The sequence below is a fragment of the Medicago sativa genome, chromosome 5, assembly GCF_051527215.1.
Source record: "Medicago sativa cultivar Bolivia chromosome 5, Bolivia_mono, whole genome shotgun sequence".
Taxonomy (NCBI): Eukaryota; Viridiplantae; Streptophyta; class Magnoliopsida; order Fabales; family Fabaceae; genus Medicago; species Medicago sativa.
The window spans coordinates 80,168,975-80,237,361 of NC_140753.1; the positions used below are offsets into that span (position 1 = coordinate 80,168,975).

Consider the following 68,387-nt stretch of genomic DNA (forward strand, 5'->3'; position numbering starts at 1 on the left):
TTTTAATGTTGGTGGAGCACCTACTTGGATGAGGGTCTGTATTGTTTGAAATATCCCGTTAATAGCAAACCTTGCTACTATTGATCGCATGTCAATCCGCTAAAGTAATATTTAATTGCGAAAACAAAATCCGCGGGAAATGTTCCCTAGAAGGTGTGTCTATAAAGTACGCATGCACACATGCACACATGTACGCGTGTGCACTACGACTACGACCAAGACGTGAACATGGTGCACGCGTGTGATAGATGTCACCAGTGTGAAAAATCAAAGAGTTATAAGATGATATTTCTTTTGAAAGATTTATAAGATAATAATATATATTATAATGTTTTTGAAAAGATCAATAATATATATTATAATTTTAACCGATTCATTTATAGTTTAATTTGTAATTTGATGATTCAACCGGTAGTCGTTGTGACACACACTTGCATGCATTTTTTGTCGAAGACCAATTAACAATATATGTCGTATATTTAATTTAAAACACTTATAAATAAATAAAAAAAAAAATCCTCCTATTTGCAATTTGCATGTGCAGAATTTCACGTATATATACTACCATACACACATGCTAATGATCTTTAGCTCAAACATACACAACCAACAATTTAACACTCAATCCCTTCCTTAGTCATGATGAAGATTATCATTCTGCTTTTCATATGTCTTACCATTCCACAAGTATGCCTTGCCTCATATCAATATTACACAATGGTGGCAGAATGGCCATCAACATTTTGTAGAGGCAACCATTGTGGTGTCGTAATACTGACAACAAGGTTCACAATCCACTGATTGTGACCTTTGTTGGCCTCGGTTTGAAAATTATCCTACTAATTTTCAAAGTGACAATTTATCAAGTAAGATAACATATTTTATACTTATTTTACAATGTGAACAAAGTAATATTTATCAAGTAAGAGAAACGAACCTAATTTCATTAGTTATCAATTTTGGTAAAGACTAAGGAGGGCATGCATACGTCTCTACCTTATGCAGGCGTTTATCGTATTTAAAGTTACCTTTTTTTCTTAAGGGAACGCATAAAATGTGTGAAGGACACTGTTTTTAAAAATGTCATACAACCACACGTCAGCTGAATTTACTTAACATCTGAAATAATTTAAAGACAATTTCTGTATTATAACAAATTTTAAATATTTTTAGGTGTAATCAAATAATTTAGAGGTGTAACTAGGAAATATCTAAGATGAATATAGTGAATCTTAAAATGAAATAAATCCCTTTCTTCAGATTTTAAAAATGTAAAAAAAAAGTTTATATTGAATTTATATTTAAAAAAAGCCCAGTCTATTTATAGAATAATGTCCCCAAAAAAATCCAACAAAAAGGAAAGAAAAAAACGTTGATCATATAAAGCACATTAATCTTGTAAAAAAAAAATTAACTAACGAAATTTTATCATAATTTATTAAATTAAATACTAAATAATAATAATAATAATAATAATAATAATAATAATAATAATAATAATAATAATAATAATAATAATAATAATAATAATAATAATAATAATAATAATAGCATTCAATTTAAATTTAATCAATAACATTAAATTGTGTGGAAATAAACATTAAATTTAAAATCATCCATATATGAAAATGTTAAATTACATCATTTGAAAAGTATTTTTCAGTGTTTTGTAAATTTCTTTTTAGAAATGTATCAAATCAAATTGCTCAATGATTTTTTTTTGGGAAAATTGCTCAATAATTGGTTGCTCAATGATTCTCTTGCTTCCCTATATATACATGTAGTCTCATAGTTTTGTTTAGTCATACTCTTATCATAGTTTTAAGCAACCAAAAAAAATACCCAAACATGCATAACATCATTGCAATGAAAAAACTTATCTTATGTTTTTTATTGCTCTTGTCATTAGAATTGAGCATATAAACTATAAGTATGCTTCAATCGTACCAAACTATAGCATAGCTCAGTATGAGCATTTCATTGTTGTGCTGCAATGGCAACCAGCTTTGTGCAGGAACAACAATGGTAAATGTGTGAAGCAACCAGCCAGCACTTTTAGCCTTCATGGAGTTTGGCCTTCAAACCCTCACCCACGTCAATGCCCCAACAATCCAAAAGAAACAGACTTAATTAGGGTTGGCCTAATGTATTTTTAGTTCTAAAGCGAAATTTAAATAGAGACATTTTATATGTGTTTAGATAGAATAAGATAAAATTAAGAAAAAAAAATTATAAGTTCCCTCAATCGAAAGTAATTTTATATGATGTGTGACAGATACTAATTAAATATGAGTATTTTGTCAGCTAAAAATCAAACTTTGATTTGTCACATTGTGAGAGTATAGCATTTTTCGCTATAATCAACTTCGTTAGTGTGTGACCTTATATATATATATATGTGTGTGTGTGTGTGGGCGCGCGCGTGCGCGCGCACGCGTGTGTTGAAAATAATATTTAATATAAACATTATTTACCAATTGTTAGAAATCCTAAAATAACAAAATAATATTGAAATAATACAAATATAGATTAAATTTTTAATTTTACAAACTTCGATTACACACTACTTGTCTTAATATATTTAAAACCACCGACATCGAATTAAATTGATAGAAATATGAAGGCAAAATGAATTCAAGGTTCAAATAACCAATAAAATAGTTAGCATTGAACTCGAAATCAAACTTGCTAACTATGACTCCTCATTTACATACCACTTGAGCCTCGAGTAAGCATATTTACAAAATTTGACGTACGAAAATATAAGGCCTAATACGGAACCTAAAAAACTCGGGGCCTAAAGCTCTTGCTTTAGTGGCAGCCCAATTGGACCGGCTTTGTATAAACAATTAGCTATTGGGGTTGAAGGTATTTCGCCAAGTACCTCCTCCAAACCTCATCTAAGAGCAGACTTTGAAAATGCCATAAGTAAACATATTGGGTTACCCGTAAAGTTCAATTTCATTGTCCCTCCAATGAGCTATTGGAGATTAGGTTGTGTAGAAATCGTGGTGGGAATCAATATGCGAATTGTACAATGACGGGAAATTCTGGAACTTCATATAAATAGATTTCATAATATCGTATTTGTATTACGTACGCAAGTAAAATTAATATATAAATAATCCTTCAATAAAAAATTATTCTATAAATAAAGGAAATGAATTGTGTGTTAAGTATGTATATTTATTGTTGGTGTCATAAATTTAGGTGATGTTGGAGAGTGCTTGATTTAAGACTTGTTTTGCTTAATTAAACCTTTTTTTTTTTTTTCATTTTCTTCATATTAAACCTTTTTTTAAAGTGTAACAAAAAAATAAACTTTTTTTAAAAGCAAAAGGAATGCATAGGAGACTCTATGCAAACCACTTAGCATATTCATCCGATCATTATTTTAAGAAAGATCACTTTTCAACTTTAATGAATAACTTATGTACACTTATACAAAAAAAAAGAAGAATAACTTATGTACACCCTCTGTATTTTATTATTTGTCACTTTTATAAACAATTTGTGACAAATACATTAGTGATTCCATCTCACAATGAGTCAGTTTACAATTTATTATAAACCAGTTTATAATTTTAACGAAACATTAATTTTTTGACAAATTCTACCATACACCCAACATATTTGAATGTACCGGTACACCAACCTTTAAATTTATAGTCAAATGAGTTTTTTTTTTAAAGAAAAATATTATTTTTTTATCATTTATAATTATAATGATTAAATCTTATTCACTAAAAGAGTCAACGAAATAAAATTGAATTTTTATCGCTCATAATAGAGAATTTTGATTATTCTATACGATAATATGCAAAAAAAATTACTATGATTCTTATAAACAATGAATGATGTGTTTTTCTTATAAAATGATATTTTCTAAAATATAAATGCCGACAAATAACTATTTATTTCATAAAATTGACCATTAATTTATAGATTTAGGAAGTAAGAGTACCGGTACACCTCAATTTACGAGTGTACCATAGAAATTCCTTTTTTTTTTTTTTTTTTCTATCTTGATTCCTTCATCCCACAATGAGTGACTCATTTAATCATTTCACGCATATTAAAAAAATTACATAAGTGAAAAAGAAAGAAAAATGGGTTTTACTTTTAAGTACCCTTGTCAAAACGGCTTATAATAAAATACGGAGACTTCGATAACTATGATAAGTAAAAAATATTTTTCGGATTCATGAATTTGATCCATAATATACACCATAGTACCATTTTAGAATGATTATTAGTATATACTTTATTTCTTTACATGGAAGAAAGAAAAACTAATGATTGAACCCGTATCTTCGGATCAAATGATATAAAAGGCTATGATTTGGTTTCAAAGTTTAATTCGACATATTATCTATTTGATCGTACGTACTTCCTCCGTCTCACAAAATCGTTTCTTTAGCATTTTTTTTTTAAAATAATTGTCACTTTAGAATACTAATGCAATATTTATTTTTTTCTATTATTATACCCTTATTTATTGAATTTCATCCAACTTAACTACTCTACTAACTACAATTAATAAGGGTATTTTAGTAAATGATATTAATTTTACCATTGAAATCAACACAATTAATCATTTCTTAAATAATCGTGCACAAACCTTAAACGACTATAATTTAGAGACGGAGAAAATATCATATTAATCAAAGACTTAAGGTCTCGTTTGATGGTCAGGATAGGATATAGGCAAGATATGATATAAAGCTGGATAGAGATAGGATATGATAAGGACATGATAAACATTAATCCTATCATGTGTTTGATGCGCACATGATAACAAACATGATATCATTATAATTAAATGAAAAAATTTCTATCATAATTAATTAAATATTATAAAAATGGCATGTAATTGATTATAATAGAAAATACATGCTATCATTATTTTAAAAATCACAATATTTTAAAAATGGCAGAATATCAAGATAATAAATAAGGAATGATCTTCTAATCCCATCAGGATAATTTCTAACCCAGCATATACTCAGGATAGAAATTACAAAGGAAAGTCAGGATAGGATAGGAAAATGGTTTATTTTATCCTATCCCTTTGGTGCATCAAACATGAGATTTAAACAGGATATGATTAATGTATCATATCCTGTCTCCCTATCCTGACTATCAAACGCACCCTAAAAGTATTCATAATACCTCACGACATTTTCTTTCTTAATTCCAATCATGTGAATTAATTATCATAGAGTATTCCTAAAATCAAAATGAACACTAATCACAGAATAATTAATCAATATTATATCATCCGGTCACTATTATAAGCAAAAATCTATATTATGTCAATCATTGGTGGCAATCTCAATTGCAATTATGGCTACCCATAAGTTTGCAAAAAAGAAGAAGAAGAGATAGTGTGTAATTAATAGCGAGACTTAATGATTGCCGAAAACTAGATTTTTTTTTTCATTGAAGAGGATCCTCTAATACTACCTCCGTCCCTAATTATAGGACCCTTTTGAAAAAATAACGGGAATTAAGATAGTGGATATTTGTATTAAATATGTTTGTAATTGCTATTGTTTTTACAATTTTATCCTTTAAGAGAGAGGGTTGGTTTATATTTTCAACATGTTATTTATTGTTGATTGAAGAAAAAGATGTATAATAAATAGGGGCATGTATGTAAAGAAATAATTAATGTAGTTGGAAATAGCAAAAGGGTCTTATAAAAAGGGACAAGAAAAATTCTCAAAAGGGTCTTATAATTAGGGACGGAGGTAGTAGTTTTTTTTTAACAATAAAAAATTGTACTCCATTCGTTTCAAAATATAAGCAAAATTTACTTTTTAGGTTCATTCATTTAATGATGTATGTGGTATATATTATGGATCACATACATCATTAAATGAATGAACCTAAAAAATAAATTTTGCTTATATTTTGAAACGGAGGGAGTATATATTAACAGCGCATGAGGTCTCCTTAGCACAAAGTGTACCAAAAAGACCCTTAATAATTACAAACTGTCAGATTACATGAAGCGATTAGCCAATACTCAAACACAAAAAAGGTTTGACCACCACCTAGTAAAGCCATAACAAAATTGGCGTTATTTACTTTTTTTTTTTTAGGGAAAAATTGGCGTTATTTACTTTAAGCCACCATAACCCTAACAGAGTAATAGTGACTATTGGGTTCACTTTCTTATCTCCATTTTTCAAGGTAAAATATTTTATTTTTCCAAGAAGCAATTATCATGATAGAGTGAGAGTCTGGGGCTCAAGAAAAGAAGACTGGTAAACAATTTAGGGAAAATACTTGGATGACATAATGTCACCGTGACATTAAATCTGGGCCACACAAAGGTGTTGTGTTGTATGACCCAAATGTGTTGTATGTGTTGTGTGGCCCAGATGTTGTGTGGCAATGTGTGTTGTGTGGCCCAGATTTAATGTCAACATTATGTCACCCAAGTGCTTCCCACAATTTAGCTAGTACTACTAGTGACTCGTCCCATCATCTTGTTGAATAAAAAAATAAAAATTTAATAATTTATGTATAAACATAGTAGGCGGTTGGTTTTGGATTTCTCATGGGTCTATTATTAACATCCGATCTAAACCAATACTAACCATCTAATACCGAAATTGACGACCCGAAGACCCAATGTAACCCACCTGTAAGTCAAATTCTGCACTTGGTTATATTGATTTCTTCGGTCCACCCATATCTAACATAGTTTGTCAGGATCAAAATCTTGCAGAAGATCAAAAGGGGGCAGAGAATCGTAAAACATAAATTTGCAAGCAAGATCGAAGTATCTTATCAAATTACTTTTGTAGGATCAAAAGGGGGTAATGAGATCACAAAACAAAAAATCATAACCAAAATCAAAGGATCTTAGACAAAAATAAAACTATATAGAGAGAGAGAGAGAGAACCGGGGGAGAGGGAGGGAGAGAGATATCCCAAAACGAGCTTCTTATTCCTACATGAACACAACTAGATGTTTAACTTTCGCAACTCTAATATATAAAACTAAGATATGAAACATAGCAAACAAATATTTCTTTTACATTGTAGACATATACATTTCAAGTTTTGCAATCATATGCCTATTCCGATATCGCGTGCTATCTCACAACCTGCCGAGCAATCCCAAAAAGCTTAAATCACTAATATGAAACGAGTTCTCTTTTATGTTTAAACTCACGCCACGATGAAGGGTCCAACTATCATGTATCCTTTGATCATCTGATTTCAAATATTTGCACATAATAATTCGTACTTTTAAAATTCATTTTCTGTTGAAGGTTCTACTTTTCAGCTATGAGTTTACTATGTTTGCTGTCTTCTGTCCAATATATTGCCTACTTTCTTTCAAGTAGGCTTTGGAATTTTAGCTTTCGTTGCGAGACCACTATGAAATCTCGTAAGCCATCAAGCTTAAATGCGCCTGAGTGTAATGAAGATCGAAAAGAGATATGTTGCTCGAAAAGAGAAATAAGCAATTTCTACATAAAATTAGAGGACACTTAGAAAAGGAGAAGCATCATAGAAAGAGAAGAAACCTTTAAAATGAAATTGATAAAGCAGATTCAAATCACAAAATGGCTTCTTAAATTGTCATACACTTGATAATAATTATGATATGAGCAGCTGACAAGCCAGTTTGAATACAGGTAGAAATCCTAACAACCATAGTCATATGACATGAAGAAAACTAGAAAACAACTAACTATTAATTCCTCCAATTGGAAGAACGCTTTCTTTGTAAATTCCCATCTGACAACAATATATCTCTCCTTTAGCACCAATCTCATTAATTATTTGGGTGCTTAAATCAATCCAGACAAGTTCATCATCTCTTTTTCGGAAGCAAATATCACCCTTCTTACCAACTCCAATGGGACACTCGATGGAAGGTATGAGCTCAACATTAAAGAGATTGATCCATGATTCTCTCACACCGAGTTCACCCAAAATTGAAATGTGAAAAGTAGTAGCTTTGAAATAATTTGAGATCAAAGCAATTGAGTCATTTAACACCACCAATTGTCTCTCTACATATACATCATCACAACTTTCCACCATGTCTAACGGCATAGGTGTTGTAAACAACACCTCATTACTCAAGTCAAATGACACCAAACAGCCTCCAACATTAAGTGAATCAGTTTTACCCCACCAATGACACACGCCATCCATGTACACTCCAAGAGGTTTCTCAAAATAACAATCAGGCATATTGACATCAAGTATCCTCCAAGAGTTACTTCTAAGACTATATATCTCCAACAAGGGGTCATACGATCTATCTTCGAATGGTACATCTTCTTCTTCATCAAAAAGATGAAAAAATGATATATATCGGATCACCTTATAGTCTTCTCTAACACGATCATAACCAAATCCATGAAAATAAAAAACAGGGTCCCGATAAGGTGGTTCAAACTCATCAGGGCTTGGAGGAATGACTCTGAATTCGGCTGTAGCCGGATTCCATAATACAGCTCGGAAGCTATATACTCTCCCTCTCTTCCTATCTTGACCGAGACACCATTGACACTAACGGAACTTAAAACATAAGCATTACTGTCATCATTTTGAAACGGAGGTGGCAAATCAAATTTGATCCTATCTTCAAACCTCTCATTGGGAAGCAAATAGAACGCACCGTGGTAACGGTATTCATGTGTCACAGGCAGTTCAGGCTCCTGTAGGAAAAGAAACGTATCACCACCGCCGTGATCGGAACTGTTCCAAGATGAGAAATGAGTGCGGAGCATGTTCATGAAATGAGGGTTTTGAAACAAGAGAGACCATGACTTACGGACGCATCCAAAACGCTTCAAAGATTTGAGAGGTAATTTTGATAAAATGAAAAGGGCAAGATCGTCATGAACATGAAAATTGTTTCTTACCTTTAACTTCTTTCCATTCGTTTCAGCCATCTTCGAATGCAATTGGAATGACAGATTAGAGAGTGAGGAGGGTTTTCTGATTTTTCATTTTTTTGAGTTTACTCTGAATTGAATTTTATTGAACAAGAACTATTATCCATGTATTTATAGTAAAAGTACAATAAAATTATTAATTAACTCCTTCAAAAAATGTTCTCAAAAAAAAAAAAAAAACTCCTTCAAAAAAAAATTAATTAACATTATAACCTTTTCTTAACTTATTAGATAATAGTTCACCCCTAAAAAAGATAAGTAAATCTAAAATTTATTTATTAATTGATAAATATAAAAAAAAAATATTAGCTCTTGTCAAAAAGAAAAATATAAAAAAATATTACCTATAAAACAGGTATTACTATTATCGACAAAGAACAAAAAAATGTTAAAAATATTAAGTGAAAGATAAAATTGAAAGAGAAAACGTTCCTCAAAAAGACTATTTTTTTTTTTTTTTGGTCAAGCAAAAAGACTATTTTTTATATAAGGTCAAAAAGACTTTTCAATTTTTTATAAGGGAAATGCTAACAAGTGGCCGGGCACTGGTTAAGGATCAAATATAGTAATATTTTACATTGAAAGTTGTGTATTTAATGCATTAAAAGGTTAAGAAATTTCCTATTTTATCTAAAATTTCCTCTTTTAGCTTCCTTAACCGGTGCCTCTGAGATACCGGTTAGCATGACCCTTTTTATAATTAACAATTAATGTGTCTGAACTAGTAATTTTGAAAAACTATTTTATCAAAATAATTGGATACCCCTTTTTTTCATAGACTAAATTAGGTATCTGTTCTTATTTAAATAATATAATATTCTACAACATTTTGAATTCTATTATTGTAATTCAAACTTCGTGTCTCATACTCAAAATAGAGCCTCATGCAAATTGTGATTCTTAGAGGATCCAAATCCGTTTATGTAATACTCAGCATGAACTCTTAAGTATTCAGGTCTAACATAAAATCATCATGACAACAAATTGTGATTCTTTGTGGAATTCATGTTTGTGACAGGTTTTTGAATGCTGGAACATAATCATGCCATACATTGCCACACAATGCAACAAGAGCTGCAATGGTTGTTGAATAAACACACTTCTTCAAGGCTACTCAGGAATAGTAGAAGCCATTGGAAAACTTCTCAACCACAACATAGCACCATGCTTATCTTTGCGTGGATCGATATTCGCTTCAGCCTTCAGGTGACTTAATTCCATTTCCTAGCAGGTAGACCAAATTAAAAAGCTATTAATGGATCCAATGGTTGTTGAATAAACACACTTCTTCAAGGCTACTCAGGAATAGTAGAAGCCATTGGAAAACTTCTCAACCACAACATAGCACCATGCTTATCTTTGCGTGGATCGATATTCGCTTCAGCCTTCAGGTGACTTAATTCCATTTCCTAGCAGGTAGACCAAATTAAAAAGCTATTAATGGATCCAATGGTGAAACCCTAAATGCTTCACAAGCTTTTAATTTAGCTCATATTGGTGAAGAATTCTTCAAGTTGCAACCTAAAGAAGGTCTTGCACTTGTTAATGGGACTGGTGTTGGTGCTGGTTTAGCTTCTATAGTTCTATTTGATGCTAATATCTTAACAGTTTTATCTGAAATTATGTCAGCGATTTTCTCTGAAGTTATGCAAGGAAACCAGAGTTTATAGATCATTTGACACATAAATTGAAGTATCATCCTGGTCAAATTGAAGCTGCATCATTGATGGAACATATTTTATCTGAAATTACGTCAGCGATTTTTGCTGAAGTTGATGCCGCGATGAAAACGCATGAGATTGATTTTTATAGAAAGCCTAAACAAGATAGATATGCACTTAGGACTTCACACAATGGTTTGCCTTCAAACACCTCTGGTGGTAAAGGTTTAAGTTTGGATTATGGACTAAAAGGCGGTGAGATTGCAATGGTTGCATATTGTTCTGAGCTTCAGTTTTTAGCTAATCCTGTTACTAATCATGTTCAAAGTGCTGAACAGCATAATCAAGATGTTAATTCACTTGGATTATATCTTCTAGGAAAACAGCAGAAGCTGTTGAGATATATTAAAGCCTATGTGTTCAAACTACTTGATTGCTTTATGTCAAGCAATAGATTTTAAGCATTTGGAGGAGAATCTAAAGATCACAGTTAAGAAAACAGTGAGCCAAGTGGCTAGAAAAATCTTAAATGTGGAAAGTTAATGGTGAGATTCATCATTAATGTCTTGTGAGAAAGATTTGCTTAAAGTGGTTGATTGTGAGTAGGTTTTTATATATATATTGATGACCCTTGTAATGACACATGTTCACTCATGCAAAAGCTAAGGCAAGTGCTTGTGGAACATCCATTGAGGAGTAGTAATAGTAATGGTTTGAAAAGTATAAATGCTTTCAAGTTCCTTAAGATAGGTGCATTTGAGGAGGAACTGAAAAGGGTCTTAGCCTAAACATGTTGAATCAACAAGAAGTGTTTTTGAAAATCAGGTCTTATCCATTATATAAGTTTGTTAGAGAGGAATTTGGGACTCAGTTTTTAACTGGTGAGAATTAAATCACCATAAGATTCTGATAATTTTTTTAACACAATTACTCTTTGAAAGATAATTGATTCAATGTTTCATTGTCTCAAGGATTTGGGATGGCACTCCCCTTTCCATATAATTTCTTTAATACAATAATTTACTTGTGTTAAGGAGAAAGCAAAGATGATACTATATCATGTATTTTAATATAGAATTATTTTATTTTTTTACGAATGTAGAATTTTAATTATGTATTCTATTAAGAAATGCAAAAAAAATTAAAATCATAACCAGATTCAATTACTACACAAGTGTATGCTTCCGTGATCATTCACATAGTGTATAGACAACAATATAGATCACTGCAGAGCCTTTCGCAAGCCAGTTCCGGCAAAAATCAGACAAAATTTTGATTACTTTGTTTTGCCAAACAGTTAACCCAGTAAACTCAAGACATTGCAATCAATCCAACAATATAACCCTCCAAACTAAAAAAAAACTATATGCGAAGAGTTAGCCACCACGCTACTGGTATCGGGGCCCAAATCTGTATAAGTTAGCAGGAGCCACATCTGACATACTTGAAATAACATTCGAAGGTGTTGAAGTAGATTGATTGCTAACATTCCCAAGTATACCAGTGTCAGGCAAGTTCGGAGTGGCTAAACTACCTGCACTGTCAGGCTGGCGTCCCATTTGAGCATACCAAGGAGAAGTTGCTCAAAGGTTACCAGGTGCTGTCTGACTTGGAATCCTGCATTGAAGAGGATTGAAACTGGAGGGTGAAACAGATATTGAGCGTCTTGAAGAACATAGATGTGGTGCTGGGGCACGCAACTCAACACCTCGAATATCTTGGGAATTTGAAGACCTGTTGGTGTTAATGAGAGGTGGTCTTGCAGAGATACCGGAGAAAGTTCTTGACATATTGTAACCAGGTGGTAGCAAATGCCGCGAGTTAGAAGCAATGGAAGGACTTGGCAGACTGGTCACAGGAGACTCACCGGAAGAAGAACCAGGAACCATGAATGGTCGAGTAGCAACTTGTTGTCTCGAAAAATCTGAAATCAAACAGTCCTTAGAAAAATATTAGAAACAGATAGCTCTAAACCAACACGAAACATAGTTGGAAAGGAACTAAAATGAAAGTTGGCTTCTGTAATCAATCCAAGTCAAAGCTATAAAAGCAATATTAAAACTTAGATGTCTATGAAAATCAAACATACCATGCTGCACTCCGGATGCACCACATTACTCTAAGATCCAAACCGTTAGACTTAAAGACATTTGCCAAGACCTTATTCACATAAACCGTGTTAAGATTTGTGTCCAGAGTCTTCTTTGTGTGCTGAAATTCAACTTCAATCTCCTGAAATTTAACTTCATACTTTCTTCGGAGCTCTGCTAATTCCTTTTGAAAATCAGATTTCAACCACAATTTCTGCTCCAACAAGAATAATATTTTAGTGATAAAAAAAGATAGATACCTAGAATAAGTATCATTAGAGTAAGATAATATGAGCAAACCAAAAACTAACCGTATGTTCGTGGTTTTTCAAAGATTGCTCTATTGCTTTTTGTATTCTTTCAAATTCAATGTTCAGCGGATCATAGGACAAATGTGGAGGCCTTCTGGAAGATGAAGGGGGTGTATATTGAATTGGATGATTATTCATCTCCAGAGGATTTGACAAATTTCTTCGGTAGCCAGACTGTACTCTTACTCTTCTGGCTGTACGTGAATCAAGATCTGAATTTGAGATAGGGTGCACAACAACTTGATTTGAATGTAAAACAAGTGCCGAGTTTGAGTGCGACTGCCCAACATCTTTATCTGGAACCACAGAAGATGCCTTAGAATGATGAGTGGGGAGACTGTGTACACTGTACAACTGATGTTCATCATCAGTTGCTAAATGAACAATAGACAAACGTGACATAGCCAAGTTCCATGATTGCTTGGCAGCAGCTAATTGATGCACCTGCTTTGAAGGCACTGTGATTTGATTGGCTGGAACAACATTGGCTGAACTAGATGCCTTCTTTGAAGGCACTGTGATTTGATTGGCTGGTACAACAATGGCTGAACTAGATGCCACTTGAACTTGTTGAGAAGAATTTTGAATTTCCCCATCTCAATACTTGTCAGCAACGAACTCCACAGATGGCATTTGTTTCCCTTGTCCTAGAGGCTCCATGACATTAACTGGTCTAGGTACGGGAGCACTGGTCACATTTCCAAGTACTCCTCCCTTGTCATTTGTGGTACTATTATCTACCACTGCATGACTATTTTCCAGCTCTATAATAGGAATATCTCCATCAGGTACTTGTTGCTCCAAAGGTGGATTTGAAAGGGAGTTTGTATCTTGACAAGGCTTTGATGATAAAACACCATCTAAAACTGGCACATCTATTGAACCTCTATCGGATATTTGATCCATAGATGAAGGCGGGTTCAGATGAAATGCATTCTGCAGCCGACAATCAGTAAAATTGTCGGTCACAGGCATTTCAACTCGTGCATGTCTTTCTGATACACTTACAAAGTCCCCTACATCAGTAGTTTCTTGCACTTCAACTAGAGTTTTCCCTTCTACGCCCGATGAAACTCCATCAGAACATTGGTGAAATTCTAGCGCACTTGTTTTAAAGTTCTGTTAGATGTTTTAAACGTTTGCAATGTTCCGGTCAATGTTTCAACATCGCGCGATAAACAAAAATAAAACAAGAAAAATAAAGAACAGAAAATAAAGAACACAGGAAGTTTGTTGACCCAGTTCAGCACAACACGCTTACATCTGGGGGCTACCAAGCCAGGAAGGAAATCCACTAGTGTAGTCCTTATTCAATAGCTCTCAGCAAACTCCTCGTTTACACTATATGACCTAGGACCTACCCGTCTAGACTTCAACCTAGGAACTCCTAGATCTGAGATCCCATCTCACTATCCTAATGGTCAGTCACTGCCCCAGTGACCTTATCAGACCTCAACCACAATAAAATAGAAGTTACCTTCCAACACAAACAACCAAACCTTGTTTCACAACTTCGGTTTGATGCACAAGAGTATCAATACTCACAAAACCAGTCCTAAACAAGTATCTAAACTCGACACTAGCAAGAACACAGTATAGATTCTAAACCTGCATCACAAGCGATACAAGAGTAGAATACATGAAGACTCAAACCCTAAAAATCTAAACTTTTTAGCTTGACGGCTTGAATGAGCAATTAGGTCTGGAAGTCTTCCTTTTATACTGAAGCAGCTTGGGCTAAATAATACGTTGGGCTTCAGTAAAGTTGCAGATCGGTTCAGCAAACCTGCAAAACAGAATCAGATACAAATCTGGAAAGTCCTAATATGTCGGAACCTATATTAAAACATTCCAAATCGTAACAAATATTTCCTAAAATAAAATGTCTATTTTAGTAATATTCCACAGCTGATTCTAATAAGATATGCGCGTTACTTGGTCAGTAAGTAAAAGGAAATACGATTTCCTTAATGGATAAACTACGCGCGTACAGATAAGGCAGAACCCAGGCACACTGAACCATGCCAGGATGTTGGAACATTGTATCCAACATCTCACAGAGCTGCCTAACTACATGCTGGAACATTGGTTCCAACTTACAGATCAAGGATATTTGTTTTAGCAACAATGCAGCCAATACAAATACCCAACAATTGGTGCACTAGATGTGTGGCATTCTCACAATCTGGCAAGCATGTGGTACCTAAACTAGGAATCTCACTACCATCTTGAGACCCATGGCCGGACTTTGGACACCTATTGTCTTCATCTGTCATGCTTGTAGCACCATCAGAATTCTGCTCTCTCGAATGGGAATGTTTAGAGATAATGTTTTCCTGACTCACATAATGATTTTCAGTTGTATTACGGTCCGCACTTCCAGAGAGTGGTTGATCGTTTGAAACCAAAATGTCCAATTCATTAGCCCTGTCATGGTTGACCAGAGAACTTTGTACTTCAACTGTTTTACCAACTGAAGGGGAATAGGTTTCAGTAACCATAGCACCAGCCTCTATCATGGATTCAACCACATTATCACACTTCTGCGAGTAATCAATCCCAGTCCCAGGTTCCTTTGAAGAACCTATGTTTTGCAATTCATTCTTTGCCCAAGACTTCACTTCTTCCACCCAATCGGCTTCCCAATGAGGAGAAATTACTCTTCATACAAAGTTTTGATTCTTCATGAAGTAATTCATACACAAAAATGTACTGATTCATGAAAAGAGACAACATTTGGAATATAAACACAATTTGTGTAGCAGGCACTAACCCAGAGCCCTGTATGTCACGCGGCAGATGCCAAACGCTAGTTGGTGCACCTTGCGCTCAGGGATCTTGCATCGAGCCTTCTCTTTTTGCAATCCAATTCCCTGTCTGAGTCATATCTCATGTTTCAAAGTGATCCATTTGATTCTCAAAGTGCATAGTTTGATTGCACTATTTTAGAGATTTCTCACAACGTTGTTCGTCTTCATCAATGAGATGAATTGAAGTACATATCCACTTATCCATTCTTTAAAGAGAAACAAGATGGCACCACAGAGCTAAATATTTAGATTTAGTTCATAGCAATCTTCGACTTGTTTCAAAAAAACACTCCACAATATTTTCAAGAGGAAACTAAAATGTGGGTGATGCAGGAGATAATTTTGAATCACTTGATGATTGCATAATTAATTCTTGAACTTGCTAATTTGTCTTTGAATGCACTAGAGTTAGATGTCTTTTCAGAGATAATGATCAATACGAGGTGAAAGGCCTTATATTGATTAGATAAATTTTAGCAAATATTGGTGAAGGACTAAAACATGTTGGTGTTGGAGTCTATGGTTCTTACATTTGCAGTGAGTGTGTGTGGTGTGTCAAGTGTCTGCATCGGAGTCCATGCTTCATAGGATAAATGCAATCGCTCTACAATTCTGACGTGTTCAAAATAAATCTAAAAACAAAGTTTTGAAACTAGCCTATAAATATAACTACTTAAATAAAAAAATTGAAACTTCCAAGATATTCTAAATAAAATTTGATAATAAAATAGTTTGAGATGAAATTTGATACAGAATAATACTTTTAAATCCATTCAAACTTAATATAAATTTATATAAGCCATTTTCAAATACAAAAAGTTCTAAACGTGTCATATAGCACTTGAGCATACATGCTCAACAAGGCTTTGAGCTCACAGACCACTAGAAAGAAAGCACCATTCCACATTCTATAAAAACTGAATCACCTTAATGGTAAACAAATATCCAACAGAACTAAATTGCATTGCCTCATTTCAAATAGCAGAAACAACCTGAAGTAGGGCATAAGCTCTCCCATATTTTAAACAGCCATTTTCATCTCAATCTTCTGGTGAGGATCATAGTCAATGAGCTTGAAATCAGTAGCCACAAAAGAATCTATATCTTTCTTCTTTGGATTGATCTTCAAAGTCTGCATTAGAGTCAGTTTAGTCAGCAAGTAAAGGAGTAAAACAACATTAAAACCAATAATTTTCTTAAACATTACACATACTGGAAAAGGCTTTGGCTGGTTATGAAGCTGCTCCTGCAAAGGCCTCACATGAGTTTGGTACACATGTGCATCCCCAATAGCATGGATAAAATCACCTGGAACAAGTTCTGACAAGAAAAAGACATAATATAAGAATTGGTGGTTTCAATTTCAAATTACTTCTTGATATCATTAACGATATTATCAACCCAATAATAGTTTGAACAAACCAAACAGCCTAACTTCCTAGGGTAAATCTCAATTTCAGGAAGAAAAAAAAATGAAAAATAAAAATAAATCAAGATTGGGCTGAGCTCAGCTCATAAACAATTTTACTATTTACCCCAGCCCCCCCTACTCAGGAAATTAATAGTTGTGCAATTTAAATCTATGAAAACCAACACCAACTAATGAGCAGTCTTAAAGACATTTATAACCAAATAAAATAACTTAAAACATATATTATTACACTCACAAAACCTCAAAATTTAAGATGATGTACACATATTATAACATATTTTACTTTACAGCTGATACTTAGATAGATTTGCATACCACAAATATGAGCAATCATGCATGTCAGGAGGGCATAAGATGCAATGTTAAATGGTACACCCAGGCCCATGTCAGCAGATCGCTGATACATTTGACATGATAACTCCCCATTTGCTACATAGAACTGCAAAAGTTAAAATTCAAAAATATAAATTTAAAAAGATGGAGAGACTAGAGGGGGGAGTTTTTAAAGAGAAACCCAATTAAATTGCATACCTGTGCAAACATGTGGCAGGGTGGAAGAGCCATCAATTTAAGATCTGCTGGATTCCATGCAGAGAGAATGATCCGTCGATCATCAGGATTATGCTTTATCTTGTTGATAACATCTAAAAGTTGATCAAGTCCTTGGTTGGTATAGTCACCATGCATGTTAGTATACCTATAAAATTTAGGATGTGGAATGAAGAGCATACAACATAATAGTCTATTGACCTACTGAGAGAGAGAGAGAGAGAGAGAGAGAGAGAGAGAGAGAGAGAGAGAGAGAGAGAGAGAGAGAGAGAGAGAGAGAGAGGTATAAATCCACTTACTTGGCACCAAAGTGCCTCCACTGAAACCCATAAACAGGTCCTAAGTCACCTTCTTCCCTCTCTGACAAACCAATGCTGTAATAAAATGTAATGCCAGTCAATAAGTGAAAGAGAAATGTACAATTTGTATTTAAAAGTTACAACAATTAATAAACAAGCTCGCCTATCAAGGAATTCCCTGGATGCATTATCATCCCATATATGAATGCCTTTTTGCTGCAACACCTGTCAATATAAGCATAAATATATGATATATAACATGCTTTCAGAAAGAAATTGATAATAATTCATATTTACTATACCAACAAAAAATAAACTTTTCATGCAAGTTAGGTATTATGATTGAAACTTCAGTCCAAAATCTTTAAGTAATTATTAATTATTTCAACGCCAACAAAGAAACGGCAGAGAAGAAATCGCAAACTTTATTATCATCATATTGTTATGTTCTATAGTCCATATCATCACAGAGTCAACGGATAATAAATTTCAGTCACAGATAGATTAATATTCCAGTATAGTAAATTTCTGATCAATGATCAATAATTTCAAATACTAAAGAAATTTTTAAAAATAATAACGGAAATTTTAGTTGGCTTGGATTGGAAGCTCTTAAGCTGTCAATAGGTCTGCTAGTCAAACCTAAGCTCGAGTAACATGAAGTATCCCAGACCCGAGTTCCACAATATTTGGCTCAAGACAGCTGTTTAGTGACCAAACTACGAAAAGTGAGGATTTATATGCTTGTGGATAAGATTGGCAAAAGATAATTACCTTAGCATTTGTTGAGCCGCTGATAAACCAAAGAAGCTCTTCAACAACCCCTCGCCAAAATACTCTCTAGCAACCAAATGCAAAGATCATTTCAACTTCTTTATCCAAAATATACAAATAGATATTTCACTTTCCCAATAAAGACCGAGTAATAAAAAAAAAAAAAAACGAGTAAACAATAACAAATTAGTTTGCACCGTATACTAACAAATCTTAAACCATAATCTCTGCAACATACCTTAGTTGTTAGAAGAGGAAAGCTTCTGCGCAGATTGAACCTCATCTGTGAATTTATTACATACAACGTAAGCATATAAATTGTATCAACCCTTTCCCCTGATAAACCCTCCATCCAAACACAGTCTAACTAAAATTTTACCTGACAACCAAATGTTGACAAGGTCCCAGTCCCTGTCCTATCACTCTTGGAGGTACTTTGAGATATGATTTCTTGAACGAGATTAAGATAGATGTACTCCTCATGTCTCTCGAAAATCATTTTCGGAATAAAAGAGAAGTTCTGACTCGGGGACTCTGCTGCATAACTCCTTACACGCACATAAGTAGTGAATGAATATCGGATGTTGTTTTCCACTTTAGGAAAGGACGAGTACCATGGCCGAAATATAGTGGTGTCAATTGGAGGCATAAAAGTATCACACTCAATGCTTGGATGAATTTCTGTGAGGTGGATAGCTTCACATTGAGGTGCATTGAGAGCCTCCCTGTACATGGAAATAATGATCTATAAGTGTATATCAGAGAAAGAGCTTAACATGAAAATGAAAGAGATACCTATATATCTCACCACCCCCTATAACAAATATTTTCTCAATCAACGTGTTATAAGGAGAAGCCGCTAAGAGTTCCAACGCAGACGACATACTTGCACATATAACAACATTTTCTGCTGCTGCTGCTGCAGCAATATGAAAGGTACTGGAGCGAGTCAAAACAACATTAAGACGGCCAGGAAGAGGCCTGAAGTGAAGAGGGATACTCTCCCATGTTTTTCTTCCCATAACAATAGCATTTTTCTTTGCAGGTTCGGATGTTGTAGTAGTTATCTCCTTGAAAAACTTGAGATCGGTAGGCAGTCTCCATGGTAATTTCCCGTTCTTACCAATGCCCATTTCTTTGGTGGCAGCCACAACCACTTGGTAAGTCCTCTGTAGGTTGATGCTGCCATTCCCATTGAAGGTTGCAGAGGAATGGTCACCAGCCATAATAGAACTAAGAAAGCGACGACACAAACTTGAATATTGGTTCGGATGAAAATAAGGACTGCACAACCAATCCTTTTGGAAGTGCAGTGCAATCTGAAACCCAAAAATTAGTAAAGTAAATTAATTAGGCTAATGCGAATCAATTAAAAGACGAAATGCACCAATCATCATGGTAGTTAAGTTTCAGTCCGTAATATTTAGCAATGCTCAATTAATTAATTAATTAATGGCTAAAACTAATAATTAATCTTGGTTGTGAAAGAAAGGGAAATGCAGAGAGAGAATTAAACATCGGAATTAAGAAAAAACAAAGAAATATAAAAGGTGAAAACGAAATTAAAGAGGGAAAGGGAAAGAATGAAGAAGGAACTGACCGGTATGAAACCAAAGCGCGATATTTTGAAACTAAACAAAACCACCGGTGAGAGAAGCTGCCACCGGTACGACAGCGAGGAGGAGGAGGAGGAGGAGGCAAATACACGACGATAGGATTCGATTTTTTAAACTAAATAAACAAAACCCTAAATTGATTTAGAAATAGAAATTGAAAATAATAACTAGCAAAAATTCAATTATGCCCCCAATCTAATTATCTCACACCTAAGTTTTTTTTTTTTAAAAAAAAAAAAATTATCTCACACCTAAGGGTGTGTTTGTTTCAAGTTTACCAAATTTATTCCTAGGAATAACATTCCTTGGAATATAAAGATGGGAATTTTATTCCAAGGTATTTAGGAAAAATATGTTTGGTTAACTTTATAATATTCCTAGGAACCATAAAAATAGGGATTATAATAGGTAACTATTTATAAATTTATTCCCATCTCCATGGGAACTTTATTCCCACCCTTTTCCTTGGGAAATATTTTCTATTCCCAGGAACGTTTTATACCCGGGAATAAAATTTAGTAAACTTGTAACAAACATAGGCATATATATTCCTATCCTTTTATTCCCGGGAATCAACAAATATAACTTGAAACAAACACACCCTAAGTATTTTTTAACTTTGTGTCTTTTATAACAAAAAACGCTCGTAAGTATTTTTTAAGCTTGTGTCTTTTATAACAAAAAACGCTCGTAAATAATAGAGAATGTAACAGTCAAAAGATTTATGTATTTTTGTAATAAAAAAATCTATTTTATATCTATACTATATATAAAAAAATAATTTCTTTCAGCTTTTTTAGATTGATTTTTTATGTTTTCAAAAATACCCTCAATTTTAAATACAAATAACACATGTAACAAATAGATAAGAATAAATTTAAATATTAAATAAAATGTAACAAACACGATATGAATATATATATATATATATATATATATATATATATATATATATATTTGTTTCTTTCTTTATCATTTAAAAAGTGTAACAAACTAAATAAGTATATTTCTATTTACTTTTTCATTACCCTAATTTTCCCTTTAAACAACATTTTCTATAATAAAGATCGTTGTTTGTGTCATTAAACAAAAAGAATTTAGGTTATATATTTTTTATATTGGTGGAGTCATTGAAATAAATAATTATGATTAGTTTAGTTTGTTATAACTTAAAAGCAACAAACATTTATATTTTTGGTTTTAATCCAAATCAAAGTTTCATAAAAAAAAAAAAACACTTTTAATGTCATCACCAGTGCCTTATAAGGGTGCATTTGATTCAAAGCAGCAATAATTTCCTCATATATCACAATTTCACTAAGAGCTTCCTTAGCAAGTGTATCCAATTATTGGGGGCAGAAACAAGGCCTACTCTCAGCCAGGGGCGGTACATATGAGTAGTAGAGGAGCGGAAAAAAATCCTTGAAATATGTTATAGCCTCGACCTTAAGAATGTCATCACCAGTGCACCACAAACCATTCGGAAGATTAAGCCTATGAATTTTGTTGCGGTTCCTTCTGACCATGGTTTGGGCATGGAAAAAACATGTATTGCGATCCCCCCAACTTAATCCAATGGTCTCTAGATTTTTGGTACCACAATAACTCTTCTTGGAATAAAATAGTATCATAATCCTTTTGCATTTGATGCTCTAGATACATTAAGATGCATAATCAATATTTCCAATAGCTTTTTGGATTCCCTTAAGCCTGCGCTGTATACTATTTTTCCTTTTCTTGATGCTTCCAAAGATTTCTTTATTAAAAATAATAGAGTCTTCCTCCTCCGGCTTGAGATCTACCACATGATTAGAAAATGCACTGGTCCAAACACTTTGAACTACTTGATGGTAGTCTGGGTGAGTGATATCCTGGCTGCATCAAACCTGAATGGCCAGTTACCTTGACGGACAAGCAAACCGCCACACTTGATGAAGAGAGGATTATGTCCAATTTATTATAAAATCAATAGTATATATATAAAGTAAGGTTTTTTATGCCACGTGTCACTTCCACATTCATTCTCAATATTTTTATTATTTTTTCTATTTTTAAAAACCAATATTTTATTTAACATAAATATCTCAACAAATTTTTGATCTTATGCACTCAGTATTTTTTATCTCAACAAATTACACATCAATCAATCAATCAATCAATAGTATATATATAAAGTAAGGTTTTTATGCCACGTGTCACTTCCACATTCATTCTCAATATATATAATCCGAACTGTATCAGCACAAATTCTAAACATGTTTGTAACATGGATAGTCATTTTAGGTACAATATTAATCTTCCTAACTCTCATCCTTCTGTTTTTGGGTCATTGTTACCTGTTCTTAATCAAAAATCGGGTTTTCGGACTACTTGATCGGATTGCTCCGAAACTTTCCTAGAAAATCAGAAAAAATTCAAGGACCATGACTCCCATAGAAGGGACTTCTCACGGGACTCCGCCCCTCAAAATCCAAAATTCCATCGTTTAGACCCATTTTTCATTTTTATTAATTTTTCATATTCTCAGAAAAATCTGAAAAAATTTGCATTAGTTTTATTTGATTTTTAGAATTTTTTGGTACTATTTTTATATTTTTATGATTTTATTTGACAGGTTTTTAGCATTTTTTACTTAGTTTTTTTTGTTGTTTTTAAAAGCAAAACTCAAAACTGTTGAAATGTGAGAGAGTCTGATGGCTGATTATACATAAGAATTGTCCAGATTATAAAATCCGAAATAGTAAACATGAATCCGAATTTTAAAATCTGGAATGCACAAGAGCATTTTTGGAAATTTAACAGGGCGCGGGAGAAGGCAATAGGGTGGGAAAGTAATAGTCCATGTTTAAAGGGACCCAAAACTATTACCACTTGAACTAATTCATTATTGATTTTGCTACACTTTTTATTCTTGCATTGGACAATCATCTCATAATTTATATTTATTTTTAATTTTTTTGAAATATTTATATTTATTTTTATGATATTATTATAATTGTAAATTTAAATAAATTCAATCTAATATACTGACACGTGTATTCGTGCACACAAACTTATACAACTTATTTAATATCTAACCCGGGCAACGCCGGGTCTCTAAACTAGTTATACAAAAGACAAATGTGCGTCATTAAATTATTACTAAAAATTAGTGTATTTTTCAAATTTTATACATAAAATAAAATTATAATGTTTTAGTTGTAATTTTTTTAATACTTAATTGTTTTTACGTTGTTTTTTTTCTTAAACGTTGGAAAACAAATTACTAAGAAAATGAATTATTTAAGTCTTCATAGAGACCGATTTAGCCACAAAATTTTGTACTCAAGTAAAGACTCATTTCTTTTAGAGAAAAATTATTTTGGGTATAAAATTATAATTAGGAATTAATGTGTCTAAAATAGATAATATTCTACAACATTTTGAATTCTATTGTTGTATTTCACACTTCATGTCCCATACTCAAAATAGAGCCTCATGCAAATTGTGATTCTTAGAGGATCCAAATCCGTTTACGTAATACTCAGCATGAATTCTTATGTAGTCAGGTCTAACATAAAATCATCATGACAGTGTCTAGGGTGAAGTGTTAGGGTGAATATGGTCTACAACAACAAATTATGATTCTTTGTGGAATTCATGTTTGTCACAGGTTTTTGAATGCTGGAACAGAATCATGCCATACATGATACATTGCCACACAATGCAACAAGAGCTTCAATGGTAGTTGAATAAACACACTTCTTCAAGGCTACTCAGGAATAGTAGAAGCCATTGGAAAACTTCTCAACCACAACATAGCACCATGCTTATCTTTGCGCGGATCGATATTCGCTTCAGGTGACATAATTCCATTTTCTTACATAGCTGCACTCCTAGCAGGTAGACCAAATTAAAAAGGATCCAATGGTGAAACCCTAAATGCTTCGCAAGCTTTTAATTTAGCTCATATTGGTGAAGAATTCTTCAAGTTGCAACCTAAAGAAGGTCTTGCACTTTTTAATGGAACTTGTGTTGGTGCTGGTTTAGCTTCTATAGTTCTATTTGATGCTAATATTATAACTGTTTTATCTGAAATTGTCAGCGATTTTTGCTGAAGTTATGCAAGGGAAACTGGAGTTTATAGATCATTTGACACATAAATTGAAGCAGCATCCTGGTCAAATTGAAGCTGCAGCATTGATGGAACATATTTTATCTGAAATTATGTCAGCGATTTTCGCTGAAGTTGATGCCGCGATGAAAACGCATGAGATTGATTTTTATAGAAAGCCTAAACAAGATAGATATGCACTTAGGACTTCACACAATGGTTGGTTAGGTCCACAAATTGAAGTTATTAGGTATTCAACAAAATCAATTGAGAGAGAGATTAATTCTGTAAATGATAATCATTTGATTGATGTGAAAAAGGAACAAAGCTTTACATGGTGGAAACTTTCAAGGTAAAACAATTGGTGTTTCTATGGATAATACAATATTAGCTTCGGCTGCAACTGGAAAATTAATTTTTGACAAATGTTGAGTTGGTTAATGTTTAAGTTTGGATTATGGACTAAAAGGCGGTGAGATTGCAATGGCTGCATATTGTTCTGAGCTTCAGTTTTTAGCTAATCCTGTTACTAATCATGTTCAAAGTGCTGAACAGCATAATCAAGATGTTAATGCACATATTAAAGCTTTGGATAGTTGGATTAAGGATTGGGATGGTACTCCCCTTCCCATATAATTTCTTTAATACAATGATTTACTTGTGTTAAGGAGAAAGCAAATGTGATACTATAACATGTATTTTAATATAGAATTTTAATCATGTATTATATTAAGAAATGCAAAAAAATAAAAATAAAATCATAACCAGATTCAATTACTACACAAGTGTATGTTTCAGTAATCATTCACATAGGGTATAAATAACAGTATAGATCACAACAGAGCCAGTTCCGGCAAAAATTAGACAAAATTTTGATTACTTTTTTTTTTTTGACAAAGGTAAGCTCATATCATTAATTAATAATAATTTGTTAGGTAAATATAGGAATATCAATCAGCTAAAGATGAAGCAGCAAACAGTTAACCCAGTAAACCAACAAAAAAACTCAAGACACTGCAATCAATCCAAGTCAAATCTGGAAGAGTTAGCCACCATGCTACTGGTATCGGGGCCCAAATCTGGATAAGTTAGCAGGAGCCACATCTGACACACGTGAAATAACATTCGGGGTTGAACTGCCTCCTGCACTGTCAGGCCGGTGTCCCATTTGGTGTGAGACAAGAGCATACGACGGAGAAGTTGCTCGAAGGTTATTAGGTGTCTGACTTGGAATCCTGCGTTGAAGAGGAATGAAACTGGAGGGTGAAACAGATATTGAGCGTCTTGAACAGCAGAGATGTGGTGCTGGCGCACATAACTCAACACCTCGAATATCTTGGGAATTTGAATACCTGTTGGTGTTCATGAGAGGTGGTCTTGCAGAGATACCGGAGAAAGTTCCTGACATATTGTAATCAGGTGGTAGCAAATGCTGCGAGTTAGAAGCAATGGAAGGACTTGGCAGACTGGTCACAGGAGACTCACCGGAAGAAGAACCAGGAACCATGAATGGTCGAGTAGAAACTTGTTGTCTCAAAAAATCTGAAATCAAACAGTCATTAGAAAAATACTAGAAATAGATAGCTCAAAACCCTAGAAGTATCTGCCAAGTCAGGCTTAGGTTCAAACTTGACCATTTGACAAGAAAATAAAACACAATGGCAAGAAAATTAAATAAACCAACATGAAACATAGTTGGAAAGGAACTGAAATTAAAGTTGGCTTCTGTAATCAATCCAAGTCAAAGCTATAAAAGCAATATTAAAACTTAGATGTCTATGACAATACCATGCTGCACTCCGGATGCACCACATACTCTAAGATCCAAACCGTTAGACTTAAAAACATTTGCCAAGACCTTATTCACATAAACCGTGTTAAGATTTGTATCCAGAGTCTTCTTTGTGTGCTGAAATTCAACTTCAATCTCCTGAAATTTAACTTCATACTTTCTTCGGAGCTCTGCTAATTCCTTTTGAAAATCAGATTTCAACCGCAATTTCTGCTCCAACAAGAGTAATATTTTAGTGATAAAAAAAGATAGAAACCTAGAATAAGTATCATCAGATTAAGATAATATGAGCAAACCAGAAGCTAACCGTATGTTCGTGGTTTTTCGAAGATTGCTCTATTGCTTTTTGTATTCTTTCAAATTCAATGTTCAGAGGATCATAGGAAAAATGTGGAGGCCTTCTGGAAGATGAAGGGGGTGTATACTGAATTGGGCGATTATTCATCTCTAGAGGATTTGACAAATAACCAGACTGTGCTCTTACTCTTCTGGCTGTACGCGAATCAAGATCTGAATTTGAGATAGGGTGCACAACAATTTGATTTGAATGTAAACCGAGTGCCGAGTTTGAGTGCGACTGCCCAACATCTTTATCTGGAACCACAGAAGATGACTCAGAATGATGAGTGGGGAGACTGTGTACACTGTACAACTGATGTTCATCATCAGTTGCTAAATGAACAATAGACAAACGTGACATAGCCAAGTTCCAAGATTGCTTGGAAGCAGCTAATTGATGCACCTGTTTTGAAGGCACTGTGATTTGATTGGCTGGTACAACATTGGTTGAACTAGATGCCTGCTTTGAAGGCACTGTGATTTGATTGGCTGGTACAACATTGGCTGAACTAGATGCCACTTGAACTTGTTGAGAAGAATTTTGAATTTCCCCATCTGAATACTTGTCAGCAACAAACTCCACAGATGGCAATTGTTTTCCTTGTCCTAGAGGCTCCATGACATTAACTGGTCTAGGAACCGGAGCACTGGTCACATTTCCAAGTACTCCTCCCTCGTCATTTGTGGTACTATTATCTACCACTGCATGACTATTTTCCGGCTCTATAACTGGAATATCTCCATCAGGTACTTGTTGCTCCAAAGGTGGATTTGAAAGGGAGTTTGTAGCTTGACAACTGTTTGAACCAACAGCTTGACAAGGCTTTGATGATAAAACACCATCTATAACTGGCACATCTATTGAAACTCTATCAGATATTTGATCCACAGATGAAGGCGGGTTCAGATTAGTTGCATTCTGCAGCCGACAATCAGAAAAATTGTCGGTCACAGGCATTTCAACTCGTACTTGTCTTTCTGATACACTTACAGAGTCCCCTGCATCAGTAGTTTCTTGCACTTCAACTAGAGTTTTCCCTTCTACGCCTGATGAAACTCCATCAGAACATTGGTGCACTAGATGAGTGGCATTCTCACAATCTGGCAAGCATGTGGTATCTAAACTAGGTATCTCACTAAAATCTTGAGACCGATGGCCAAACTTTGGACACCTATTATCTTCATCTGTCATGCTTGTAGCCCCATCAGAACTCTGCTCTCTACAATCTGGTAAGCTTGTGCTACCTAAACTAGGCTTCTCACAACCATCTCGAGACTCATGGCCAAGATTTTCAGTCCTATTAGCTTCATCTGCCATGCTTGTAGCACCATCAGAATTCTGCTCTCTCAAATGGGAATGTTTAGAGATAATATTTTCCTGACTCACATATTGATTTTCAGATGTATTATGGTCCTCACTTCCAGAGACTGGTTTATCATTAGAAACCAAAATGTCCATTTCATTAGCCCTGTCATGCATGACCAGAGAACTTTGTAGTTCAACTGTTTTACCAACTGAAGGGGAATTGGTTTCAGTAACCATAGCTCCAGCCTCTATCATGGATTCAACCACATTATCACACTTCTGCGAGTAATCAATCCCAGTCCCAGGTTCCTTTGAAGAACCTATGTTTTGCAATTCATTCTTTGCCCAAGACTTCACTTCTTCCACCCAATCGGCCTCCCCGTCTTGAAACTTTAATATATAAGCTGATTGTTTGTCCTCAAGTTCCTTGAGACTTGTTTCATGCTGACATTTCAGTTCTTCAATCTTCTTTTGTTGGTCAATATTCAAAATATTGAGTGTTTCTTTTCTCACCACCTCATTAGGAGAGCAGGATCGAGTCATTCCTAACTGTGTATTGTATTTTCTCTCCAATTCAGCCTTTTCATCCTCATTCACCACTCTCAACCTATGTTTCTCTTCCTGGTGCTTAAGGCGTATCTTATTCAGTCTTTTTTCACACTTTTTCTGAATTTTTTTAATGCTTTTGGACACACCTTTAGTGAACAATTCAACCTCTCATGGCACTTCTGTACATGGAACTCCGTTCAATGATTTAGAAGATTTTGGAGAAGAAGTATCATTATAAGTGAATGTACGATACAAAAATAATTTCTTTAAACACTGCAGCAAAGAATAGTTGTATTCCACCTCTGTTTGCATACAGTCAAAATTCAAAGATTGTTTTGCAAGAGTAAGAGAAGTCTTGTGGTCAATTTTGTGCTTTACCAAAGAAGCAGCAGCCCAAATCTGAAATTTGCAAAATATAAGGAGGGGATTATCAGTCATACTTATACATACTGATGACAATGAGGCTTTAGTCCAGCCATACATGCAGCTGACTATCCAGATAAAGTACAAACAAAAAATGGCTTTCATGGTTGGTTTGCAAGAGAAAAATGACAAATATATGAATAAAAAAATTGATTATTACAAATAAAAAAAATAAATAAATAATGCACACAGTACAGAAAATTAGGAAGGCTAGATAGGATACAACGAAATCAAATTCCAGAAAATACTACTGCTTGAAAGGAAAAGGTAGCCCAAATTGTAACAAGAATCACATATGACACATTATATGGAAAAAATCAATAATAAAGAAACAAACAAACAAACAAAAGTCTAATTTAATTCAAGAAATCATAAGCTAAGAAAGAAGGATGTGAGAGAGAAGGGGTGGTTGAGGAAAAGGATGTAATAAATAAAAAAAAGGCAAGAAATATTCTGACCAGAGTTATTGGAAAAGACTGTATTGACACGGGTTCCTTGTTGAAGTGGTGCTTGTTCATAACATACTCTAGAAATCTGTCAACCACATCCTTGACATTATCCTGCGTTACAAAATATGTCACCATAACATCAAATTCCAACTTACAATAGAGCTCAGATTTCATTAGCACAAACAATCTGGTCATTATAATGCAATCTTGTCAAGGGTCATTAATATATTAAAACTTAGTAAAGAGAAAAACATGTGGCATACTGGAAGACGAAGAACTTCACAAAGCTTTGTGATCTGTGGCTGTAGTGAAAGATGTAAGCTCCTCTGCTCATCATGCCCTCTGCCGTTTTTCTCAGATTCAACATCATTATCCTGAGGTTTATCTGGCATTAAATCAAGCAAAAAAAGTGAGTAAGGACTGTAATTCACATTAGCTACACCGACACAAATATTTGAATTAGGAAAGAATTGAGTGACTTTAAGGAAAGGCTTATTCACAAATAATAAAAATTATTTTTAACATGTTTGGATACAATAACATAGAAGTGCTTATTTTCTACAAAATTACACTAAATGACAGAAAAAGCATTTCAAGAAAAATTACAATTTTGGTATTCTTTTAATACAACAGGTTTTAATGATAATTCTAAGTATATTTTTTATTCTAATGTGAATATTATTAATAACTTCGATCACATTCTTCCTTTAAAATAGGTGATATTTTTCACGAAATAAGCTAAAACACATCAATCTAACAATAAAATATCATAACAGACACTAAACCTGCCATGATTCCAGTGGGTAAGTTTTCACCTTCAAATTTTGATGAAGGCTGATCAACATTATTTTTGCTCACTTTCATGCACTTTTTTGCTGTGCCTTCATTCACATGGTCAATCCCACCTGCCAAATTATTAAAAGGCTGAACTCTCTTCCGGCTCCGCTGAGATGAACCACATGAGTACTTCCATCGAAACTGTTTCCCCTCCAACAGTTCAGTCCAAAACATTTGTGGTAACTCTTCATCCGGCGACCTAACTTCCAGCTCACCATGCAAAGGAGAATTTTCAAGGTAACCTCCTCCGTTTTGCTGGACTTTCAATAAAATTGAGCAGTTGCTCGTGTCAGAATCTTCACCAACATCAGATAGACAGGATGTGAACTGCGAAACTGTTTCTTCCAGCAGTGGTTTAAGACTTGACGTGGAAGTTTCACCGTCAAGGAAAACTCTCAACTCGTCAAAAAGATGAGATGCACCCCACATCAAGAGAGTATGACTGAGACCCCGGCTTGAAGATGGACAGTTGATATCCTGGGTCTTACCTTGCCTAGAGAGAATTAAAGCTTTCTCTTCAACAGTGAAAGGTGAATATAAACGGAATGTTTTGATCAATTCAAACTGTGAATCAAGTGTCAACTTCTGAATGGATCTTATATCATTCATTGGGTTCCAATCACTGTCAAATATTATGGTAGTGTCAACTGATGACAATTTTATGCTAGGATGGCAGGCACTTGTTTCCATCAAAAAGAAAAACCGCTCATTATTCTTGTCATTAAATGTCTTCGTGACAGATTGCTTCTTGGAAGCCGTAAGACAATTATCAATTCTTTCATATGAATCTTCGCCAAATCTTTGTCGCAGGAAGTCATCCAAAATATCTACTATTGAAGTCTTTCCAGAAACTCCAATTGGCTGCAAATTCAATAACAATTTCTTATAACTCAATGACCTAGTTTTTCTCAAGTGCATAAACACACAACATAAAAGAAAGCAGGGTATGACATTCTCTAAGCAGTAACCCACATTCATACACAAGTTGTGAAGACGCCTCCTACTGGGCACGTGGGTCAAGTATGCGACCCGGTTATGGAAAAACACCAATAGTTTATTTCAGGTCAGCAACTTTATGAAGTATGGAAAGAAACTTGTAGACAATATATGGGAAGATAGTCTGAAAAATGCATACCTGAAAAAGTATGAGTGCCCTTAATCTATTTTTCCTCAACTCCGTGAGCATTGAATCAAGTAGTTGCAGCTTGCCGCTTGCTTTTATTCCGACATTCAGATATGCAACTGCTTTTTCTTTTTGACTCGGACACTCAACTTCTTCAAGGCCCTTTAGTAGTAAAGGTTGCAGGGATTCATCAATAATATAGGGATGATTACAACACTGTCGAGAGATACCACAACCAGAAAATGAAACCATTAAGAAAATTCATATCCACTTTACAGCCGTGGAGTTAATTGAAAAAGTAAAGGAACACCATATCAACTTAAAAAAAAATAGAGAAATACTTTTATGGAAATGCACCTAAGAGTTAACTCTTGCAAACAACTAATTAAAACACCACTACACATTAACAAAAAAAAGTGACATCAACACATTAAAATGACTGACATTTTTTTATAGCAAAAAGGGGCTAAAATCCTGGATTTTAAAATCTATACATACGGTAAGCAATGGCTAAAGCAAATTATAGCAGTAGAACAATGCTTGCGTGGACTGAAAAGCATGTGTCCCATAGGAAGTAACATATATAAAGATATCACACTCAGGCAAAATATTTAGGCATGGAGATTATGGGAATGGTTTTGGGCACCCATTTGCATATAAAGCCATAGCTGATGGACGTGTAGTGAGCTGTGATTTTTCAGAGTTTGATTTAAGGATGATTTCAGTAGGAAAGGTGATGATCTGATGTCCAAGAAAGTAGTTCTGTTTTTTTATTGGATAGCAGTGTCCGTTGTTTATTAAATGCAAGAAGGAGGAACTTCCCGATTTTCATTCGTTATAGATTTTAAGTTTTTTTAATTTGTTACTTGCGTGTCCAATTATCATTCGCTGCGTGTAAAGGTTAACTGTTACAGGAATGAATCAGCTTGTACCAACCAAATAATGCGGAATAAAACAGCTAATATTTGATCTTCGTAAATCTAAGCAAATAATTCAAAAAGCGCAAACTAACCTTCCGAATTGAAATAAGGACATCACGAATGGCCCCAGCACTATCAATCTTTGGCGACGAGAAAAGAAATGAAGCATTTGAAAGTAAAGTAGAACAATACTGCTCAAGCTGCACATGTGATATTTGTGCAGGAACCCAATACTCAACCAACCTAGAGGAGTCAGACTTGCATCTGTTTGTAATATGGTTTGACAATTTCTCCTTTGGTTGAACAGCACTTTGACCATCAAGAAGAGCAAGAATATTTCTGTCTTCCATAGTGCTATCCTGAAGTGCCATGCATGTAGAATTAAATAGGCAACAAAAAAAAATTTGAGTTTAGGGGCAAGGCCAATCCTATACATCAAAACAAACAAACCTTAAGGTGTCCAGTTCCACTCGTGTGGTCGGTCTTATCCTTCTGCTGTATGGCTGCCTCAACGTCATCTCTGTCCTGAAGCCAACGAAAACGTACAAAGAAATAAGAGACTTACCACAGAGGATTGTTGATTAATTATTAATCAGCAATCTATCATTAGTGTTGCGGCCCCCATATTTATTTGTTTGAGAATCATAGCATTTTAAGTAAATTGCAAGAGGGTGGGGGGGGACAATGTAGATAAAATAAATCCAACCAACCTCAGTTGCACATGGGTCACTTGACTCCTTGACTGTAGGATTATAATCCAACCTGCAAAGTAAAGAACCAATCTTAGACCTGAAAAACGCCTAATACGTCAAAGGGCCGATAAATCATCAGGAACAGATCAACAGATAAAGGGCAAATGGTATTATTCCTAGCAAAATACGAAATATTTCGTCCATATATTTACATTTTTATGTTTTTTTTATGTATATATAGTTAATGAGTATCTCTCGCCTTGAAAAGTTACAAAAATTGGCTAACACTTGCCAAAATTATCCAACTTGTTCCATGAGTAACTCTGGCCAGTCCTATATATATAACTTCGCTATGCAACTCACATGAATTCCCATGTATACTTTATCTTTTTCTCTCTTTCTCAACTTTGCAATCAAATATAGTATTTGTAAGGACTTGGGGAGAAGAATCAGTAGGGAAACTATAGAGTTTATAGAGTTGCAGATGACTTGTGCCAAAGGAGAAATTATTTTCATATCAGCTCCCAAGTTCAAGACAATCATAAAGGACAAGGTCAATATGATATATCAAGCAGCATGTGTGATATGAATGATTCAATAGAAGAACTTTGTAACTGACCATGAATTTGAAAATTAAACAGAGAAGACAGAATTGTGCATGTGAGCTTTGTAGTAACAAGAAAAAAAGATAAGACGGTTGATATAGGGGAAGGGAACATTAAAGCCAAACCTCATAATAAAATGAATAATGAATGGATTAGAACTCTTATGTCACTGGAATTGATACCATTTACTGTCATTTAACAACAAGTACCTTATTCGTTTGGAACATGACTCGTTGCCACCTAGATTTGAAGGGAGAGCATCAGGGATCAAGTTGCCGCTGTCTCCTTTAGATAATGTGGAAGAAACATTTGAATCCATGTTCACTGTGATTGCCTTTCTCTTAGAAGGTGCCAATCTTTCACCCCTGCCAAGGCTAGCATTGTTACTGACCAAGTCCTCATCATCTAATACAGAATTTCCTGACACTAATGTTGGAAATGTTTCCCCTCCGCAGCAATCAGGCTGTACTCTTCTGGCTACCACACTAGTCTCATAAGTTGGGGTGTTAGATGGTATAAATGAACCGGGAGTCGCACAATTTACTGCTAGATCTGTCATAGACCCGCTCAACCTAGATTCAACTCTGGCCTCTTTTGCTTTGGCATCTTCAGATGAAAGAGTACCATTCTTTGAATCTTCTTCATTGTCTGAACAACTTCCTTTAGACAATTCATCGATCTTGGCTTCACTACTATTGTCACCTCTGCTTTGGCACCTTTTCTCGTCAATCCTAGTGGTCTCTTTATTATCTGAAAAACTTCCTTTAGACAATTCATCAATCTTGGCTTCACTACTATTGTCACCTTTGCTTTGGCTCCTTATCTCATCAGTCCTAGAGTCAACTGTGGTCTCTTTTGCTGTAGCATCTTTGGTTGTGGTCTCTTTTTCCGTGGTCTCTTTATTATCTGAAAAACTTCCGTTAGTAAACTCATCGATCTTGGCTCCACTACTGTTGTCGCCTTCCTGATTTGACTTGCTATTATTATCCGAATTCCTAAGACAATCTGAAAATCGAGCAATCAAAAAATGGATAATTTAAATAATACCTAACAATAATTAGCATGCCTTTCTCTCAAAACAAAAAAAATAATATTAGGATGCCTTACATTAAAAAACAAAACGTCCACTTATAAAAAGTTTGATATGTAAATGAAAACAACCCAACCAGCGATTAAGAGAAACCCCTGCTACTGCTGGCTTCATTTAACTACATTCTTCTAACATGATGACACACTTAACGTTAACCATCAAATTAACATTGCTTTGTATTACATTTGGATAAGTAACAAAACTCATGCCTGAGTAAACAAGAAGAAAATTGGCAAAAAAAAAAAAAAAAATGACATTATACAAAACACCAAAATACCTTTATTTCGTATATTAAAGAGATACCGATACATCTGAGCAGGCATTTTCTCTCTTTTCACCTGGGAAGGTTCCCCATTGTGTTCCTCATTTTCATTCACTTCTTGTAGACTTTCTAATACCAGCTGGTTTTTCTTTGCTGCAGGTTTTTGTCTAGCAGACTTTCTAATTCCAGCTGTATCCGATACGTGGGGATGTGCTTTGATTTTTGCTTTCTGGCTGTTTCGAGTCACCCTCCCATTATTACTTTCTTCTTCCTTAGCCATTTGACTACGGGTTTTGACCATTGGCTTAGTAAAATATCTTACTATTGAAATCTACAAAAAATACATTTGATCAGTATAGAGAGAGAGAGAGAGACAACAAAAAGCAACATACAATACAGAGATGCCATTTTGCATGTTGAATATTTCATCAAGATTAAAAAGGAATGTGTACAATGATAACAAAAACACTAATCACTATTCAGTGTGATATTGTTACAAACAATTAACTGTAACAATGATAACACTATTTATCAGCAATTAAAGAAAAATTTAATTTGGTTTTCCTCAATATTCTCAAGGGGAATACATTAGTCTCAAAAAACAAACACAACTGACATAAATGATAAGTGTCCATCTCAAAGTCAGCCTCGTTTGAATGAACATAATAAAGTGTCCACTTTCAAAAAGATCCAAAACATTTTTAACCCTAATTAAAAAATATTATCATATAATTATTTCACATCATCTCATAACAAAATTGGCATCATGAATAATAATATTGCATGCATGGTTCATAGAAATTCCAAAGAATAATGCTTAAAATAACAATTACATAAAATTACACGGCCCTAGTTTTTTGTTAAGGGAATTGCTTGCTATATGATGATGCGAAAATACAAGGTGCAAAAGGTAAGATTACACGTGCATGGCTAGAATATACAAGGTAGTTTGAGTTATAAAACTAAGACGGTGGTGGGTTGATGATTCAAAACAATTTTGCACACACAACTAATCAAAATAGTTAGAATTGACACATCAATTACTGTTTTTAATTTATGTGACAATTCAGAATTTTTTGATTGGTTGTATATGCAAAATTATTTTGAACCGTCAACCCACCACCATTAAACTTTAAAAATAATTTTTTTTTCTCCTTCGCTCATTGAGAAGTGCTTTTAGGTCATTTTTTTTTATCTAAAATCATCACTCTACATTTTTTTTCCACTTTCTTTTAATCTAAATAAGTGGTTTTTACATGTATAAGTGTTTTCCTTTGTATTTTTGCATGATTTTGTCATTTGAATGCAGCGTTGTGTTGTTCGTTGTATTGAGCTGTGTTTTTTATTTCGCGTTTTGTTGCGGTGTTTGTTTGGTTCCTATTAAAAGATCGATTTTAGTCAATTACAAATCGAACATTCTAGTGTCAACGTTGCAGATATAGAAGCATGGGTATTTTGCTGTTGTAACTTGGGTGTTGTGAGTTCGTTAGCAGATTGACCATTTACGATTTTAACAAAGGCGAACATGTTATAAGATTTAATGTACTCATTATTAAAAATAATTGGAATCCAAGAAATCGTCAACTCTAAGAGGAGTAGGTGGTTTCACACCCATTGTCAAGTCTATATTATCATTGTAGTACTTCCCCACTCCACCAACCATATGAAAACAGTCTCTCTCTGTTTTTTTACAAATATTTAGTGTACTCTATCAATTTGATGCATATCGTTTTGTTTTCGTCAAAAAAAAGTAAAGTTGATTATTGTGTGAATCGTGAATATATTCACTCACCATTGAATGTAGGTCACTGTTATCCCACTAATGACACACTCAATCACTATACACTTAGGCACCTAGCAACAGTGAATCATAAAAAAATAAAAAAAATTCAGCAATATCACGCATATTGACATCGAGTATCCTCAAATAGTTGCTTCTAAGACTAAATATCTCCAACATGGGGTCATAAGATCTATCTTGAAATGGAACATCTTCATTTTGGTCGGTTTGATAGAAAAATAATGTATATACCAAATCACTTTATAGTCATTTCTAACATGGTCATAACCAAATCCAATAAATTTAAAAAAAGGGTGTCGATAAGATGATACAGACTGGGAGGAATGACCAAGATTTCAGCGGTAGCCAGGTTCCATAATACAGCTTGGACCGTATTTACCATGCCTTTATGCCTATCTTGTCCGAGACAAAAAATACCAGTAATACTAACTGAACTTAAAATATAAGGATTACTGCCATCCTGTTTGATGGAAATAGAGTGTGTCGTGGCAACGTTCTTCATTTGTCGCTGCCACAGGCGGTACTACCTTGTCTAGAAGGAGAAACGTATCACCACAACTGTCATCGGAACAGTTGTTAGATAAGAAATGGGTGCGGAACATGTTCATAAAATGAGGTTTTCAAATAAGAGAGATATGCTTGTTGCTGCTTTTCAACATAGCTGAAGATTGTTTCAACCAAGGTTCTGCTAATTGATTATGTTGCTTCTTGCTATTTGGAATCATTGTATTATATTCATGTGCTTATGCTTCCATTAGAATTGATTCCTCACACAATTTTAAAATTAAAGGTTTCCACGTATACTCACTTATAGACAATAATGTTGAGGACTATGTATGAGAATGGACAACAACAGAAATCTCTGCTTTTATCACAGCACAAAGGTTTTTACATACTCAAGGGCTGTATATACATATACATTTTTTTACATATTTGAATGGCATATCAATAAAATTATTTTAAAATATGGATTAAAGTTTAAATATAGAGGCTAATTATTTGTTTTTGCCAAATATATTTCCATTATTACCACTTGATAGTGTCAAAATGAGTAGTATATTCAGTCATAATCCCACTACTGAAAAAGGCTAGCTAGCTTTTAGACTCTCAAGCAGTTGAAATTCAAAAACAACGAGTAATTATCATAAACAAGATTGCAAATAAGAAAACAACATTGTCAATATCATAGCAATTAATTAAGAGGGAGTGCAACGAAAATAAAGCAAAACTAAATCACAACATTACACGGTAGCATAGATATTTGAAAACAGAATGTAATGAAGTTTCTCATTAGATTATCAAATCTCCCATTCATAAAACAAAAATTGATAAAGCAAGCTTCTTAACACAAAATGGATCCTTCTTTTTGCCACATACTACATAGTAATCATATACCTCTTGGTGGAAAACAAGATAAACAACTACTTATTAATTCCTCCAATTGGAAGAAGGTTTTCTTTGTAAATTCCCATCTGACCAAGGTTGTCAAAATCGGGACTTTACTTCAGGTCGAAAGGGAATAGCAAAATCGGGACTCGTAAAATTGCAATCAAAATCGAAGGATTTTACTCAAGGACTTTTGAAGAATTGATATAGGAAATTGTAAAATCGCAATGAAAGATAAACAACTACTTGTTAATTCTTCCAATCGGAAGAAGGTTTTCTTTGTAAATTCCCATCTGACAACAAAATCTCTCTCCTTTAACACCAATCTCATCAATTATCTGGGAGCTTAAATCAATCCAAACTAGTTCACCATCTTTTCTTTTGAAGCTAATACTGCGTTTCTTCCCAACTCCAATGGGACACTCAATGGGAGGCATCGGTCCAATAATAAAGAGTTTGATCCACGATTCCTTCACACCGAGTTCACCCAAAATTGAAATGTGAAAAGTAGTAGTATTGTAACAATTTGAGATCAATGCAATTGACTCATTTAACACCACCAATTGTCTTTGTATGGCTACAAAATCACAACTTACATCATTGTCTGAGGGCATAGATGTTGTAGACAACACCTCGTTGCTCAGGTCAAATGACACCAAACAACCTGTTGAATTATATAAATCATTGTTACCCCACCAATGACACGCTCCGTTCATGTACACTCCGGAACCGGTCACCGGCTGATCATAATCACAATTCGGCATATCACACATCTCGATCTCGAGTATCCTCCATGAGTTACTTCTAAGACTATATATCTCCAACACGGGGTCATACGATCTATCTTCCCATGGCACGTCTTCATCTTCATCGGTTACATTGAAAAATGACATATATCGAACCACTTTATAGTCATCTCTAACATGGTCATAACCAAATCCATGGAAATGAAAGAATGGGTCACGATAAGGTGGTACAGACTCGTCAGGGCTAGGAGGAATGGCCACGGATTCTCTGGTAGCCGGATTCCATAATACAGCTCGAAAGCTATTTACCATTCCTCTACGCCTATCTTGCCCGATACAGAATAAACCATTAATACTAAGTGTACCTAAAAGATAAACAGAGATGTCATCCTCATGAAATGGAGGTGGCAAATCAAATTTGATCCTATTTTCAAACCTCTCATCGGGGAGCAAATAGAACCTGCCATGATAATAGTATTCACCTGTCTCAGTCAGTTCAGGCTCGTGTATGAAAAGAAATGTATCACCACCGCCGTGATAGGAACTGTTCCTAGATGAGAAATGAGTGCGGAGCATGTTCATGAAATGAGGGTTTTGAAACAAGAGAGACCATGATTTGCATACGCAACCAAACCGCTTCAAAGATTTGAGAGGTAGTTTTGATAAAATGAAAAGGGCAAGATCGTCATGAACATGAAGATTGTTTCTTACCTTTAACTTTAACTCTTCAATCGTCCCAGCCACTGCCATAGATTTCTCCATCTCCCACTCCAAAGAGACTAGAGATATGCAATGTCCTAAGTGATTAGAGTGCCACGGTTTTTTTATTTTTGATTTTTTAAGATATATGCAAGCACCGGATATGCATTCATGTGAAAATCAAATATAATAATTATGATTAATTAATTAGTATTATAACATATTATTTCTTAACTTATTAGTATTATAACATATTATTTCTTCCTTAAAAAAATAGATTATTTCTTAACTTAATAGATAAGTAATTCTTGAAAGTAATTTTCTGAGTCTTTCAACTTAATAGATAAGTTTCACAACAAAGTAAAGATTATTTCTTAACTTAATAGATAAGTCTTTCGAAAAAAGAAGTAATTTTTTTTTTTTTGATAGTGTTACAATGTAACGAGGCAAAAAGAAAAAGAAAAAAAAAGGGAGAGGCGAAATTAAGTTCCAAGTTTATCTCTCAGGATGAGAGATTCCATGCCAGGCGGAGGGCAGTTCCAATGAGCAGAGCACCTTGCATGTGATCCTTCCTTAGCCATAAAATCTGGACACATATTTTGTTCCCTATGAACATGCACCAATGTTGTATTTCCATTTCCATGTAAATCATCTCTAATATGAAGGATGTCAGTAGCATAAGTGTGCAAGGTATGATCATGACCATCAATAATCAGGTTTACTGCTTCCAAACAATCACTCTCACAAATAATGTTGACATAACCTTCTTTACTACAAAAATCAAGACCTGTCTGGATAGCACGTAACTTAGCTAAAACCTTCTTTACTACAAAAATCAAGACCTGTCTGGATAGCACGTAACTTAGCTAATAACGCATCACCCCCAACTTCATAGTGAGAAAAACCAGCTATCCAATCTCCATCGTGGTTGCGAACAACACCACCAGCACCTAAACAACCAAAATCTTCTAGAAAACTACCATCAATATTGAGTTTGAGTGTAGCTTCTGGAGGGGGGGATCCAATGAGCTAAGAGGAGCGATGAGTGTGGGTCCAAACCAAGATTGGGATAGTAAGAAATACATTCATCATGTAACAAAAATGTCTTTCGCACCACATCTTGAATGTGCCAATGTTGATCCTCAAAAATAGTATTGTTTCTCCAACACCAAGCATACCATACTCCTGTAACAAATAGAATAGAGGAAGTACCCTTTGTCATCTCATGAAGCCAAACCTTGATATCAAACCACGAAAAAAGAAGTAATTGATCTTGGTACAACTATTTATAATTAATTAATAAAAATAAAAATTACAAAAGAGTTTTTATACAACTAAATTGTATTTCTTCCTTTCAAAAATAAAATTGTATTTCTCAACTTTATTGATAACTACTCTAAAAAAAAAACTTTGTTATTAATAAGTAAAAAATACGGTAATATTAATGGTCGTCTTATGAATATCTTAATTTAAATTATATCCGTCTAGGTTATCAAATATTTAAAAAAAAAATTGAACTATGTCCAAAATTCCTAGTTAAACCGATAAAAATGTCAAAATTGCTAGGTCGACAAAAAGTTTATAAAAGTGACATGGAGGTCGACATAAAGTTTTTAGACTTATTTAGAACGTCGACATACGGTCTCCCACATAAAATTAGAATTTTCTTAAAAGAGACGAATTAATTGTGAATTTTAAAAGCACTAAAAACTAAAAAATAAAACAGCGGAAACATCGACCTATAAATAAAATTCTTAGTTGATTCTTTTTACATAAAATTTTATAAAAAAAACATAACGGATCTGTAAAGTTTCATATAATTAGAATATTCATCATTTTTTTTTATTTTTCGGTCATAACTTGCAAAATAGTCATTTTGTTCCGAGTAAGTATATACTCACTAATTAAATATTGTTCTCCAAGTTTACAGTCATGTTTGAAACACATAAGAACATCCATCATGAAATTTTAGAATTTTTAAGCGATGTTCAGACCATGCGTGCAAATTTGGGGTACAAAATTTGATAGCTCATGTAAAAATTAGAAACAATCGATATATTTTTTATCCTTTAAAAAATTTAATTATAACTTTTATCATTTAAAAAATCATAGGCGTGATAGACGAAATGACAGCTGTCTTCGTGAGCTTAACTCAATTGGTAGGGACAATGCATAATATATGCAGGGACTGAGGTTCGAACCCCAGACATACCACTTCTCCCCCATTTAAAATGTCTGAGTTACAGTCACTAGGCTAATTGACCAAAAAAGACAAAATGACATATCATACTTATGGATGCTTCTGTCCCTCATTATTCATCATGATTGATTTTTTTTTTTTTTTTTAAGAAATGCCAACTTGTATGTTAAGTTAAGGAACTTAAAATGGAAATTTTGTTTAAAAAATTGTGTCAATTGATTCTTCAAAAAAAAAAAAACTAATATTTTGTAATAAATATTTACCATTTATGAAATCTTTTTTTGAGGGAACCATTTATGAAATTCTTATGTCATAAGAGCACAAGTTAGCACGACTTTTTTTTTTTAAATAACAATCACTATTTTTTTTATACAAAAAATAACGATCACTATCTATTTGTCGTCTTTCTTTCATGCCTATAATTTTTTATAATTCAATAAATTGTATTAAAAAAGCTAACAAGGGAAATATGGCTAACGAGCATTGCTATATAGTAAGAAAAGATTTTAACGAAATTATACGACAGTGGGAAAACACTTGTCTTACAAGGGCAACATGGCAATATAGAAAATAGCTGATTTTCTATATTCTATATTGCCAAGTTGTAATTACCAATCTATCCATCAACTATTTTCTATATTGCCATATTGCCCTTATAAGGCAAGTGTTTTCCCACTGTCGTATAATTTCGTTAAAATCTTTTCTTACTATATAGCAATGCTCTATCCATATCTAATATATTTACGACGATTTTGATTTTGAGTGAAAAATATATATTTAAAAATTTCTCGTAAATTAAAAAATGTGTTACAAGATGGGCTTCAACCCACTTTGTAGGGATGACAATAGGTATTTTATGGGTAGATTATTACATTGTCATTCCCAATATTTATGTGAAAATTGTTGTATACACATTTATTTAGGCTGAAAAACACATGTAAAAGACGAAAAGCTCCGGCGGCAGTTAACTGCCGAATTATGAATGGAACCGACGGCAGTTAACTGTCGAGGAAAACTTTGGCAGTTAACTGCCGATACGTATTGATTCAAAATTGGTAGAAGCTCACTCATCCATTATTACTCTCTAAATCTCAAAAAAAAAAATCTCCAATCTCTCTCAAAAACTCTCTAAAAACCCCAACCAAATTTATTCAACAAAATCACAAGTAAGTAAATTATAGTGCTATTAACTTACATTTTAGTTGTTATAAATGTTTTTTTTATAGTTTTTGTGTAGATTTTGAGTAGATTTTTTTTTTTTTAGTTTTTGAGTAGATTTATATGTTATAATTCTTTTTTAGAGTAGATGTCAAGGAATGGACTTCATTCTTTTGACACTTGAATACCATCATTTAAACCAAGCCTAACAATAATTTAATCTTTTAAATGGAACAATGGAGATGCCGGATGAATGCTTGAGTCATGTTGTTTAGCGAGTTTGAATTTACCCCATTTTAGAGATAAGACAATTGTTGTAGTTGGAAGGCTCTACCCGAATGTAATGTAATGATATGACATATTTAGGAGCTTTATGTAATGAAATGTAACCTTTATTCGAAATTATTCAAGATACAACTTTAAACGAAATTCTTCAATACGCGACTTTAATCGAAATTATTCAATACGCGACCTTAATCGAAATTATTCAATGCGCAACTTTAATCGAAATTATTCAATACACGATTTCGCTTCAAATTTAATCAATACGCAATTTCGCTTCAAATTTATTCAAAATATTCAAGTTTAATCAAGATTATTCAATAACAAAATGTTCCAAAATGTTCCAAGATTATTACAAGCCATTACATTATTTAATCATCTCCCTCGTCGCTTATCTCAATTGGGTTGTCCTCGACAGTCCCTGGGGCACCTTCTTTTGGTTGAGGACCAAAATAGCATGTCCTCCCGCTCCTCCTCAACCTCGACTGATTGTACACCGGAACATTCAGGTCCTTCTTTTTTACAAAACCATCACAAACAATTATGTTCCATGTCAAAGGCGATTTTTCTTTCTTCTTCTCATCAACCTCATTTTTGTTCAACTGAACGTTACCCTGATTTTGATTCTGAGACATATCTACATAAAAAAAGATTGGCGATCAAAACATAAACTAAACAACAATGCCATAAAATCATAAAATCAAAACCTAAAACTAAACATAAACTATCATCAAAACATACACCTAAACCTAAACCTAAACAATTCTACAACAATTCATCAAAACCTAAACCTAACAATTCAATAAAACTTCTATAACAATTCTAACAATCCTAATGTTAGACTATGTTTTGAAAGAGTTATCTTAAATGCAGTCAAACTAAATTTGACCTCATGATCGAAAGAATCAACATTACTTTCACATCCAGATGATTAGTCGAAAGATTGGACTTAATGGAGATGCTCAAGGCATGGTTTCGGTTCAACACGCAGAAGGGTATCGAAGAACACATGAGGTCAGACAACAGATACTTCCAAAAGACAAATATTTGAAATTCAAATCGAATAGATATATTCTATCCGTTTACCTGAAACCCAATGGTCCCACTACCTTTGTTGTAATTTAATGACCCAAGGCACGGTCTGAATCGACCTGCTCTGATACCAAATGTAACACCCATACTAAACGTATCTAGAAAGTTTAGCATAAGCGTTATTTTTAGTACTGGATACATTAAAATATACAACATAAAATTTTTCGAATGAATAATATTTACATCAAGTCACGTTCGTATAGACAATAATATAATACATCTCAACCATACATAAAAATACTTCCTTGTTATCCATGGCATCCTGCATCGTTACGAACGAACCCTTGACGTAACATCCATCCGGCTACGAACATGCATAATCATCCTGCTTATCTGAAACAAATAAGGATTGGGATGAGACATAATGTCTCAGTGAGTTCCCCTAAATCCTAGGCTATAGGTAACCTCGGGGGAAAACCTACGGTCACCACGTGTCTACATTACAACCTGATGGTTGATTATACGTGTGTGGTCATGTATCCTAGACGGTAGTGCATGCTAGACCCGTCATAGGCTTATCTCACTTGTTATAGGCTTCACTTCCTATACGTGTCATGGCGGCCGAGGGAACCTAGGACCGCATTGCCAAGAATACGCTCTATGTATCGAGGCCTAAACATATCATAATCATGGCACGATGCTAAACCGGACGATTAGGGGAAACCTAAGATCGTCATCGGTATCATGTTCTTTACTTGTTCTATGCATAACTTGCACTTGTCTTAGCATCTAATGCTCCTAACTTGATCATACATGTAATCATTCTTGCATAAACATAACATAATCATATTGTGCATAAACGTATCTAAGTTCATTCATTAGGTTAGCGTTGAACAAACAATTATTATCTTGATTCATTTTACGGATAGTCCCGGGTGGAGTAACCCTGAGAACAATCCCATACATGACCGATGTACGTACATCGGACTCCCTCGGTGTCGTGCGGGTCCCTTGCGGTTTGAACCGTTCCCCTTAGGTCGGGAACCTCCTGTATCCTCCTGGCGTGGATAACAAGAGACACGAGCACCTACGTCTTGTTAATTTCAGTGACATGCGGGTCCCTTACGGCATGAATCGTTCCCCTTAGATCGAGAACCTCTTGTATCCCCCTGATGTGGATAGCAAGAGACATGCCACCTACTTAATAATTATAGTCTTGTCGTACGCATACTTAAACATATTCATACTTGCTTTCTTATTACCTCGGACCCTTGAATCGATCTGATTAACGGTAAACTTATACTTGGTCATGCTTGTAAATTCCTAAACATGGTGGAGTGATTAACTAATCATCCCACAACTTATCATGCTTGCTAAACACTCTTAAACATATGCGAAGAGTTTATACTTCGCGTCTTAGCATTCTAGGAATCTTGCTAACTTGCTAGTTATCGACAACTATGTCGAGGCTCTAGTTTTTCCCCTTACTTATGGATAACTTGCTACCCGTTTCATGACATGATTTCTCTCGTATGCCATGCCTTAATAACATGCTTAATACTTGCTTCACATCATAAGAATCATGCTTTCTTTGATCATCATTTAGGACCTTGGTTTGAGGGGTTTACATTTATAAAAGACTGCACAAAAGATCCGGAACGAAAATCACCGAATCTGCCTGAAACGAGCAAGCAGCACCAGATGGCACTACTTACTCGCCTAGGCGAGTGAACTTGCTGGGGAGGCGAGCTACTGCTCGCCATGGCGAGTAGGAGGCGAGCAGAACCCCCTGTTCGACCTTCTAGCTCGCCTAGCGAGCTATTTACTCGCCGTGGCGAGTTAGGACAGTCCAACACCCCTAAAAATGGCATTTTTTACCCAAAAACCTCAAACCAAGTGTCTCTAAACATATTGGTACATATATGATCATAGAATACTTGTAAAACATTCATTTGGCAAGTATTAACATGTATAGCATGCATGGCATAAAAAAGGGCAACTAGACTAATACTTAAACCCTAGAATTTCATATTATTCATAATATACATACATGGCATAATCATAATCCCAAAGGGTGGGAATTCTATCTATGGAACTCACCTAATCAATGATTTCATAGCAGCTCCAAGTTCCAAGCTCAACAAGCCAAAACTCTAGCTTTTGTCCCACTTGCAATCCTTTGATCAAAACATACCATCTTGTTCTCCTTTCTTGCAAACTAAAACACCTTGTTCCATATCCATGAAAAATCACCTCTCGAACCATGTTTGAACTTACAACAAACAGACCCTAACTCTTGCTTTCATAACAAACCCATAGTTGGTTCTTGCTTGCTTCATCAATCCCTTGCAACATACTCATCAAGAGCTCCCAAAACAAAGCCAAAAACCCTAACTTCTTAATCAAAACCAAACCCTAGGTTAAATCCATTAAAGAGAGAACAAACAAATCTCAAGCTTCTAAGGACAAAAGATCTTGAAGGAACCACATAAGACATGATTCTTGGTAGAGAGAAACTTGAGAAAGATTGATGGAGTGAGTGATAGAAGAGGGCGATGGAGAAGAGTAGAGAGAAGGAAGAGCAATTCTTTTTCCCCAACCTAGAGAGAGGAAAGATGAGAAGAGAATGAGATATTTTGGGATAAAACCAATTAAATATCCTTTCCACGTGAAATTACCATTTTACCCTTGCCTTAAACGTGTTTAAAATGACTCTGATTCTTTTCCCGTAAATAGCTGACATGTCATAAAATATTTCCAATAACTTACTTTCCATGAATTAAATTCATCCGACACGGTCAACGGGTAATATACCGATACTGTCAGGCGGGATATTACATGAACTGTATTTGCTAAAAAATTTATATTATTCAAGACTGGATGGAGTACATATTTATTTGTGAATGGTGAAAATTGATGTTCATATCTAAACTATTAGATCAAAATAGGCTGCAAGGGTCAGATATTCTTTTTCCTCTAATGGTTCAAATTCTGTTGAAATCTTCAATCACTTATTTACTTTTTTGTTTGGGTTGTTCCAGGCCTAAAGGCGGTCGAGGTGGAAGTCCTGCCATGCTGAATCATGGCGCCGGGTAAGTTTCTGAGATCAGTTGTGATGAGTATTCTGTTTATCCTCGTTTGTTATCCATCTTCGAAGAAAAAAAAAATCTCTTTTTAAAGTAACATAATCACTTTTATATCAGTTTCTTGTAAAAAAAAAATGATACTCTTCTTCGGTTAAATCATGATCCATTAGAACTCTTGATGAAACTTCTCCTTCGTCGTTGCAAATTTTTTCTTGTATCTTGTCAAATGAATCTTCAACTATTTCTCCTTCTCCTTCACTTTTTTCAAAAGAATCTTCCACTCTTTCTTCTTTTTGAATATTCATAGAGTCTTTTATTTTTGCCATCAGATTTGTTATTCTAATTTGCACTTAAATTTGCAACAACATTACAGTCTTATTTATATAATTTCTACTCTCACTTATATGTAGCAAAAGTTTGTTATTAAAAAAAAACAAACTTTAATTTTTCAGATACGACGGTTTCATTATTATAGGTAACAAATTACGTTAATCTTTTAACAATAATATAACAAATATAACATTTATTAAAAAAAAACAAATATAATAAAAATTCTTTATTAAAAAAATAATTTTTTCATCTTTTCAATAACAAAAACAATAGAACATTCTTGCTCCCAATTATATACTGTGATAGATTATTATTATTATTATTATTATTATTATTATTATTATTATTATTAATATTTTTATTATTATATAAATATAAATAACAAACACCACTTTGTCAAAAAACTAACGCCTCTCAAAAAAATATAAATAACAAAACACCACTTTCTCCCTCACATCTTTCATTATTGTTATAACAAACAGATACATAACAAAACTCAAGTTTTTCCTCATTCACCCATCAATCAACAATCGCTCATACCAAAAATCCATTCATCGTTCATCAATCTAACTCCTAAACAGGTCCCCTAATCGGTTCCTAATCTAATTTCCAAATTCATTTGCCCTAAATCTTCACTTCATCAATCTAATTCCCAAAACCTTCACTCATCAGTTCACTTTGATCAGCTTATCGCTAATCTTACTTTGCTGCCGCAAACAGGTTCCTAAATCCTTCACTTCGCTCGGCCCGTTGCTCACTTAGCTCATCTCACTTGGATGCTGCAAACAGGTTCAAGACTCTTTTTCTCTCCTTCTCTTGTTTTTTTATGTATGCACAATTTGAATGCCTATCTGTTAAGGTTTCGATTTTTCTTTCTTGGATTTTGTCAATTTGTTTGTGATTTGGGTTGTTTTTATAGATTTATATGTTTTAGTTAGTGATGATTTTTTGGCTGTCTTTTACAGTTGAATCCCCTTCTTTGTGTTCTTTGCTTCATATTGCTGTTTGTAGAGCATACAAAAGTTCTATAGTAATCAGATTGAGGAAGAAGAGGAAGATTAGGAGAATATGTTTTAGTGAATGTTTTGATTCTATATTATGTTTAGTGAAGGATTTGATTCTATATTTTATCATTCCCTTTGTATTTTATCGTCATCATACTATTGCTTTTTATGTTGATCAAAATGTTTTAGTGAATGTTTTGATTCTATATTATGTTTGGTGAAAGTTTTGATTCTATATTTTATCATTCCCTTTGTATTTTATGGTCATCATACTATTGCTCAAAATGTTTAGTGAATGTTTTGTTTTTGTATGCAATTGGACTTGACTTATTACTTTTTATGGTCGTCATACTAGTGCAAGTTTGTGTTCATCACTCACTTAATTTAAAGTATTGCAGCAATGGCAAAGAAGAGAAAACTGAATATTGGGAGTCGTGGAACTAGTGCAACTCATACAACCTCAACTCATGCACAAGGAAGTAATGTTGAAGAAACTCATCCAACCTCCACTCATGCCCAAGGAAGTAATGCAGAAGAAACTCATACAACATCAACTCATGCCCAAGGAAGCAATGTTGAAGAAACTAGGCCCAACCCAAGTCATGTGGAAGTTGTCACACATGAGTCTGAAGATTCCTACTATATTCCTTCAGATATAGAAGCAGAAGAAGAACTAGAAATTAATAAAGGTTTCAATTATATATAGTTTCTGTTTTTGTAATTTATTTTATATATAGTTTATGTTTGAATTATATAACATCTTCTGTTTTGCTTGTAGATGTTCAACCCAAGAAAAAAAGAGGCCCAACAAGCATGTATGATGTATGGGAAATGGATCCTAAAAGTTACATAGTTGTTAAGATGGACAAGCGCGGTCGATTCATTGGTGACGAAGGGTCGACTCTTACTCGTTTCATAGGGAGTTTGGTTCGAAGGAAACAATATGCTCCAATTAATCTCACATATTGGAAAGATATGCCTACTAAGAATAAGAATGACATGGTTTTGCAAATAGAGGTATTATATTAACAGTATATTTAAATAATTATGTACCCAATTTTTTTTTATCACTAATGCTGTATTTACTTAACACATCTATATATGTGTAGAAATTCTTTGGGTTTGATCCTCCTATGAATGAGATTACAAGAGAATATCTGATACATGAGATGAATATGAAGTGGAAACAATGGAAGTGTTCTATAAAAGGAAAGACATTTAACGTAAGTAAAACGGAAGAAGAAGTTGCAAATGTTGTACTAGATTCTCGAGTTGACCGAAGTCAATATCGTGAATTGGTTCATCATTGGTTTTCTGAAGAGGCATAAGTAAGTCAAATTTAAAAGAGATATTATCATACTATAAAAAACTTCGAACTTGGTTCCTTCTTTCGACTAACATTATGTTGTATCAATTGTAGAAGAAAGTAAAAAGAATAGTCAGAATCATAAAAGATATGAAGATATTCATTGCATGGGTACAAAAAGTCTCCCAAAATTGATCAATGAGAAGGTTAGTTAATATTTGAACTTGTAATTGAATAAATTGTATTTATAAAACAAATTACTTATAATTTCATTTGTTTGGTATTAGAAAGAAAAAGCCAAAGGAGTGTCGCCCACACGGAAAGAGATTTACATTGATACATGTACTCGTAAAGATGGTTCAATTGTTAATGAACATGCTGCAAGATTTATAGTAAGACTTTCTTTCGTTCATATCTTTTTTGATTCTATAACTTATACTGAAACGATATGTTAAATCAATGAAATTGGATCCCCGGCTGTTGTATAAAATTGAATGTTTTATAAAATTGAATTATGAGCGTAAGAATTGAAACTGGTTCAATTGTTCTGTTTTAATTGTTCCGAATTATGTTCTGATTGTGACATAAAATTGGACTTGCTTATTCAATTTTAATTGTTCTGTAACAATTGTTCTGGTTCAATTGCTCTGATTGAATTCTGTTCTGAAGTTTGTTTTGCAAGTATAGTTCAGTTAGTTCCCTTTGAATGATTTTTATAATGCCATTCAGGTGGGGAATTTTGTTATTTATATTGGCCTCATTTCGGATTGTCTTGTCATGATGTTGTGTGTTTTTATTGTTGGTAAAATTGAACTAGTTGTTACAAATAACTGATATATTCGAATGAGCGGTCCCCTATTCGAATGACCATCCACAACCATTACTTTGATCCTGCTTATTCTGTTTTAATTGTTCTGGTTCAGTTGTTCTAATTTAATTATGTTCTGAATTTTGTTTTAAATTAATGAACTCTGTTTTGAATTCTGTTCTGAATTATGTTCAATTGTTCCATTTTAATGAACATTTCTGTTATGATTATGACATAAAAGTGACCCTTTTCAATTGTTTTGATTGTCATATTAATGAATTCTATTTTAAAATGTATTCTTATAATCTATATATCTTATAATTTTAAGAACTAAACAAATATAAAAATGAGGCAGAAACTTCTCAATCGGTTGGGACACAAAGTCATATGCCTTGGAAGAATGACATTTATTCCCGAGTAAAAGGAGCTGAAAAGAGGGGACATGTGCGTTGTATAGGCAATATTCCCAAACCTAAGAAATCAAAAGCTTCTTTGTCTGAAAATCAAGAATTGAGGGATGAACTTAAGAAAATGAGAGAAAGTCAAGAGAGGACAAATGTGTTTATGGCAAATATGATGTCAGTGATACAAAATCGATTATCTCAAGAAGATTTGAATGATATTTTACAAGCTGCAAAACAGGTATATTATATAATTGATATTTTACTTTTCGAGTTCAGATTTCGAATATTATGATAACATGAATTAAGTAGAGTTTGTAACATATTTTATTTTTATTTTTAATAGGCCACAGATGGTGCTAATACTCCAAACCAGATAAATTCTTCAAGTCGATGCAGTGATGAAGACGGAAGAGAGGAAGATTAGAAATTGTTTTTATCTTGGATATGTTTAGGCTCATCTAGTGTTTTTTTGATGTAGTATCTATTTTTGTGTTGGTTATTATATAAAATTGACATTATTTTGTTATTTTGATATGTTTGTAAGACTTACTACTTTGATCATATAATTAAATTTTTTTTATGTTACCTTAAATTTTGTGTAGTGCAATAAAAAAGTATTGCCGAATATATTATTTTTTTGGTCAGGAATTATTGTGAAAATTTTATTATTATTAAAAAATATTTATATTAGGGTGAATTTTATTTAAAAAAAAAAAAAGAGAGAACCTATAGCAACGGACAGTTTGGTCCTATACCAACGGATATGGAGGTTGACTAAAGCTATTTAATAGGTGTAAAATGCCGTTGCTATAGCTCTGAAATCTATAGCATCAAGCTAATTTTCCATTGGTATAAGCTATTGGGACGGCATTCTTGCCGTTGGTATAAGCATAGTATCCTAGACGGTAGCAGGTGGGCGTTGGTATAGGTTTTATGACCTATAGCAACGGCTTTTGAAACCTTTACCAACGGTTTCTGCCGTTGCTAAATGGCAAGTTTCTTGTAGTGTAAGCTGTCCAATCATTGATGAAAAAGGGGACTGACACTGTAGCCGCAACCTATCATCACACAAACCCTAATTCTACCTTTCCCCTTTCTTTTTCGGATCAAAACAAAGAAAAACAGAAAATTCTTTCATCAATCTCATGAACACAAAACCCACAGATATCACATAAACCAGCAAACTCAAGCATAAACCTACAGATATCTCATGAACACTCTTACTTAACTTCTTCTCCAGAATTTTGATTTTCCTCTAACACAAATTAGCAGTTCCAAACAACATTTTCATCACCGTACACATCCAGAGAGACTTTGAATTGGCCTATTACTCAAAAACAACAACACTTTCGAACCGGAATCCAGCAGCAAACCAGGTACAAGGCAGAAGGAACTGAACCTTAAGCTTGCAAACGGAACAGAATCGGAGCAGCAGGAGAAGTGAGTAAGGAGGCGTGGTAGTTTGTTTGGTTCTGTTCGTGTTCAACCAGATCGGGTGAAGAAGAAGCAGTAGCAGATCGGAAACGAGGTGAATAGAAGAGGTAATTCATCATCTCTTGGTGTTGTACTTGCATTTTTAAATCTTAGATCTAGGCTTGATGCATGCTTTTCCTTCAAATTAATTGGTGAAAACGGATAGAGAAGATGAAGACGAGTAGAAAACCTTAAAAAAATTTAGAAACAAGAAGTTTTTTCCTCCGGCGCGGTGGCGCCGCCACTTTGGCCGGCCAACCACCGCGCCGGATAACTTGTCTTCATCTTCTCCGATGGACTGTTAGTAGAGAGAAATGAGAGCATTTTTTTGTTCTAGAGAGAGAAGCAAATGATAAAATGATTTAATCTGTGACTTAAAACGTTTTTATACTCCTGCTTTGTTCAAATGATCACACGCATGCTTGCTTACCACCTTTCCGTACTCTTTCATGATATGAGCCGTCAGATCGGAATAATTCTGTGATCTGACAGCTGTTGTTGATCTCTATTGATATTCCTGTGCGCTTATCATACTGTGCATCCTCTTTGTTTTAATCCCTTGATTGTGATCTTGTAGCTATGACGTGATTACTTGAGTTTAGATCTGAACCTTCTGATTAATCAGACGGCTTAGATCTGATCTGCCTGAGCCAAACCCATAACTCATTATTTGGAGCCGGTTCGATCCGTCCAGGATCCAGTAACCCGAACCGGCCTGCTTTGTTAAGTCCAACCGTTTTGTTTCTCTACTGTTTTACTTGCAAACCCCTTGTTACTGCTCCTGCACCCCCCTTCCTGCAGCATATTTATTCTACTCATTTTCTTTTAACTCTTTTCAAAATATTCTTGCATTTCCTTTTAAAGTCATTTTGTGGCTGTAATTCATGCATTTTTTTAAACACTTTAATCTTCATGACATTTTTACTTTGCTTTAATATTTAAAAACTTTATTTCATGCATGTTAAATGTTTTTTACTCCATAATATCTTGTGTTGATTTGGCTTTAATATTTCAATTTCTACTCCAAGCATTGCTTTAAAATTTTGGCTTCATGCTTTCTATTTGATAATTCATCCTAGTATGTGATTCATTTAAGTCTCTTATTATCTCGTTATATTTTGTTTGCTTTAATTTTAGTATAATCTCATGCATTTTCTTTTCCTCTTGCAATTTATTTAAATTCCATGATATTAGTGTGTACTTTAGGTATTGATGTAATTTATTTTGACGCGTTTTTATTTCTTACCTTAGAATGTATCTAGGAAGGTATGTAATAATGTAGTAATTACACACACCGACACTTGCACCGACACCATGCCACTTTATTTATCGCTTTACGCTCGCTTTATTTTTCACGTCGTTACGCTAGTTTACCGTTAGTTTAGAAAAATCTTTTTATCTCAAAAAAAATCAAATAAGCAAAAAGTCAAAAATATTTTCTTAATAAACCTTGGATCCAAATCCAAGTTGTTTTTTCTTTTTATTTTCTTAATCAAATTTCTAATGAATCTTAATTGAACTTAGACTAAATTTCTTAATTAAAATTGAACAACTTCACACCATTTTATTCTTCTATACCTTGAGGTTTCGCAACCCTTCTTAAAACCATTTTCAAAACAAATTAAAATCAACCCAACTCACCAAAAATATTTTTGAGAATGAACTACATTGGGTTTTGATCCCTTTTCTTTAAGGGTATGTAGGCAAAGGATTTATCCTTCCAAATCAAATAAAAAACAAAAATTATACTTCTTCTCCCTCCATTCTTTCACTTAGATTTTAAGCAATAAGTTTTCAAATAAGTAAAAATGATTTAGCATAAAGATAAAGTTAGGAAAGAGGTTTCCACGGAATACCGTGGTCGTTAGGGGTGCTTAACACCTTCCTCTATCGAAACCAACCCCCGGATCCAAAGTCTTTGAAAAAGGGTTTTAATTCATCTTTTCCCTTCCCACGAATAAAGATCGAAAAGTCCAACGATTGAAGGTTCAAAACCAATTAATGGATTGACACCCGAAAATCATCGACTACAAACAATTTTCTATTTATGTTTGTAAAAAAATATTCTTACCTGAGCTCATATTCTCTTGGGTAACAATTTTAGTGCCCATCCTCATATGCTATGGGAGCTTAAGTGCCCATACCCGCATCTATTACCCGCACTTTAACTATGAAAAGACAATAAAAACATCACAATTGAAATAAAATTATGGTCCAAAAGTTTTCAAATCAACTCATAAAATGGTATGAATCATATTATTTACCCAAATAAAAACATTCAAAATATCCCTCGAAAATTGTACACCAGTAGGAGGGAGTGGTTAGCGTATCAAGTAGTTTTTAGACTTAGGTTTAGACTTAAATATCTAAAAAAATTAATTATTTATACAACAAAAATAAATAAATTATTTATCGTATTATATAAATATGTATATGCGGGTTGCGGGACTGGCCAATATAGCACTCTTACCCCGCTCCGTACCCATTTAAATTTTCTTGTAATTAACTGCACCCATGAAAGCAGGGTTTTAACCTACTCATTGTAAATATTTTTTGTGTACTCATCGATACTGGGTCCAATTGCCATCCTACCTCTTTGTAATAAAAAAAGAAATGTTTTTTTTGACAAAAAAATAAATAAAGAAAGAAATGTTTTAATGGTGTATAGAAAAGAGAAATTAAGAGGCATTGGTATGAAAAAGGTAAATTAAAAGAATTTGAAAATATAAAATAAAATATAGTCGCTTCAGAAAATAAAATAATATATAGGATTAGACATCCCTTAAAAAAATTAAGATAGTATAAATCATAATTTGAAGAAGAGAAAAAAAATATTAATGGTTCGTCGATATTTTAAAATGACATATAATTTTGGACAAATTTATTTCACTAGAATGAAATACTCCCACTGTCGCAAATCATGTCATTCTAGTCAAATATGTTTGTTCTAAATTATAAGTCATTTTACAATATCAATGAAACATTATGTTTTTTTCTTCCTATTATACCCTTAATATTTATTACTATATATTTTTTCAATTATTTATAATTTATCTCTCCCATACTACTATTGATATTAAAAGATATTTTTGTAAAATGACTTATTTTAATTTTCTCCATACAATTTTCAATAAATAATTTATATCCTTTGTATACTAACATGGACATATGCTAACATTTTCCTTATTTGGATTATCTATAATTTTTTTGTTGAGAAACATGGTGGTTAGAAATTCAGTTCATAAAGTGAATAAATAGGGTGTCTAGAGTTCGAATACAGATCTCTGCATATATTCTGCAATGCCCCTATCACCTGAGTTAAACTCACGACTTATTCTTTATATTTTACTACTTTTTTTTTTTACAAACTATATTTTACTACTATGAAATTCATATTTTACTAAAAGTGATAGTTTTTTTTTTTTGAGAGGGACTAAAAGTGATAGATGTCCACTTTTATACTCTTTTTTTAATAGTATATATAGTCGTAACCCGTAATAGTTTTTTTGAGGGAAAAATTGATTCTTTTGTTGTTAAAAAAATTTTGATTCTTTTGAATCAGATTAAGGCTGTAATTATTTGTGTAATAAATAGTAGGTATTAAGAGTGGATTAATTTAAGTATACGTATTATGATTAAGAATTCCATAAACTAACATGTATTTATTGAAAAGATTTAATTTTCAATTGTTTTAGAAATAAATTGATTGTTATTTTTATAGTAGTCTAGTGGCTGGAGCTCACACAATTAAATGTGGAGAATTGGGGATGTCCGGAGTTTGGACCCCATCCCATGATGCATAAATTATGCAATGTCACTATCAACTGAGCTAAGCTCATGGGGACAAATTGATGGTTATTTAAATTCTATAAATTTTAATACCAAATTAAATGTCGCTTGATACTTTCTTTTATAAAAAAAAAATCTATATGTCTCACACTCACACACATATAATCATCGAAAGTTATCAATATTTCTTTATATTTATTCATACTTTCTCTCAAAATTACAATTTATTGATTTCTATCCATGGAATCCAAACCAAAATAACATGTTCTTCAATTTTATGCAAAATTATTAAAAAGTTTGAAAAGAATGTCGTGCAAATAAAATTCAATATATTTTCATATTTCATAAATGAAATGATTATGATATATCAAATTTCTTGTAAAAATATTATATATCAAATTAATTATGTTAAAATAATAATATAAAATTATTAATGAGATATATTTTATATCTTTTTTTTTAAGAGTGAATGTGTAAATATTATAAGTGGGTGTTGATTGTGCATTGGGTTATTGGGCTAAACTATTAGCCTAAATCATATCATTGTACTTCTCTACCAAGTCAAACCATTGTGCTTATCTCTGAAATCGTATTCATATATTAAAGTACTTCTTTGTAAATTGTAAAGAGAGCTCACATACAACATAAGAGAAACTTGAGGAACTTTTGAAAAAGAGCAATGAGAGGAGAGGACGAGAGACGCAACTTGCGGCTTCGCCGTGGGCTTCTGCACCGGCACCACTCGCTGGAAGTGAGATCTTTGGGGGGGGGGGGGCAAGGGTTCCTGGCAGGGTGCCACATATGGGGGGAATGGGGGAGATTGGATTGGCGTGAGACCGCGACGGAGGAAAGCGTTGCGACAGGTTCAACATGGTCAGAACGGTTTCGTGGAAGGCAAGCGACTACAGGACAGGGAAGGTTTCGACTTCAGGCAGTCTAGGGTTAGGTATGCATCACGGGACGAACGATACAATGGGGATTATGATTCCGGTTCAGATAGGTTTACGTACAGAAATAGGGGTTGGGCTGATTCTGAGTTTGAGGATTCAGGTTAAGGGGAAGAACAACATTGGATTGATGGCAGTAACACTTTACCACCGCGACAGAAGGCAAGAAAAATAGTTACAGACCGCAGGGCTGTTGCAGCACCAGTACAGAAGCCGCGCGCAGCTTCAGGCCAAGGGGAAGTGGTGACAAATGCATCGTTCAAAAGGTTCTTTACGTTCTATATTATTAATTTTCCTCCACAAGCATCGAATTTTTTATTACGAAAGGGGTTTGAGGTTTGTGGTATCTTGGAGGAAGTATTTGTTTCTAGAAATAGAAATGTGAATGGTGAAGTTTATGGCTTCGTGAGATATGCAAATGTCCGTGATGTGGATAAACTTTTAAAAGCTGTGAACAATGTGAGTTTTGACCAATATCACGTTCATGCTATGCTAGCTAGATTTGACAAGAGGGTTCCGAGGGAGGGGAAGAAAGGTAGCGTGGGAGAGGGAGTAGGAGGCAAGGGTGAGAGGAAGGATGTCAGGAAGGAGGGAGAAGGGAGGAAGGAGGGAGACAACGTGAAGGGGACGAAGGGGACCGGTGAGGGAGAAAAAATGGGGAGGGCATGAGTCAGAAGGGTAGGAGCGGTGGGGAGCCTGCGGGAGTTGCGAAGGAAGTCAGGGTGGGAGAGGTAGTGGTGAGGATGGGGGGAGGGGCGAAGTCGGTGGTGAGAGAGGGAGTTAAAGGGGGTGAGGTGGTGGAGAAGGGGGCAACTCTGACTGGAGTTAGCATGGACAATCAATCAGTTGTCAAGCGGTTGATGCGAATGTATCGTTCTCGAGAGGAGGACCTTCAGTGGGCTCGTAGAGGTTTGGTTGGCATGGTAAACAATGGGGAATCAACCCCGCTTATTCAAAATAGGGTGGAAGACGCAGGTTTCAAGGACTTAGATATTATTCCCTTTAGGGCAGATAAGGTGTTTATTCATTCTTTATCTGGGGCTAACGTTTCGGACATTGTGAGGAATGCAAAAGAATTTTTTAATTTAATTTTTTCTCACTGGGTTTGCTGGAACAAAGAAACATTACCTTTTCAGAGGGGTGCTTGGCTCCGTGTGTATGGGATATCGTTACATGCGTGGAACGAAGGTTTTTTCAAGTTATGTGTTCTTGATTGTGGAAGATACCTAAGATCGGACAATTGTTCTTTGAATCGAGAAAGATTTGACTACGCTAGAGTCTTGGTAGCAACACCGTCATTAGAAGTGGTAAATTTGACTGAAAAAATACTAGTGGATGGGGAAATGTTGGAAATAAAAATCATAGAGGAATGGGGATTTAACATGGGAGATGATGTCTGTTTGTTTGATGAGGATGAGAAATCAGTTTTGTCATGTCCGGAGGAGGTCGAGTTACTTGATGATATGGAAACAAAACATAATGTTGATGTACTGGTTGATAAGATTGCTAGAGATTTTGAAGAAGCAGCAACTAATGATAGACATTCAAATAACGAGGAGCGACATAAGAGAGTGGACTTGGCGACTATGGTGCCTGTCAAGGAACATGCTTTTTTTGTTTCTCGTCAGGGTAATCCGGACAATCCTAAGAATACGGTTCAGGATGACATGTCAGTACATCAAGAACCGATTTTAGATAATAGCAGCGGTGTATTTGGGTTGGGCAATGGAAACAAGAGTCAGGATTCTTTGTCGGCGTTGCATAGAGGCGCAACAGGCCTTCCTTCAGATGAGGCCGAGCTGGATGGGTTGCTTCGAAAGCGAAAGGGGAAATAGCAATCATGTGCTCAAAAAGAGGTCCAGTCTTCACGTTCCGGTCCTTGGATCGTGGAGTGGCTACATAATATTCAACAGGGTGATGTGGGTCTTGTATCATCTAAAAAGAAGAGGTTAAGGAAAGTCTCGTAGGATGGCAAAGGTAACAATCGAGGAGATACTCATCAAGTCAGTAGAAAGAAAGCGGGGGGGGGGGGGGGGGGGGTGCTTCGACACCCTGTTCTAACTCTCAAGAAAGTGGTAAGACTTCCTAGTAAAGACCATGCAGAGGTGATGAAAGTGTTAAAAAATTCAGATGTGTTGAAAGCATTGAAATAGAAAATCAGAAAACGTCAACGTCTCAGAGAGAAAGTATCAAAATACATTGAAGTGCTTACTGCGGGTTCTTCAAATGAGTCTTTTTCTTCGACATCAGTGAATGACAATGATTGGAAAATTGGGTGTTGTTACAAGGGAGAGAAAAGGCGGTAGCTGAAGACGTGGAGGGTATAGGGAAGGAGATTGGGGTATTTTTTCAAGGTGTCACCAAAAATACGTTTGCAGTGTTGTCGAGTCCTAAACAACTTCCGTTAGGACCGGTGTTGTCTTTGGTGGATGATGTAGGAGCCGTGACTGGGGGAGGGGAGTAGTTTGTGTGCGGCGGTGGTAGGGTAGAGGCGGATTAGGTGTGTTTTATGAAGCTTCTATCTTAGAATGTGAGGGGGTTAGGGGGGTTGGAGAAGAGGAAGGAAGTGCGGTTGTTGGTGGCAGAAAAGAGGCCTCATATTTTATGTCTGCAAGAAACAAAGTTAACAGGTTGTGATGTTTTGGTGTCTTTATCTTTGTGGGGTTCTCCGGATCATGATTATTCCTTTCGTCCGTCAGTGGGGGCTTCGGGCGGGTTGTTGACGATGTGGGATTGCTCAGAAGTGGAGGTGTGGTCATCGATGAGTCAGGATCACATTCTCATTATTCATGGAAGGTTTATTAGGACGGATGAAGAGTTTTACTTATTCAATGTGTATGCTCCGTGTGATGCTAGAGCAAAACTTGAGTTATGGGAGTCTTTGACTACCCGGTTACATATTTTACGAGGGCAGAAGGTGTGTGTGTGCGGGGATTTCAATACGGTGCATGGGGTGGAGGAATGACGCTCAGTTAGGGCTGGAGGTGTTACTTTGGATATCGAGAGGTTTAATACTTTCATTGAGGATAATATGTTGATTGATTTGCCGTTATGTGGTCGTAGGTTTACTTGGTTTAAAGAGGATGGCATCTCTATGAGTAGGATTGACAGGTTCTTGCTTTCAGAAGAGTGAAGTTTAAGATGGCTGAATAGTTTACAGATTGCTCTTCTTCGCAGATTTTCTGATCATTGTCCGATTCAGTTGTCTTTGGATGAGGAAAATTGAAGTCCCCGGCCTTTCAGGATGCTGAAATATTAGCAAGAGATGCCTGGTTATAAGCAGTTTGTGTCAGATAAGTGGAGGTCCTTTGAGGTGGACGGCTGGGGCGGTTTTGTTCTAAAGGAAGAATTAAAGCTGATAAAAGTGGCTTTGAAGGAGTGGCATCTGTCTCATTGTAATAACATTCCAGCAAAGATTGACTCTCTAAAAGCCAGGTTAGCGTGTTTAGATGGAAGAGGAGAGGATGTGTTGTTGTCTGCGGATGAAATTCTTGAAATGCGGGGCATAACTCATGAGATTCATTCTTTATCCCGTGTTAATACTAGCATTTGTTGGCAGCAATCTCGGTTACTTTGGTTGAAGGATGGTGACGCGAATTCTAAATTTTTTCATACGGTTCTTTCTAGTCGTAGGAGGCGAAACTCGATTGTTTCTTTTGTGGATGATGGTCATATTGTGGAGGGTGTTCATTCTATTCAAAGTGTTGTTTTTAATCATTTTAAAAATCATCTCAAAGCTCCAAGTGTGGGGCGGCCAGGTGTGGGGAATCTTCCTTTCAAGACTTTGTCAATGCAAGAAGGGGGCGGTCTGATCAAGCCTTTTACGGTCGAAGAAGTTAAGGCGGCGGTGTGGGATTGTGACAGTTTTAAAAGTCCGGGGCCGGATGGAGTTAATTTTGGCTTTATTAAGGAGTTCTGGCATGTTTTGAAGGAGGATTGTCGAGTCATTTTTCGGAGATCAAGACTATTTGATTAACGTTTGACTCACTAATTATTTCACAACTGAACTTTTAATTTAAAGAAAGGGGAAAAGTTCAAATACCTTATTTTGAAAATTTTAGGGTTCGGGGGTTGGTTACATAAAGGGAAGGTATTAGTACCCTTTATGTTCGTAGTACTCTACGAGAACCTTTTGGTTTTATTTAACGCTTTGTGCTTTAAACTTGCTTACATTTAAAAGAAATAGAAAAATGAAAGTAAATGGTGAGTGAAAAAAGAAAAGAAAAAGGTTGATTTTAATTTGATTTGAGAGGAACAAGTCCTTTGCCTACGTATCCACAAGTGGAATCAAACCCTCGTAGTTCGGCTAGAAATTGATTTTTTGTTGGTTTTGTGTTTTTTATTAGTTTTTTGAAAAGATATTAAAAGAAAAAAGCCAAATGGCAAGTAAGCTTGTTTGTGTTTTTTAATTTAAAAGAAAATAGACTTGAAATATGATTAAGTTGATTTAGAATTTGATTAAGAAAATAAAAAAAAGAAAAGATCACTTGGTTTTTGGAACCAAGGTTTATTGTGAAAAAGTTTTTGATGTTTGATTGATTAATTAAAGCATGAAAAAAAGCTAACGGAGCAAGAAAAAATAAATGCGCATGGACTTTTGTGGTGCCATTGGACCGCCACGAAGTCCCAAATAATAATAAAGCAATAAAACACACCCACACACACTATTTTTTTTATTTATATGTTACATAGGACCTATTTACATGCTAAATCTTGCAATAAAATAAATGACAAAATAAATAAACATGCACAAATAAGTAATAAGAATGCAGAATAATAAATCTACGCTAATACAAATGCATGAGAAATGAAAAAAATAAAATGCTAGAGAAAATAAAAATAAAAAAAGAAATGCAAAGGGGCCACCGGTTCTCTTTATGATTGAATTAAGGGGACTCTTGTAATTTTGTCTTTTGAATGTGAATAGAAGGAATGTTCCCTTATGCTTGGCCTTTTGAATTCAATTTTCCCACAAATGTCCTTTCTTTTGTAGCCAAGCCAAGTTATAACCCTCAAAGACCTTTTGATCCATGTTTTTGTGCCTTTTGAAATGATAGTTGGATGGACACATAACTTGATTGGAATGTTAACTTGATTGCCGGATGTGTGTTCATAACCCTCATTCATATGATTTCAATTGTTTATCTACTTTCAAAGAAGTGTGTTAGGTGTGGTTCGTGAATAAATGTATTGTTGATTTGAGCTTTTTGACATGAACTTTGTACTTAGGACTCATCTCATGTTGGTAGTAGAATTCTAAATTAGTTGGAAACTTAGACTTGTCCGCGCATTCATTTTGAATCATTCTTCTAAAAAAGTTTTCAAAGCCTTTTGTACTTTTGTCTTGTCCTATTGACTTGTTTGATTTTCAATCTTTTGTTTGAGGACAAACAAAGAGTTAAGTTGGGGAGAGTTTGATAAGTGCCAAGAAGTGTTAAATTCATGTTATATTTTATGCACTTTTTGTTGCTTGCTTTGCAAGTTATTGAAGGAAAAGCCGAGAGATAAGCGTTAAATGCCTTGTTACGCTTTATATATCTTACTCTATCCTTTTATGCAGGAATTACCCCAAGACAGTGAGCAAAGAAGAAATATCATGAAAAAGTGCAAAATGGCAAAAGCTGAACCAGGAGGCAGTAGCTACTCGCACTAAACTCGCAATGGCGAGTAACAAATGCGAGCAACTCGCAATGGCGAGTTCATTTACTCGCGAGCGGAGTAAGGGCAGTTTAGCCCCTCAGAGGTGACGTGGCAACATCTTAGTGATGAAGAAACATCAGCTCGCAATTACGAGTGAAGTTACTCGCGAGGAGAGTTCATGCAGAACAGGAATTCTATAAATAGCCCTTGATCATTACAGCTTGGAGTTAGTTAGTTTTTTCTTAGTTTCTCTCATAGTACTTACTGGTAGATATTTTAGAGAGAGAAATAGGGCTAGAGCATATAGAGTAAGAGTGATTAGAAGTGGGATTCTTCTTCCTTTGTTGAGACATCACAAGTTGTAATGAATCCTTCCTCTTCAATCCATTCTTGCAAGGCTTCCATGACAATGAGTAGCTAAATCTCCTTTGTTGGGATTAGAGGTACTTGATCTTGCTAACATGTAATCTTTTGATCTATAAATATATGGTTCTAGCATCTTTATTCAATATTGTTGTTATTCTTGCTTTAAATGGTTAATGAGATTCAAAATGCTTTGGACACAAACTTTTGAATCTAGACATATATAGAATAACAATCTATCTTAAGTTAATACTCTAGACATGGATGTTAATATTTGATAATCACTTGTAATCTTGAACTTAATGCTTTTGGACATTTAATCGGTTGGGAAATCGTCGATTAAATTATCCGAACGACTTTGTGATCGTTTAATCGTTTGAGAAATCGATGTTTAAACGATCCCTTAGAACTAACGATATCATTTGGACACGAATGGTATTGTCGAGTGATTGTGATAATATCGTTTGAATAGCTAGAATCCGTATATAATCATTAGGTTATGTGTGATGCTTGGTTAAGGAACTCTAGCCTAACAAGTTTCACGCCTTATTAATCTCAACTTTTACTTTTGCAAAATAGTTAATCTAGTTACAAATGAAACAAACAAGTACTCTTATAACTTAGAATGATATTTGATGTTGAATGGTCTATGATATCGCACTAGTCCCTGTGGAGACGATACACAATACTTATCTTGTTTGATGCGAAAACACTACATCAGTTACAAAATTTAACCTCTTGCACCGCGGCATCATTCAAGCAAATGAATCTTCTTGTGTGGCTGGATGCGGTATTATCGAAACTGCCCAACATTTGTTCATTACGTGTGATTTTTTTGGTTCGTTATGGCGGCATGTCAGGTTATGGATTGGTATTACAGGTGTTGATCATAATGTTATAAGAGGGCACTTCACTCAATTTACGAATTACTTAGGTGCCAGGAGAAGTTGTCGATCTTTTCTTCAACTCTTGTGGCTGTTATGTGTGTGGCTCATATGGAAGGAACGTAATAATAGAGCTTTTAATAATGTTTACTCCTCCATTACGGAGCTTACGGAAAAAGTTATATTTCACTCTTATTGGTGGTTAAAGGCGAATAATGCCTCTTTTGTTTATGGTTGCGAGCAATGGCGATCCGACCCTTTGTTTTGTTTGGGTATTGGATGATGCTCATTTTGTAATTTCTGACAGACATCTTGTTTCTTGAGCGTCCTCTTTAGTACACCTTGTGCTTCAGAGGCGCCTTTGTTATTATTAATATAATCCATTTTAATTTCTTCAAAAAAAAACATAATTGTATATCACAAAAGAATGCTAAAATTATCTACCTTTTTAGTTTTATAACAATAAAGTTGTCTTTTAATAATAGCACAATCAAAGATGCTCTAATTGGTTATTGTAAATATGATTATGGCTATAAGTAATTGCCGTTTAAATGATATTTATAGTGGGGTATTGAAATTTGTTAAATATCTTTATTTTATAAGTAGCAATTTTTTTTTGTTACAGAAAATAGAGGTAGGACTCGAACCTTATTTTATAAGTAACTTGTTAAACATCTTTATTTTATTTTTTGGAAAAAACATCTTTTTCTTTTTTTGGTCAAGAAAAACATCTTTATTTTTGTATTTTAGTTCTTTAAATACTATAAAAATGTGTTTAAGAATTTTATCAAATAAATATATATAAGGCACGAAAAATCTACAAATACTTATTTATTTTATGTCAAACTTTCAAGAAACAAATTTTTATGTAAAAAAAAATATGAAATTTATAGATTCTTTGTGCCTTATAATTTTTAATTCCTCCTTTCAAAAAAGAAAAAGAATTAATAATTTCTTCATATTGTACCGGAAAAAAATCACAAATTATGAAAAACCTCGCACTAAACAATGTTTATAGTCCAATTACACACTTTATTCTTCTCATTTAATATCGACGACCATTTTGAGACGTTACTCTTGATACATCAACATGCAATTGACCATATGTAAAAATTGACTTGGGACTGTCCTGGATATATATATATATATATAAACAATTACCTATTATTTTTTAATTTTTTTTGCTAGATTTTACTTACCTCCTGACTGAACTCTGAGTTACAAGAGCTCTTTGTACCCCGAGAACCAGGGGATTAACAAAGAAAATACAATTATTTTTTTTTTTTGGAATAAAATACAATTAATATTATTTATTCTATGATCATTATATATAGAAAGTTGATAAATAATGGACGAGTATCATTTCTTTTGAGTAAAAAAAAAAAAAAAACTTGTATCCTATTTCAACTATATATGGTACCATAGTTGTGTATCTTGTATCATCAAACTCATAATATCTCATCTCTTATCAAATACATATACTACATATTGTTACCATGAAATTTTTTTTTTGTGCTTTTTTGTTTTTTTATCCTTGGCATTGAGCTCTGTTGCCCAATATGATTATTTCTTAATGGCAATGCAGTGGCCAGCTGCATACTGCAGGCAAAGTATCAATAAATGTACTCAAAAACCAAATAGGTTTACGATCCATGGGATGTGGCCACAGAAAAATGTAGGTTCTGCGCCACGTCTGTGCCTCACAGGTCGACACAAAGGGGCAACCCTAGACAGTCCCATGGTGAGTTGATTTAATTCAACTATAAAGATAAAGCTTTTCTTATTTGTTTCTTCTACTTTATTATATATATCTTTTAAATAACTTATATATATTTATTTTTTTGCATCAGCTTTCTACAACAGCCTCGGCCGAGCTCCCTACATCATGGCCCAATTTAGTAGGATATGATTTGGGTTTTTGGCAAAGACAGTGGAGCGAACATGGAACTTGTTCTTACTCCACTTTTAACCAAACCCAGTATTTCGATGTAGCCAATGATATTTGGAAGAAATTGAACCTTTTTGATATACTTAAAGCACAAGGTATTTCGCCTGGTACCTCCTCCAAACCTCATCTAAGAGCAGACTTTGAAAATGCCATCAGTAAACATCTTGGGTTTACCCTTAAAGTTCAATTTCATTGTCCCTCCAATGAGCTATTGGAGATCAGGTTATGTAGAAATCGTGCTGGAAATCAATATGTGAATTGTACAAGGACGGGAAATTGTGGAACTTCATTTAATTGGATTCCATAGTATCGTATTTGTATTACGTACGTACGCAAGTAAAATTAATATATAAATAATCCTTCAATATTCTATAAATAATGGAAATGAATTATGTGTTAAGTATGTATCTTTATTTATTGTTGGTGTCATAAATTTAGATGATGTTAGAGAATGCTTGATTTAAGACTTGTTTTGCTTATAATTGAACATTTTAGGTGATGTTAGAGAATCATGAATAGAAATTAAATGTTTTAATCCACTATCAAGATCACTCCTAAATGGAGTTGCAAACGTAAATCATTGGATTTCAAGAGTTACTTACTGGTCTAACAAATCAACAAAGTTCTATTAGGCAACAACAACGAATGAAGTTACCATGTTTAAACGGAAGAACAACATTTTATACACAAAATTACTCAATAAAGAGGATAAAATTAATAAACAGTGTTTTTTTTTTGTTTCTTCTTTTAATGTGTGTATGGGACAAAGTTACTCAATAAAAAGGATACAATTAATCCCTTCTAAAAAAATATACAATTAATAAAAACCATACAATGAAAGTGGCAGAAGTAGTTGAATTAAGATTGTAGTGATTTGAAATAAAGAAATACAAAAATAAAATAAAAGAGAATAAAAAAACTTACGGGGTACTAATATTAGGAATATACGGTGAATTATCGGCAAAAGATTTCTTTCATCAATGAAGGGATGTGTCTATCTATTTTAAAAGAACTTAAAAGAAGAATGGTGTCTAATGAGAAAATAGAGGGGTGTCTATGTTGTTTAAAGAAGACCTCAGAGGAGGTCAGTGCAATTTTCTCTAATAAAAATTATAAAATATTATCTCTTAACTTAATTGATACGAAATCCACTTTGGTTAACTTGGTGATATTGACTTGGGACGTAAAAGTGTGTTCGTCTTAATATCTTAGGTTCAATTCTTTCCTTATTTAAGAATTTGAATTGGGTGTGAGATAATTTATTTTTCATAGGTTTCCTATGCTCGAATTCATCATAATAAAAAAGTGCATCATACATTAAATATGAATATTTCTCTTTTTCAAAATTTAATCCTTGGTTGATGATGGTCATGTGTACAAATATAGATGAATTGATGATTCTAAAACTTTCAAAAATATTTTGGTGCCCATCTAGGTTCCATCAATTTTTTTAACACATTTTCTACCGTGATGGATTCCTCTTTTAAAGCAAACAAAAATCGCATATTGTTGCTTTAGTCTATCGATGTCACTTCTACCTGATGAACTTTGTTCTTATGATCCTACGGGTGTGTTTTGGTTGCTAAAAAATTAAGTAAAAGACATTACACAACTTTAGTTGTATAGTGTTTGATTTGTAAAATTGTCTATGAGACAGGACAAACTAGATGCAAAGGAAACGAAAAAAATAGAATTTTTTGTCTCTCACTAAACCAGAACACAACATTCTGTTCCACATACAAGTTATCTATAACAAAAAATAATTTTTTATTTATTAAAAATCGTATAATATAAAAAATTATTCAATACCATAAAAGTTTATCATGTGTTGTATTGTGTTGTGTTGTTTTGTCTTGTGTTGTACCGTCTAATACATAATACATAATGTTTAACAAATCAACTGCACCTTGCATGTTTTACATGTTTGCTTGGCGTGCCACCTCATCCAACGATTCTTGCACTCATGGACGAACCCGTGTGATGCTTGTTGAGAATTATATTAGGACCTATTTACTTTTAATCCATATCTTATATAATAAAGCTTAACCCCTACAGCTATTTCTAACCCTAATATTTTTCCCCCATTTCTCCCTCCACTTTTCTGAGCCATTAGATCTTGCACATTTAGGCATCATTCAATTTTAGC

General features: G+C 34.2%; 6 protein-coding genes and 5 pseudogenes across 11 annotated transcripts; 4 read left to right on the forward strand and 7 right to left on the reverse strand.

Moving 5' to 3' along the window:
* Positions 1-7,573: 7,573 nt before the first annotated feature.
* LOC146925550 (F-box protein CPR1-like) lies at positions 7,574-9,018 on the reverse strand (annotated as a pseudogene).
* Positions 9,019-10,651: 1,633 nt separating this feature from the next.
* On the forward strand, positions 10,652-11,496 carry LOC146925551 (phenylalanine ammonia-lyase-like; annotated as a pseudogene).
* Positions 11,497-11,724: 228 nt separating this feature from the next.
* Positions 11,725-13,592, reverse strand: LOC146925552 (uncharacterized). The gene is made up of 4 exons (XM_085710454.1): positions 13,391-13,592; positions 12,996-13,291; positions 12,684-12,898; positions 11,725-12,518 (listed from the first exon to the last, which is right to left on the reverse strand). Coding segments are annotated over exons 1-4 (519 nt in total). The 5' UTR covers positions 13,398-13,592; the 3' UTR covers positions 11,725-12,517.
* Positions 13,593-15,053: 1,461 nt separating this feature from the next.
* Positions 15,054-20,592, reverse strand: LOC146925553 (bifunctional dihydrofolate reductase-thymidylate synthase-like). Of its 4 annotated transcripts, XR_015010612.1 has the most exons (13): positions 20,460-20,592; positions 19,655-20,178; positions 19,239-19,584; positions 19,098-19,142; positions 18,860-18,925; positions 18,249-18,310; positions 18,086-18,160; positions 17,769-17,934; positions 17,553-17,676; positions 17,019-17,125; positions 16,798-16,937; positions 15,769-15,872; positions 15,054-15,676 (listed from the first exon to the last, which is right to left on the reverse strand). XR_015010612.1 is itself a non-coding variant. In XM_085710453.1 (12 exons), the coding sequence occupies exons 2-11, from the start codon at positions 20,083-20,085 to the stop codon at positions 16,827-16,829; spliced, it is 1,533 nt and encodes a 510-aa protein (XP_085566579.1). In that variant the 5' UTR covers positions 20,086-20,178; positions 20,460-20,592; the 3' UTR covers positions 15,054-15,872; positions 16,798-16,826. The 4 variants fall into 4 exon arrangements, 2 of the variants coding, with proteins under 2 accessions (XP_085566579.1, XP_085566578.1); XM_085710453.1 differs by having other exon boundaries at positions 15,054-15,872; XR_015010613.1 differs by lacking the exons at positions 15,054-15,676; positions 15,769-15,872 and having other exon boundaries at positions 16,567-16,937; positions 17,553-17,666.
* On the reverse strand, positions 15,092-15,888 carry LOC146925554 (uncharacterized). Its single transcript, XM_085711988.1, has 2 exons — positions 15,818-15,888; positions 15,092-15,656 (listed from the first exon to the last, which is right to left on the reverse strand). The coding sequence occupies exons 1-2, from the start codon at positions 15,886-15,888 to the stop codon at positions 15,092-15,094; spliced, it is 636 nt and encodes a 211-aa protein (XP_085568114.1).
* A 3,588-nt stretch (positions 20,593-24,180) lies between the features above and the next one.
* LOC146925555 (phenylalanine ammonia-lyase class 2-like) lies at positions 24,181-25,204 on the forward strand (annotated as a pseudogene).
* Positions 25,205-25,481: 277 nt separating this feature from the next.
* LOC146925556 (uncharacterized) lies at positions 25,482-35,269 on the reverse strand (annotated as a pseudogene). The gene is made up of 13 exons (XR_015010611.1): positions 34,971-35,269; positions 33,813-34,509; positions 33,017-33,068; positions 32,757-32,831; positions 32,399-32,665; positions 31,399-31,602; positions 30,212-31,124; positions 29,690-29,811; positions 29,436-29,537; positions 26,668-28,953; positions 26,357-26,570; positions 25,921-26,110; positions 25,482-25,803 (listed from the first exon to the last, which is right to left on the reverse strand). The product of XR_015010611.1 is annotated as an uncharacterized LOC146925556 (transcript).
* Positions 35,270-38,016: 2,747 nt separating this feature from the next.
* Positions 38,017-39,650, reverse strand: LOC146925557 (F-box protein CPR1-like). The gene has a single exon (XM_085710446.1). It carries the CDS (start codon positions 39,648-39,650, stop codon positions 38,385-38,387), a length of 1,266 nt encoding a protein of 421 aa, XP_085566572.1. The 3' UTR covers positions 38,017-38,384.
* A 419-nt stretch (positions 39,651-40,069) lies between these two features.
* Positions 40,070-40,809, reverse strand: LOC146925558 (uncharacterized). Its single transcript, XM_085711989.1, has 3 exons — positions 40,671-40,809; positions 40,406-40,537; positions 40,070-40,308 (listed from the first exon to the last, which is right to left on the reverse strand). The coding sequence occupies exons 1-3, from the start codon at positions 40,807-40,809 to the stop codon at positions 40,070-40,072; spliced, it is 510 nt and encodes a 169-aa protein (XP_085568115.1).
* Positions 40,810-48,971: 8,162 nt separating this feature from the next.
* LOC146925559 (uncharacterized) lies at positions 48,972-50,978 on the forward strand (annotated as a pseudogene). Its single transcript, XR_015010610.1, has 5 exons — positions 48,972-49,368; positions 49,458-49,696; positions 49,789-50,011; positions 50,103-50,191; positions 50,273-50,978. The product of XR_015010610.1 is annotated as an uncharacterized LOC146925559 (transcript).
* Positions 50,979-51,127: 149 nt separating this feature from the next.
* On the forward strand, positions 51,128-51,782 carry LOC146925560 (uncharacterized). Its single transcript, XM_085710444.1, has 2 exons — positions 51,128-51,435; positions 51,541-51,782. Exons 1-2 carry the CDS (start codon positions 51,181-51,183, stop codon positions 51,619-51,621), a joined length of 336 nt encoding a protein of 111 aa, XP_085566570.1. The 5' UTR covers positions 51,128-51,180; the 3' UTR covers positions 51,622-51,782.
* The last annotated feature ends 16,605 nt before the right edge of the window (positions 51,783-68,387 follow it).

Excerpts from the sequence above, each read along its gene's own strand:
- LOC146925552 (XM_085710454.1), bottom strand. Across the intron at positions 12,899-12,995 it reads TGAAAAACCACGAACATACG|AAATTGTGGTTGAAATCTGA; the intron begins GTTAGTTTTTGG and ends TTGTTGGAGCAG.
- LOC146925557 (XM_085710446.1), bottom strand. The coding sequence starts at position 39,650 with ATGGAGAAATCTATGGCAGTGGCTGGGACGATTGAAGAGTTAAAGTTA.
- LOC146925560 (XM_085710444.1), top strand. The coding sequence starts at position 51,181 with ATGCCTTGGAAGAATGACATTTATTCCCGAGTAAAAGGAGCTGAAAAG. Across the intron at positions 51,436-51,540 it reads TTTTACAAGCTGCAAAACAG|GCCACAGATGGTGCTAATAC; the intron begins GTATATTATATA and ends TATTTTTAATAG.
- LOC146925554 (XM_085711988.1), bottom strand. The coding sequence starts at position 15,888 with ATGAGATATGACTCAGACAGGGAATTGGATTGCAAAAAGAGAAGGCTC. Across the intron at positions 15,657-15,817 it reads GCAAGATCCCTGAGCGCAAG|AGTAATTTCTCCTCATTGGG; the intron begins GTGCACCAACTA and ends CTTTGTATGAAG.
- LOC146925553 (XM_085710453.1), bottom strand. The coding sequence starts at position 20,085 with ATGGCTGGTGACCATTCCTCTGCAACCTTCAATGGGAATGGCAGCATC. Across the intron at positions 18,926-19,097 it reads TTCCTCTTCTAACAACTAAG|AGAGTATTTTGGCGAGGGGT; the intron begins GTATGTTGCAGA and ends TTTGGTTGCTAG. Across the intron at positions 16,938-17,018 it reads ACCAGCCAAAGCCTTTTCCA|ACTTTGAAGATCAATCCAAA; the intron begins GTATGTGTAATG and ends ACTCTAATGCAG.
- LOC146925558 (XM_085711989.1), bottom strand. The coding sequence starts at position 40,809 with ATGACAAAGGGTACTTCCTCTATTCTATTTGTTACAGGAGTATGGTAT. Across the intron at positions 40,538-40,670 it reads ATTTTTGTTACATGATGAAT|GTGCTGGTGGTGTTGTTCGC; the intron begins GTATTTCTTACT and ends TTGGTTGTTTAG. Across the intron at positions 40,309-40,405 it reads TGATTTTTGTAGTAAAGAAG|TAAACCTGATTATTGATGGT; the intron begins GTTTTAGCTAAG and ends GTTTGGAAGCAG.